The sequence below is a fragment of the Onychomys torridus genome, chromosome 11, assembly GCF_903995425.1.
Source record: "Onychomys torridus chromosome 11, mOncTor1.1, whole genome shotgun sequence".
In the NCBI taxonomy this organism is placed as follows: domain Eukaryota; kingdom Metazoa; phylum Chordata; class Mammalia; order Rodentia; family Cricetidae; genus Onychomys; species Onychomys torridus.
The window spans coordinates 87,051,369-87,123,457 of NC_050453.1; the positions used below are offsets into that span (position 1 = coordinate 87,051,369).

A 72,089-nucleotide genomic window follows, 5' to 3' on the forward strand; every position below is an offset into this window, starting at 1 on the left:
CTTGAAATGCATTATACATATCAAAGTGAATTTTCTCCTATGAAAATGATATCTTAATAAATCAGTTTCCTTCAGAACGTTTCAGATATGTTGCTGGATACAGATCCAAACTTCCAGTAGATGCCCAGATGCCTGAAGACCACCCAAGTGGACATTGTGTTTTCATATCTATTTCTTTTATTTATTTATTTATTTATTTATTTATTTATTTATTTATTCATTTACTTATTTATTTATTTATTTATTTATTTATTTATTTATTTATTTATTTATTAAGTCTCATAGAACTCACAATCTTTCTGACTCAGCCTCCCTAGCTGGGATTATTGGCAAACAGCACCATGTCTGACCTCATGTTACTTTTATTTTCAGTTAAAAGTAAATAAATAATCATTGAGCATATGCTAAGGTGGTGATTCTGGAACTTAAGAAGGCAAGCCCAAAGTTAAAATTCATGGAATTCCATTTATAATGGAAAAAATGTCAATGAGTTCCCCAATTAATCAGTGTCCTCACTCACTTTCCACTCACACAAACTGTTCCCTCATGCTCTCAATTTCAAATCTAAATGCAAAAGAAACTTGCCATAATAAATAACAACATATTATTATTTGTTGAGTGTAAATTAATAAATGTCACCACTCTGTGTGAGTTTTAACCATGCCAATAAGCTTCCTATATGATATTTACTTCAAATGTGAAAATTTGGTCATTTGTAATTGATCCCTTAGAAAAATCAAAATTCTCTGGTTTGTTTTAATCTCTTAAACAACAACCTGCAAGTAACAATTTTCTGGATATACTGGTACAGTGCATCACAGTCCTGGTGAATTTAGAAATGTGGGTGTAGATGTCAGTCAATCAAATTATCTCTCAAGTGTTACATGCTAATCTCTATCATTAAAACTACACAGTTTTGTCAGATAATGAGCCTGCCTGCTGCACCTTTCTTCTATTTTCCTTTGGCCACACCTGCATATCATTCTTTTATTTATTCAATCAGTCAAAACATAAAGCAGCATTCATAAAGTGTTAACAGATACAAGATGCCAAGATCATATTTCTTCCCTGGAGGAACATGTGGTTTATTGAGAGAAATGCTTTGGAACAATCCTTTTCTACACTATAAATATGCATTCTCTCATTTGCTAATAAAAAGCTGATTGGCCAATAGCTGGGCAAGAAAAGACTGAGCACGAGAGTCAGACTAGGAGAATTCTGGGAAGAGGAAGGGCAGGTTCAGAGAGCTGACAAGAAGACACAGACAGAGCTGGAGATGAATGTGCCATGTTAATAAAGGTACCACCATGTGACAGAGTGTAAATAAGGGACATGGGTTAACTTAAATGTTCTTACATTTAGTTAGTAATAAGCCTGAGCTATTGGCCAATCATTTATAATTCATATTCAGCCTCTGAGTCAATTATTTGGGACTGGGCAGTCGGGACAGGAAATGTCTGCTTACAGAGAAACAGAGGACACAGTTATGAACCTGTGAGCCTCTGCACACCAGTTCTTCAACAGGGTCTCACCTGAGCCAAAAAACCATCTGGCAGTGAGTTTGTGATATGAATATGTGCTCATCGATTCTGGCAAACATATTCATGGTAGCAAATTCAATTTTTTGATTATTTCTTTTATTATTTTATATTGATAAAGTCTCTCCTTTTGAGAGAACAAATAGTTGTTTCATTTATATCTTCTAGATTTTATTTTTCACTTTTTTTAAGTCTACCAATAATTCATTTTAGAGTCAGGCATAGTGGATACTTCAGAGGCAGAGGCAGAAGGATAATGACCTATGTGGTAAGTTTCAGGTTAGTCTGAACTATGTAGTAAGGCCCTGACTGAAACAATAAGTTAAAACTTTGGTCTATGACATGAGGTAGGGGTTTTAAGCCATGTTTTTTGTCTAAATATCTAGCCAATATTCCCAGAACTAAGTGGAGAATTGTCACCTTTTCCCATCATTGCCATTGCTCTGAGAGTCATCACTGATGAAATGTGAATGATATGAAAACAGCACCGTTGTGAGGGGCACGTGAAACACTGTTTATGCATATTGGTGAAGCACACATAGTGTTCAGCACACAAAACCTTCCAGAGAGTGACAATGATTGGCCCAGTCCTGTGGAGATCAGCTTCTGCCCAACTAAACAAGAATCTCTGGGTGGGGCAGGCAGGGAGTGGAGACAGGTGCAAGTATTAATCATTCCTTGCTTCCTTCTTGGGCATAAAAGACAATTTCTCAATCTCAATTCTGCTAACATTGGCTGAAGTGATAAAGAATAGAATCCCTCTTGTTTTAATTTGTGTTTCCTTGATTGGTTATAAATTAATATTTCATATTCTTTAACATTAGGTTTTATGTTTTTTTACTGTTTTTTAATCCAGTGCCACTTTTAATAATTGAACTAGCTTGTATTTTTATTGACTTCCACAAGCTTCTGATGACATACATTTTAACTGTGGATCCTGTTTTGACTGTTATCTCATTTCTGTCATTTGGTCTCCAAGTTTATTGTTATTTATTTCTAAATATAGACTTTTACTTTTGTTAAATAAAGGATCTATTTTTCTTTAGACTTTTCTGAGAGAACTTTTGCTTCATTTTAAAAATCTGTATCAAGACCTAATTTCAAATGTTGTAAGAATATTACAAGAAAACTACTGTATAACTTTATCTGGATTTACCAGTCATTGACTTTTTGTCTCTTTTGCTTTATAATTCTCTCTCTAATACACATGGGCACACATACATGTGTATGAGAACTGTTAGTGAATTAGGTTAATATATTGTGCCTTTACCTCTAAATATGTTGTACATCTCCTAAGAAAAAAAGAAATTCCATTATATAAACATAACACAACTATTAAAATATGAGCAATTAATAGAGTTCTTAGTATATATTCCACTTTCCCTAGTTGTCCCCAAATGCTGTTTAAATCCATCTTTCTCAGTCCATTATTGAGTCCAGGATTGTGGGCTCCATTTTATAGCCATCTCTCTTTTGTCTTCTGATCTAGAGAAAATTCTCTACCTTTCTTGACTCAAGACTTTTAGCAGGGTACAGCCAGGTATTATATAAAACAGCCCTGAGTTGGACCTTTTAAATTTCTACATGATTACATCCAGGTTATATATTTTGGACAAAAATGACATGTATGTTGCTCTGTTCAAAGCACTGACTGTGCCATGTCACACATTGCCTCTGTGACTAGTCCTCTTGCCTTTGGTTATCTAATTGGTGCTATCCACTTTAAGTACTTATTGCCCCTTTTACTGTATAAATTATAAAGAAACATTTCAAATAAATATCCTTAAAACATTTCTGAAGTTTAGTACCCTTTAATGGTTCTCATTTAAATTATAACAATAACTTGCAAAATTGTTACTTTTTAATACACCATTCTGTTTATATTTATTAATTGGTGATCTTGGGTGTCATTCTTAAAATTAACTTCAAATCTCATTGACAACGGTTTAATAAAAGTTGCTTCATTTCTCTGAGACATGGACTCTGCTCCCAGAAAATCTGGAGGTGTTGCATATGAAACCAATTTGTTGGTCATCATGTGCTGTGAATGGATTAGGCAACTTCGATTTCCAAATGCATTGGATCTCAGGCACACACCTTCCTCACTACCTAGTCATTATGCCAGAAGCAATGAAGACAAAAGGACTGTTGCAAACTTACAAAAAGGCAACTTGTAAGGCAAGTCATGATGACTAATGAACAGACACACCATATTAGAATACAAATGGGAACAACTCACTGGGGACTCTGGTTGGTGGGTTTCTCCTAAACACTGGCTCTTTCTGCTGTCAGAAAGAGAAAAAGAAACTTTTGTTAATTTCTGGTACTGCCCATATTCCACTAGATTGACACTCAGAACCAAAGCATAGAGTCAAAAATCATCAGAACCTAACTCTTCTGTGCCAGCCAATATCACAGTTGTTTATAGAAAGTTCATAGGGTATTGTGTGTATGTGTAGGAAATAGCTTGAAGACAATATGACAGGATTATACTATGATAAACTCACGTCCCTCTAACTTTAATATAAGAAGTCTGAACAGCTACCCACATGTGAGTCTTTAAGTAAAAATAAAAAAGCATCTATTTAATAGTTGTTATTGGTGTTACAATTGAGCCATATTGTTTAAATGTGTTCCTATTTAAATGCTGAGCCTGCTGGTGAAGTGATGTTAGTTAGGAAGTGCTGATGAAGAATCTCCCCACTGGGTATGTGAGTCTAGTGAGGTAGGACCAAAGATGTGCATCCAGGTTTCAAATACAGAGCACTCTCTCTTTCTACCTTCCAATGTCACCTCTCCTTGCATATCTTTTTTCTGGAGGCTAAAAACATCATTGAAGAGTTCAGGCTAACCTCCTTCAGTCTATAGTCTGTTTATGGAAGCTTAGAGCACAGCCACCTAATTCCACAAGCCATAGAAGTTTAGTGCTAAAAGAAGTAGCAAAGAGAAAAGAAAACCCATCCCTTACTCCAAACGTATGTGTCTCCCTCCTTCCTGTGCAGTTTCTATAATTCTGTCTTTGTATATGTTTCATTTGTGGCATGGCAATATAAGATTGGGAAGGTTTACTATGAGAGAAGAAAGAGACTGCACACATGCCATAATGGGTAGAGTTATGCAAACTAACTTCCAAAACCCAAGGTCTAGATCAGCAATGATGAAGGTTGGAGCCTGATCAACATAATAGCCACCAGGGAGTCTGGATTAACATGTTTTCAAAGGACTTACTTACTGGCCTTCTGCCTCATTATCAGCAGCATTAAGGGTTTAGATAAAGTGAATTATGATTTCTCTCAACTGAGATATTCTGTCATTCCTGACTGGGGGGTGTGGAAGAAGTGCTGTATTTCTTCACTTGAAAATTGAAGGGATGGACAGTGACTGGATTAGCCAGTGACTGTATAAAGATGACAAGGTAAGTGACTGTCTTTATATTCAATCTTATACACCCCCCAGATTAGACTTAACTTTTGATTCATAAACATGGACTGAGCGCTTACTGCATGTCAAAGATTTATGTAACAAGGAGAATCTGTCACACCCTAGATCAGGTTTTTTCAAGCTTAGGAAGGTTTGGGACACCTGGAAATGTACCCCACAAACATTCCTGCCCATGCTGCTGTCTTCTTTTCCTCTATTTTTCATTGTTCTTTCATTTCAGGTATCATCCAGATGACAAAATTTGCATAGACTCTTTTCAGATTCACCCCTAAAGGCAGCAGCTCTTCAGCAAACTTTCCAACTGAATTTCAAGAACCATTTTCATTTACAATGGAGACAATCTCTTTCATCTGTAGCAACCCTGCTCTTAATGATGAGTACAGGGTGGATGAAAGACAGAATTGTTGAGCCGGAGAAAAGTTACTGAAGTTTACACCTCCACATGCAACACCCTCACTACGCCTATGGACACCCAGCCTAGAACATCGTGTGCTACCAACCCACTAGTCAGCAATCTGTCGTGTCTACCAAAACCCCAATATTCAGATGCAATGAGAACTTGGTCTTTCTCTTATTGCCATGAAAGTGGGAAATACCAAATAGCTGATCTGATAAGTTACAGGTAAATAGAAATTTCCTATAGTATTTGTGATCTTCTCTGAAAGCCCATGACCTTTATGGACAGTCATTAACATAAAACTGGATGAAAATACAAGTATTTTCAGTCATGTACAAGAGGATAGCAGGATCTTGGCAAACTTATAAGTAGAAAGTTAGAGGTGTCAGCCCTGAGACTTTTGAGTTAAAATATACAAGTGTGTCCTGTAACTGTGTGGCATTCTAACACTAATAGGTGTCTTTGTCCTTTCACAATGCAGGAGCATAGGCCTCAGTCCTAAGGGCCTTGAGAGCCAGTTAATGGATCTGTGTTGATTATTTTGTTACTATTACCAAGATCTCAGAAATAACTTTTAACGCAACAGGAAGTGTTGTTGAGTGTATGGTGGCTGCATGGGGCAGAGCAGCAGTCAACATTTTATCATAGTAACAGAAGCTTTGCAAAGCTGTCCTCCCTCAACGCTCTGAGTACCACTATTTGGGCAAAATTCTATCTACTATAATTATGTAACAACTTTCCCTAAGAATGAAATTCTAATAGAAACAGATGCTTTAATCTAAATAATCTCTTGAATCCTTGGTATTTGTTGCAAATTATCTATATCAGGAATAGATATGAGACAGTGTACAGTTTCAAAGCAAGCATGTGTTGAAAGTCTGCTAAATGAGGCACTAAACTGTATTTTACTGGTTGACCTCACTTAATGTTTATCAGAAGACAGAGAGTGTTTTCCCAGTTTTGCAGATTAGGAAGTGGAAACTAAAGATGTTAAGTAATTTGCCCAAAGTCACTGAATTTAAGAATGCATGAAGCAAACTTCCAGTTTACTTGAAGTCCCTGCTGCCTCAAGACCTGTGTCTGCCTGAGATTTGCATTTAACAACATTCTTGCATTTCATTGTGAAGCCCATCTGTGGCCCACACCTTTACAAATGAAAATTGCAGACTTGCCCTGTGTCTCTGACAGTTTTTCCTCCTTCCTTGTGTAATCAGTATAAATTACTAGCCCATAAGTTGATTAGAATTTTTAAAAATCTTCATCAAGCCAAAGACCCCAGAAACCGTAGAAAGGGAAATTAAACAACCCAACAGTCTAAGTGAACCCTCTTAATCAGGAAGACTAAAGGAACTCTCCAGAGTATCTGTTTTTTTGGAAAATACAATTGCATCCCTTAAAATTCCATTCATATTTGAACAAGCAATTATGCCAAACTCCTGAGCACAGTGTTATAAAGGAAAGTCCATAGTGTTTGGGGAATCTTTGGGTTTTAAGGAATTGTTCCTCCTTGCCATGTAAAGTATGTCTATGTATAAATTCTCTTTCTTGGTGAAAAAGACGATGCACATGAACATGTCTATGATTTAGTATCTGATCAGTAAATATTTATTAAATCGGAATCTGACTTACCACAGTGTGCAAATCTACTGCCTCCATAGAGCTTTCCCAGTGAACCTATTTCAAACCCACCCCTCCCATTTAAAATTCACTGTTCTAATTATTGCCTTTTGTAACATACTTCACTTAATCATATGCCTCTCAACTGTACATCCTTCAGGAAAGACCAAAATCTGTGAGTGCCTGTGTTAATATAATCTGAGCATTTGATAAGTGTCTGCTAATTGAATATGTTGTGTGATGAGATTTGATATCAATCATTAAAGGCCAGTATTTTAAAGTAAGAAATATTCTGAAGGCAGAAGTAACACATTGCTTTTTTGCCCACATTGCTTTGGCTGATGCTGACAGCTGAGCAGAGAAGCATCATTCCTCCCAGCATGAGAAATGCAAGCCAAAATTCAGAGAGCTTTCTCTACTTCAAAAGCTGAGACTTGGAAGTTTAGAAATAAGAGTAATTCCAGACCTGGCCATCCTGTGTCACCCACTGAAAAATAGCAGAGAAGCCAGACACAGCCATGCATGTGTGCAGTCTCAACATTTGGAAGATAGAGGTAGAGTTCTAAGGCCATACTCAGCCACATAGCAAGTTTAAGCTGGTTTGAAATGTACAAAAACCTTGTCCCAAAGAGACAGAAAGAGGGTGGAGAAGAGGGAGGAAAGAAGGAGAATGGCTGTGAGCAAACAGTGGTAAAGGGAATCCCAGGGAAGAGCAGAGCCGGGAAGAGCAGAGCCAGTACAGAACCCTGACCTGTGGCAGGGTCGCCTTCCAAACTGAGAATGTTAGTGGGTTACAGAGACACTACTCATTGCTTGGCTTTGGAGCATGGGACATTGAGCCCTGCAAAGCCACCTAGCTGGGACATGCCCAAGACACTCAGGTCTCCCAGCAGTGGGTGAAGTGATGCATCCAGGTGCTTGTGTGTCTAAGGGACAGTAGTGGTGACAGAGGGAGATGGTCCTGCGGGATTCTTCATTCTGACAGACCTTTTCTTTTCTTTGCTAATATTCCTGCATTGTCATGATCTGGAGTGCTTCCTTGGGACCTGTAAGATTCTGGTTTTAAAGTTAGGTGGGAGGAAGTTCCTGAAGAAGGAAAATAGGATATTACAAAGTAAGTAAAAATGACTGATAGCAGCGTCTTTAAAACAACCTAATCTATGCCAAAATAGATGGACATTTTAGGGTATTGTATATTTAATTGTGTAATTCTGTCTCCACAGATTTGAACTTCTCCTACCCAAGACATATGTGCATACATACACACACAGACACAGACACAGACACACACAAACACACACACACACACACACACACACACACACACACACACACACTACTCTACTCCACAGTATAGACAATAAATCTTACTGATTATTTTCTCTAATGAAAGACTATCTCAATATGTGAATCTATATTGAAGCACAGGAATCTGGAATAGTAGACAACTATCAAAACATCAAACACTGCATAGTCAAAACAAAATTCAACTGAGTTCCCCAACTGGGTTTCTGCCAGCCCAGCTGCTCATCTACTCATCCACTTGGTTGGAAAATCTGGGAGGTGGTGTTGAGATTTTCTCCTACTTGCCCCCTCTCTCCTTCCACTGAGTGTCAAGCACCTGACTTTTGCCTGATTTCGGTATTTTTCCCTCTGGTATCAGGCCCTCCCACTGCTCTCCTGGGTAAATATGGCCTTTGTGGTCTTTATTCTGAACTATTACCTCCCATCAGCAGTTCTATCTCCAGCTGAGGCTGTCTGTTTCCACCTGTTTCCCAGACACCCTTGGCATATCCATCCACAAATACACATTTCTAGCCAGTATGGAAGACTGATTCGTGGTACGGTTCTCCAGAGCCACCACATAGGTTCCATTCCTTATTCTTCCCCATGTCTGCACTTTGGCCACAAAGGCCTATGCTATCAAACACACTACCTTTTCACTGTTATTACCATTCTTTCTCAGAAACAGCTGTCGCCCCACCCTTACCCTGCTTGCAAACTCCTTATCCTCCTCCAGGGTGAGGCGGGAGCATGACTCCTGCCACTATTGTCCCATCCTGGAAACTCTGGTACTGAGTGTGCTCCCCAATTAAGGCATGAGATCACTCAGAGCCTATACTGAACACGAGGCCACGCCCTTCTCAAGGGAACGGATCTCACCTGCAGGTGGAGGTTCTATGAGGGGAAGTGTGTTTACATGACATCAGACTCTATGGAAGAACAAGAGCTTCACACTTGAAATTAAAGCTTGAGGCCAAGGACTTTTTGTGCCTTTTGTGTCCCAGGGGCTCAGAGGATCTCTATGATTGGTCATTCTGTATGGAGATGAAAGTACAGAGACTCACAGGGGTGCAGGCAAAGCATCTATGAAGATGCAGCTGCCCTGTGGGTCACACATTTATTAATCTGGGATCCTTGGAAACTATTTCAGAATCACAGGTGGTGCTTGCTTCAGAATTCTCTTTCTCAGGACTGACCTGGATGGGACTTTGGGATATGTATTTTTTTTCAAGGTTCAATAATTTATTTATTACTCTTTTAAAAATTTTAAATATTTATTTATCTTATCTTATGTGTGTGTGTGTGTGTGTGTGTGTGTGTGTGTGTGTGTGAGAGAGAGAGAGAGAGAGAGAGAGAGAGAGAGAGAGAGAGAGAGAGAGAGAGAGAGAGAGAAAGCTCACAGAGGTCAAAAGAGGCATTGGATCCTCCTGGAGTTTGAATTGCAGTTATGAGTCATCACACAGGTGCTTGGAACTGAATTTGGGTCCTCTGCAAGAGGAACTGCTGAGCCATCTCTCCAGCCCCAAGATTAATTTTGACTAGACTCGACTCAGAAATAGAAGCTCTCAGCAAGGACAGCCTATGTCTCTTGGTGATCTGTTTCTGGCATTTTTCTTTGGCATCCTTCATTCTCTTGGGCAAGAGCTTGGCATATTCTGTAACCTCCTCATTTTTCCTCATTTTTCATGTTGTTGTTTCTTTGGAGCAATACATTTGAAATTCTCAAGGGCAGATGAGATTTCCTGAACTCTGGAATGAGAGCTGAGTAATCTCTTTACAGCAAGGAATACAAAGCAAGGCTGTGGATACCCATCTTCCAGCTCCAGTTTCCAACCATAAGACTTCATCCCTAACTTGAAAAAGAGACTTGTTATCTTAATCACTTAATTGTGGTGAAGCATCAAGGGGGCTGGAAACAATAGAGAAGGAAAATCAATTGATCAATCAGCTGAAAGTGATAGCAAGAGCAGAATTAAGGAGGAAACAAAGAACAATTAGCAATCATCCAAGAAATAAAACATACTACTACTAGGTCTGAGATCCCTCCTAGTGTGGCTGGTAGAGCTGGTAAATGCAACAGTAGAGCTAAAGCCTCACATGTTACACAGAAATCCTAGAAGGTATCACCCACCTTGGTTTGCTCTCTATGGCTGTTAATAACACACAGTAACCAAAATCAACTTGGAAGAAAGGGTTGTGGTTTTTTTTTTTTTTTTGGGGGGGGGCTGTTTTTTGTTTGTTTGTTTGTTTGGTTTGGTTTTTCGAGACAGGGTTTCTCTGTGTAGCTTTGTGCCTTTCCTGGAACTCACTTTGGAGACCAGGCTGGACTCGAACTCACAGAGATCCACCAGCCTCTGCCTCTCTGAGTGCTGAGATTACAGGCATATGCCACCACCGCCCGGTGGAAGGAAGGGTTTTATTGGTGAAATCATTAAGGCCATTCCACTTAGTTAAAAGAGAGGTTTATTTTGTGGGGTAACTTACAAATGAAGGAATAGGCAACAGGGTCTGGGGAAGGTGAAGCACAGTCCGGCAGTGTTCTCTGGAGAACTCTGCTCGGTCTACCTTCAGCGTCCAAGATCCAAGAACCAAGAGAGCCGGCACATCCAGATCTCCAGTCTTCAGGGTCCTCTCTTGGCCCTGCCTTGTAGGCTGACAGTTACCAAAGCCTCAATGGGGGTTGGAACTTCCAGATCAAAGCTGGAATGGCTACCTACTACATCTTCCCCTTTTGTCTAAATAAGAAGGTTCTAACCTAATACAAGAATATATACAAAGGGATGGTTATCAAATATTGTCCAGGAGTAATGAAGCATAATGACCTAGATAAGATGTAACTAGAACCAATGGAACAATATCAAGCAAGAAACACATACTAAAATCCAGAGAAGTCTACAGCGTAGGTAAATGGTGTGTTACAAAGATCATTCCAAAAGGTGTCCTATCCTAAAGAACCTGAATCTAATACTTAATATGTTCTAAGATATTATATATATATACTAAGTTGTAACTACAACTGCTAGTCTTTAATCCCATCAAAAATCTGAGAAGGAATATAATGGTACCTGAGAAATGGAAGATGGATGCAAGCAACTTTTCATGGCGGCAGTTGGCAGTGTCTCTCCACCTCAGCCTTCCACTTTCCAGAATTTTCTTCTTTGTTTGTCCCACCTATAATTCCTGCCTGGCTACTGGCCAATCAGCATTTTATTTATACAGAGTGATATCCACAGCACGTCCCTTTTTTTTTTCTTCAAAAAGGAAGGTTTTAACTTTCACATAGTAAAATTACATATAACAAAACAATTATCAAACAAGAATTACAGTCACATTATCTAGTCTATTTGTATTTGGCAAAATTAAAGGAGATATCCTATCTATCCTATATTTGTGAGTCTAAGGTTTTATATTTAACTTATCTCTTATCATAACTAAGGAAATTATAACTATCTAGTCTTTAACTACATCAGAGACCCCAGAAGGATATGATATTACCTGAGAAATGGGAGAAGGGCACAAGCAACTTTTGGGAGTCTTGCAGAGTAGCCAGAGACAACTGACAGCCTGGACAGTTATCCAAAGTTTCTTTGTAAAGTTGGGGCATCTGTCTTTAGCCCACAGGTCTAGAGTCTCTTAATCACTTCTCTCTGTGTCCTGTTGAATGTCTGGCAGTTTCCTCTGTGAAGTAGGAACCTGAAGGACCATTCTGTCAAGCAAAGTTTAGTGGTTACTTTTCTATGGGTCCTGCATGTCCAGTCGATCAAGCAGTCCAGGCAAGAACAGTTTCTTGCCCAAATGGCTATTTTTGTCAAGAAGAAGATAAACTCCATATAGAGTGTCTTTGATGTCCATCCTCCTCTCTGAAGTAAATTGGTGCTGCCAGGAGCAGACATGTCTCACTGTCCAGAAAGTCTAAATTTTTAGAACATTTTAAATGCCATATTCTGTAGGTCTTTGAAGTATTTGAAGATTACCTACCTAATTGAATTATATCTATGTATACCTAGAACAACATGTCTATAAGTTTGACTATCATAGAAGACTAATTATTAATCTGTATTTCTTAAATATCCATTACAATCTAAATGAGTTACATAAACATAATACCTCAAGTGAGAATATATATATATATAAAATAACAAAATTAACTTTAAATTTGTATCAATAAACTAAAATCTATACCAATGTAAAACATTTTAAACAAGTTGTTCTTTAAAAGTAGATTCAATAATCTACCCTTTTATCTTATCACATCTATATCAGGATTTATTTCATCTTATACTTCCAGGTAACAGTCCATCCCTGAAGAAAGTCAGGGCAGGAACTCAAAGCAAGAACCTGGAGGCAGGAACTGAAGCAGAGACCATGGAAGAGTGTTGCTTACTGTTTTGTTCCCTCTGGCTTGCTCAGCATGTTTTCTTATACAACCCAAGACCACTTGCCCATGAGTGGCAGAGACCACAGTGGTGTGAACTCTCACACATTAGTCATTAGTCAAGAAAACACCCACCACAGGCTTGCCTGTAGTCCAATCTAATGGAGTCATATCCCTAACTGAAGTTCCACCTTCCCACATGTTCCCAGAGCTATTCCTGCTAAGTGAAGCTAAGTCCCTGGCACCCTGGTAGGTGACTGTGTTCTTTAAAAAAAATAAAGAAAGAAAGAATTGTTCAAAGTTGAGCCTATATATTCTGGTTTCCCTGAATGAGTTGTGGGGAAACTCATGGTCTTACCAGATGGTAAATAAAGCCCAGAAAGAAGTGAAGAAGCCATGAGATCAAAAGATAATATGCAGAGATCCAAAGCTGGTGCTGTCAGTCACAGCTCAAGTCTACAGCTGTCTTCCTGTGTTTCTCTATCCAGGGGCATTGGAGTGACAGTATGGGACTTCAGTCCTCCCTACCTGCAGTTGTTTGTCAGCTTCCTTTGTATCATGACCCAAGAGGAACCAGCTACCAGGCTGTGGACAGAGCTCAAAGGGAAAGTGCACAGTGCAGCAAAGCAAAGACATGTCCTGTCTGCGCATCAGAGGGGGTAGGGGGAAAAAAACCACACTCATACCTATTCTACTGGCTTCTCTCTTTATTCTCTCATGTTGGATCTGAACCCTTTTGTTCTTTACAGCTATGTATACCCAACAGAATCTTTCAGGCAACATAGGAGTTACATTGGAAAGTCACATTCCATTTCTTAGGGAAATGATAAAAGACAGAGTCTCATCCTGACAACTCGCATGCAAGAAATCTAAATAACTTGTCCCAAAGCAAGGAAGGACCATTGTTTTCTCTGTTGACTCCCTAATTGGTGGGCTGTAACTTGCAGCTACAAAGAAAGAACCAGTCTTTTGTTATCAACCTAGTCTTATAAAGGATTTAAAGGAGTTATAGAACTAAATTACTGAGGGAGCTAAGAAAAATAAGGAAATTGTGTGCTACATCCTATCCATTTTAAACTGACATTCTGTGATTAACAGTCATAAAATGCCAGGGTTTTTCAGACTCTGAGTACTTGCACAGAGAGAGATGTGTCCTAAATGCTTTGGTTTGGACTCAGGATTACCTTAAATCTTTTAACATGAGCTCACTCAGCACATTCCAAGACACAATGACACTAAAAGCATCTTAAATCTTAAAAAAAAAAAAAAAAAAAAAAAAAAAAAAAAAAAAAAAAAAAAAAAAAATTCTGTCTTGTATGTAATTTTAGACCATAAAAAGGAAATTTGCAACTATTTCTTGGGGCTAAGAAGTCAGGTTATTCTCTGTAGCCCTGGCCAGTTGGAAAATCTTCCCCTGTGGTGTAGCTGAATGATATTTTTATCTCTAGACATTGGTTAATTGCTACCTGTTACTTGCACAATTTTAGCACCCAACATAGAAAAAATTAGTTGGCTGAACTTTGAGTCTTAAGGTTACATACCTGAACCATAAAACTGAAATTAGGAATTTGTGCAGAGAGTTGATCACTGTCCTGGATTGTCAGCCAGACCCAGCAAGAGAGACTGACCCAGCAATTAGGTTGCTTGCACCCTTAACATTGGTTCAGCAAACAGACAGCTGGCTATAATGTCCTCGTAAACTGGACAGCTTTTTCTGGGAATAGTTTATCTTAAAAACCATTAGCAAGGCACCTGGCCTAATCTAAAGCTACTTTGAAGCTTTAAATCAGCTAATAGTATACGGCTATCTTGGCAGCTAGAGAAATTCAACTATTTTCCTATGTCAACCTGAGCTGTGATCTAAAACAGCTTTAAGGGAAACTTATAACCCCTGACTTGTATAGCATTTCTTTGTGTTTACTTTTATTCATTAACTCTGTATAAGCTAACATTGTTGATATCAAATGGACAATACAGTTTAAGGAGGAGTCATCTTCTAGACATTCCTCAGCTAAAGATTCCTAATTGATCAGGATGTGTAAATGAGATAAACACACTACAATACAGGCAGTGGGGGATTCCCCATAGCCACTAAGGAAAAAATGCAGTAGCACATGTAAAATTACAGACAGAAGCAAATGATATTCCAGAGTCTGTAGCCTTGTGGCCTTGCCTTAACAAGGTTTCCCAATAGAGAGTTTTCCTCCTGGCCAACTGACACCTTGAATATTAATTGCCCTGTGGTGTTCCTATGTCATGGCTCTTGGCACCTTTGTACCATCATAGGTGACCGGTAAGTCTTTCTACATGGTGAGGGAAGGTACCTCCAAATGTCATACTGGATTGAGCCCTGAAGACAGAAGAACTCATCCCTGCCTGTCTTCTGGTTTCTTTTCTAGTGTTGACATTTAAATTTAAAATGTGAGTTTCTTAAACAATAAGACACAGGATCCTCTGATTCTGAAGGACAGAGAAGCCACTTTGAATTCAGAAGACTGAGGGCAGCCCCATTATTCATGTATTTTAATTCTCCTACCTTGAGCAAAGAAGACCTCTCTGAACAACATTGCTGTCCTTCCTTAAAAGGAACAATGGAGAGCTGCCAATTTCTCAAGGTTCTTGTGAGGATTCATCAGCTTTCATGTGAGAAAATAGTTCATAACCCATAAAACTAATAAATGAATGTAGAGGCTGTTGTTAGTCTCAGGTGTGGAAACTCTAGCAGTTAAGATGGTTGTGTTCTCATAGTACCTGGATCACTTTGGGGAAGCAGGTCACCAAGGATTTTATTTGAGCATTTAATCCATGAATGTTCCAGTTGAAAGTGAGAGCAGTCCTCACTTAAACTCCAAAACTAGTACCCAAGCTCAGCTCCAGGTTAGATACATATTGGGGGCAACTTCATGCATGTCTTTATAGTCTTCTTGGGGTCTATTCAAGTCCAAGTGAGTTTCTCATGTTATGAAGAGGTTAAGTCAGGCACTAAACTGTAATACCAGAGTTACTGATCCAAAAGTATAAGCTACCCATCACACCAGAAAAGTAATAAATTAACTATAATGTACACTGAAAACTGTGCTGAGCTGGGGAGGTGGCTCAGGCAGCAAATGTTTACCATACAAACAAACATAATACCCTAAACTGTGATCTCTGACACTCATGTAAAAAGCCAGGCACAGCAGGGCATGCCTGTCTACCCAAGTGAGGGGAAGTAGAACAGGAGGATCCCTGAGAGTTACTGGATGACTGGTACAGCTGAATAGTCAATAAATTTCAAGCTCAATGAGAGACTCTCAAAAAAACAATGTGGAGAGTGATTGAGAAAGATAATCAGCATGAACTCTGTTCTCCACATATGTGCACATATGCACACACACACACACACAAATACACACATTCACATGTATTGCATATATATAGACATATACACAAACTTTTTAAAAAGAAAAGTATTGTTCTTCCTTAAGTCCAAGTCTCGGTGAAAAATAATCCTGGAATTTGACAAACATTCCTAATGGGGACAATGATATGTTGGATAGTGAAGGGATTAATCAGAGTCTCAGAAAAGCTGACAAGTACCCATAAAAATGAAGAGATATTAGCTGTGAGAGGAAGCACCTGATCTGTTTTTTTTTATTACTGTATTCCAAGTGTCTTGACCATGTCCTTGCACATAATAGGCATTCAATTAATATTTGCTGACCACAATGAATGGAATTGAATGTAATCAATACCTTGTTTGCCTTTTTTGTTTTCCTCTCCTCTGAGAGAGCTGCCAGTTTTTATATGAAATTGCATATTTATCTAATCTTCAGTCAGTACCTTCTGCTAAGGACATTGTCTTCAGCTCATCAAGGAGCTCACAGGACAAAGATATGATCCAACAACTCCCTAGTATTGCTCTGGCCCCATTATTGGTTTAGTGGGGAAACTTGTCCATACAATAAATGCTCACTGAGTACTTACTGTTCCATGAGACACCAAGGTGGGCACTGGAGATGCTGTACACAGCAGGAAGCTCGAGGCTTCTATTCTCACTGGAAGCAGTGGTGTGAGGAGGAGACATGAAACATATATCCATCTTTATATATTTCTTCACAGATGGATACATGTATGCATGTTATTCATATCCCTGTGTAGATGTGCATGAATGTGCATTGTTGCCGTGATATAGGGAGAATGGAAGGAGGAAAAGCAAGATGTGAAGCAATTTAAAAACTTGTTCAGGTGACCACAAGAGTGACCACAGAATTCAGATACAGAAGTAACGAATGCAGAGAATTACACTTACAAAATCTACTAATAGGATTGGCTGGAGAAACAGCTCAGTGGGGTCATGTGCTTGAGTTTGGATACCTAGCACCCACATAAATACAGGTGAGGCTGCATTCACCTGATAGAGTGAGTCAAAGACAGGTGGATACCTCATTGGCCAGCCATTCTAGCTGACCACCAAGCAGTGGGTTCAGTGAAAGAACATCTCAAAAAATAAGGTAGAGAGTGATAGAAGAAGATGCTTGACTTTGACCTCTGGCCTCACTGATGTACACAGGCATACACACATGCAGAGAGGAAAGACTACAAGTGTACACACATACAGAAGCTGGGAAGATTGCAGGCATATACACATGCAGAGATGGGAAATGGCAGGCATACACACATGCAGAGAGGTGAAGATCATACACATATGCAGAGACGGGGAAGACTACTGTGAGGAAATATGCTTGTACATCTTGAGAGTAAAAACTATTATAGAAATGAGCACAGAGAAGGCATCCAGGTAGCTGATGCTGCCCAGCTCAAATGAAGGGAAGTTAGGAAGAGGAGGCAGCATGTGGGAGAGATTGTGAATTCAATGTGGGTCATACACAGAAGTCCACAGAGATGCTTAGCACAGTTGAAGCTCCAAAGGGACCCCTGACAATAAATCCTGGAGAATGATCAACAAAGAGCTGATGATAGAAATCAGGGAGTTGGATCATCACAAAAGGTCCCTGTGGTTTAATCACCAAAGTAGACAAGAAGCTCCTGCAACTCAATAGTAATAACAACCTGATTTTAATACATGCTAATGACTTGAATAGACATTTCTCTAAATTAGACACACAGATGCCAACTGGTACATGAAAAGTGTCTAGCATCACTAATCACCCAGGAAATGACAACCAGAGCCACAGCAACAGGGAGTGGCACACCTGCTTGGATGGTTGCTGTGAAAGGGTCCAAAATAACAAATAGTTGCAAGGAAGGAGGGAAATTGGAAGCTGTGTACAAAGTTGTTGAGAATGTATGATAGTGTCATCACATGGGAACTGTGAAAAGACATCTCAAAAATTAAAAACGGAACTGTAATATGACCTAGCAATCCCACTTCTGGGTATAGATGTGAATGATGGAAAGTGATCATTGCAGCCCTATTAACCATAGCCAAGATGCGGAGACAAGTTAAAAGCTGGTGGGCAAAATATATGTTTAGTAGGAATAGCCAACCACGTTCTAGTCTGATTTAAAGCCCTCTATAAGATGGACTCCATGGCTAGGACTATGGTCTGGGCCATGAATCTGTGCCTAGACAGATTACGGACCCCATAGGAAAACCTAGCACTTCTCTTTCCTGCTAAATGAACACAGTTGCAAATCAGCTTCTAATGACTTATCTCTATGCTCAAATTGGTGCATCTCTCAATGCTCATTAATGAAGCTTTTTTCTTCAGCAGATGATGATTAACACTGATACCTACAACTGGCCAAGATGCAGAGAATAAGAAACTGCCGAGCTGGGTGGTGGTAGCACACGCCTTTAATCCCAGCACTTAGGAGGCAGAGCCAGGTGGACCTTTGTGAGTTCGAAGCCAGCCTGGGCTACCAAGTGAGTTCCAGGAAAGGCAGAAAGCTACACCGAGAAACCCTGTCTCAAAAAAAAAAACAAAAAAAGAAAAAAGAAAAAAAGAAACTGCCGAATCTCCAGCCCTAACTGTGACATCTGTATCACACCGCTACTCCCAAGGAAAACAGTAGAGAAAGATGGCAAGGGGCAGATGTTGTGGGTAACTATAAGGAAACTGTTTTCTGGACACAATAGAGTAGTGACACATATGAACACACAGTGGTTGGGACAGCATGCATGTGAGCTGTAAAAGATCAAGCCAAACAGACCCCATGTGGAGGGGAGAGAGGTGGCCACGAGTCCCACTCTAGCTGAAAAGCTGTTGACAATAGATAGCTACTGGTAGAGGGAGAGACAGTTTTATCCAAGGATGTGACACTCACCCACCCTCTGGCAAGTCTCAACTATGCTCCAGAGCCAGGAGAATATGGAAAGCAAAACCTGGACTCAATAGGGTTAAAACAGAGAGAGAGAGAGAGAGAGAGAGAGAGAGAGAGAGAGAGAGAGAGAGAGAGAGAGAGAAGGAAAGAAAGAAAGAGAGAAAAAGGAAATGTGGAGATGGATCTGGAAAGAGATGGAAGAGAAGTGGGAGATGAATATGATCAAAATTGTATTAAATTCTCAAATATTAATAATAAAAAAACTTTCAGACCTTCTTGGAATTAAAAAAAGAAAGAAAGAAAATTCTACAGTGCCAAAAAATATCACGGATCAAATGACAAAACATAAGTAACATAAACGAGCCCAGAAAGACAAATACAGCAGGATCCCATCATTTGCAGAATATCTAAAACAGTCAAAGGTATTTGTGTATGTGCTTCAAAATATTGCACAATGCCTAAAAATACGTGCAATTTTCATGCATGAATAACAAAAATAATATCATTATCAACATCATGAAATCTTAGATGGTTCTTGTGGGGGTAGATCTGGAGGAGGAAATTGCTAAGCTAGGTATCAACAGATGTGGAAGGTCAGTTAGGAAAGATGGATTCGGTCTACAGGCCCTCTGAGCAGCGTTGTTCCTATAGTCAGCGAGACTGCTGCTGCACACTTTACAGTGCTTGAAGACAGAGCTCGTGTAGGCCCTCGCGTCATGCTAAAAAACAATAGGTAGGGTGTCAGCTGCCTAGCATAAAAGTTTAAGGCATGTTAGCATTTCAGAGGAAGAGCTGCATCGTTTGTTTCTCACTTGAAAAAAATGTCCTCAGAGAAGTAGGGTAGACGGTATTGGGCACTTCAAAGCTGACAGATCTTAAAAGGGTTTAGAATGGTTGAGACACTGGGGGGGGGGGGGGGGGCATCCATAGCATGATGAATGTCGCCATCTAGTGGCATGAGATGAGACGCTGGCAGATGACCGATACTGTTGATATTCTCCATACACACTGAGTTGGGGCTGCAGCAAACCCTTGGGGATTGATGCTGTGTGGAAGAAACAGGCCACAGAGACAATTTGACAGGTTCCTGCTTTCTCAAGTGATAAACTTTGACTAATACCTGGATTCCAAGGACAGGGACATCGAAGGGGCTGCAAAGCAGAAGCAAGCAGAACAGGACTGACTACAGCCTGTATGTGGGCTGCGGTGGCAGGCTTTCGGCCTGGGCATCTGTGGCTCAGAGTCCTTCAGCAGTGAATTCTAGTCCTCAGCCTTGTTCTGAGTCCCTTGTTCATCCCTAGCGTCCACTCAAACATATGGAAACAACCCTTCCTGTTGTGTTCTGGCTAAGGAAACAGCCCAAAACAAAGGCCACATTAGACAAACCACTGTCATGGACGCCAGTAAGGCACCAGGGAGTATTTAAAAGCTTCTAGGTCCAATCAAGTTGTCACATATAACCCTGGTTAAACCAGATAAGTCACAAAAACAAAACCAAGTCATGAACCTGATAAAGGGATAGGTGGAGATGAAGGGGGTGTGGTTGATAAGGATGGGAAGGAGGTAAGAAAGTGGGCGGAGTAATCAGAATACATTGCATCCCTGTGTGAAATTCTCAAATAAAAAATAATAAATTGCCTAGCCCACTTGTCAGAGAGGCATCAGCCAGCAGCTGATGGAAACAAATGCAGACCTACATCAAACATTAATCAGAGTTTGAGGAATCATTCAGAAGAGGGGGAAGAAGGATTGTAGGGTCAAGGACATCATAAGAAAATCCACAGAATTAACTAACCTGGGCTCATAGGGACTTAAAGAGACTGAACCAACAACCAGGGAGTCTACATGGGACTCACCTGGGCACTCTACATGCATGTGAGGGTTGTGTAGCTTGGTCTTCTTGTAAGACTCCTAACAGTGGGAGCAGGGGCTGTCTCTGACTCTTTTGCTGGCTTTTGGGAGCCTGTTCCTCATACTGGGTTGCCTTGTCCAGTCTTAATACAAGGGTATTCTTATTGTAACTTCATATGCTATATTGGATTGATATCCATGGGAGGCCTGTCCTTTTCTAAGCAGAGGAGAAGCGGTTGGGAGGGAACACAGGGCAGGTTGGGGAGGAACTGGGAAGAGGAAGAAGGGGAAACTGCCTGGATGTAAAAACAGAAGTAAAACAACAATAATAATAAATCATTACTAAAAATAAAATTAAATAAATAAAAAGACCCTTTCTTGCCAATAATTTGACTTTTCCACCATATTGCAGAGAATTATTTTCCCAAACCAAAACACTTTAAAAGAGCAAAAATCAGCCTGGCGGTGGTGGCGCACACCTGTAATCCCAGCACTTGGGAGGCAGAGGCAGGCTGATCTCTGTGAGTTCGAGGCCAGCCTAGTCTCCAAAGCGAGTTCCAGGAAAGGTGCAAAGCTACACAGAGAAACCCTGTCTCAAAAACAAAACAAACAAAAAAAAATCACCAAAGAAATTTAAATTACAGATAAAGGAATATATACATAGAGTAAATATTTTCTTGATTGACAATTGATTTGATTTTAGTGGTGTACTTTTATACCAAAAAAAACCAAAACTTTTCAAAAGACAGCCTGCATCTATTCTCGCCAAGCAATGTGTGACAAGTACTTAAGTTAATCACCTAATTTTTTTTAAGGTACAAACATAAGCAGAATGGTATTTTTCAACAATGTTTTAAAATTTGGGTCTCTAAATAAGTCACTATTGTCTTTTAAATGAGGTATTAATTTTAATAAAATCTCTAAAAGTCCTCTTCAAAATTGCATCTCATTATGTAAAAATTCGAACTTGCTGAAAACACAGTCGGAAGCCTCTGTGTGGATCAGGGCACACTCTGCCTCAATGGTGCCACAGCTGCTTTCTTCTGCAATAGAGAAAATGTCAAGTGCATTATCTCCAAGATGCTTCTTGGGGGGCTGAGGTGATGGTTTGATGGGTGACAGCACTGTGCAGGCAGAGGACTTAGGCCTGGAGCCCCAGCAAACACCACTAAGAAGATGCCTACCTGCAACTCCAGTGTAGTGGGAGGCAAGGGTGTGCTCCAATATGGTGGAAAGTGAGGGAGCAGGACACCCTCTTCCTCTTCTAATCTCCTCACACTCGAGTGCACACACACACACACACACACACACACACACACACACACACTACAAACTCCTATACAGAAACCACACACATACACCTCATACACATACGCACAGAAAATAAATTTTTGTGAGGTGGGTCTCACTGTGTGTCCTGGCTAGCATGGAACTCATGATGTAGAACAAGCTGACCTCACACTCTTGAACTCCTGCCTTTGCCTCCTAAGTACTGAGACTGAGCATCACCACAATACATATACAGATATCACCAATCTCTGGGTCTTATTTTCTTCTCTTTTGATTTAAAAATTAATTTATTCAGTTAAGGAATAGAGATTATATCAAGAGTCTTCTCACAAACTGAGATATTTCCAAAATGCGGTCACAGAATTTGAAAACCATCTTGTACACATTTGAGGAATGCTTGTTTCTAAATTTGTTCAGATTCCTCATTTAGTTTTCATTAACCATTTTTAATGTCTTCTTGCTTGTCGGCTTTGCTTTTGATAATTACAATTATCTGAAAGTATGGGGATCCTTAAATGCTTTGGGGTGTCTAACATGTGGCCCTCATGCTAGAAATGGGGCCCAATGCATTTTTTTTGCAGTGAGGATGAGTGAATTTTTTTTTTGAGACAGGGTTTCTCTGTAGTTTTAAGCCTGTCCTGGAACTCACTCTGTAAACCAGGCTGGTCTCAAACTAACAGAGATCCACCTGTCTCTGCCTCCTGAGTACTGGTATTAAAGGTGTGCACCACCAAAACTCAGCAGGATGAATTAATTTTGAACAGTTACAATCAAAATTTAAAGCATTTGCTTAACAAAAACATAAAACCTGAACATCACTATTAAGACATGAGTCACTTTACAATATAGTTCTACAAAGTTTCAAACATTCCTAAAATCCAATGGAAGATAGCTTCACTAAAACCCTGTAGTTATTTTTATAATTATATCTACTATTTTGGTGGAATAACACTGTGTTTGGACATAAATATGAGAGTTTTTTAATCCTAGAACTAATCCCAAATTTACTGTTGATTATGGGCATTTTTTTTTGAGGTTTGGAAAACATAATTTCTTTTAATTCAACATTGAAGTTATCAAGTCCTCTGTGTATGCTGAAACCATAGAAGTATGTAAATTTATCTTAAGCAATGAACTTTTATACAAATTCAGTTGATTCCTAATGACATCAAATGTGTCCCATTTTCTGGACATTCCAAAAGCTTTATGAATCACATGGTTGGAACCATCTTGAAATGAGCATAAATGACTCTATTTGGACCAGCTCAAGGCCCTGAACTCTTATTCCAGTGGTGTCCCCACAATTACACCCATTGATACATGGTTTTTGTGTAAATGAGCTGATTCATTTAGAAAATAGTCATGTGATCTGAGTTTAAAAATAAAATTGCATTTCCCAGGATGCTACCTAGGAATCCCCTCTGTAGCTTCATGGTCAAAACTGTTAAACCCAAAAGAGACACTTGTGGTTCTTTGAAAATTTGTGTCTCTGATTTCATGTGATTGGTGATTTTAGTACAGTCTTCTTCATGTAGTATTATTCTCCTGTGTAGCCTTGGATTGCTAGGTCTTACTTATGTGTTAGTCAAATACTCTACCACTGAGCTGTACTTGCAGGGGAAACTTCTGTATAAGTTACATGTTCATCCTCAATGTTTTAAATGAAAATTACTGTGGTAGTTTGAATAAGAACTACTAGCAATAGTGTTGAGGGTACTGAACTAGCCTACCTTGGTAATCAGATTGGTGAATACCCTAACTGTCATCATAGAGCATTCATCCAGTAATTGATGGAACAGATGCAGAGATCCACAACCAAGCACCAGGCTGAGCTCTGGGAGTCCAGTCGAAGAGAGAGAAGAGGGATTATATGATATATGAGCAAGAGGAGTCAAGATCATGATGGGGAAATCTACAGAGACAACTGAACCAAGCTCAAAGGAACTCACAAACTTTAGACCAACAGCTGTGGAACCTGCATGGGACTACATTAGACCCTCTGCATATGGGAGAGTATATGAGCTGGCTTTCTGGATCCCATTACCTATGGTTGGACACCTTGCTCACTCCTGATAAAGCAGGGAGGGGCTTGGCCTTGCCTCAACTGAATGTACAAGGCTTAGTTGTCCCCCCATGGGAAAACTTACCCTGTTGGAGGAGGGGATGAGGGGTCAGGAAGGGGAGGCAGAGGGGGAGCAGGAGGAGTGATAAGAAGGGGGTGTGTGGTTGGTATGTAAAATGAATTTAAAAAAAAAATGGCCCCCATAAGCTCCTAGATTTGAATGCTTGGTTACTAGGGAGTGGCATTATTTGAAAGGACTGGAAATGTGGTCTTGTTAGAGAAAGTGTATCACTAGGGGGTGGGTTTCTCACTGCTGCCTTCAGACCCAAATGTATAACTCTTAGCTACTATGTCTGCTTGCATGCTGAAGCTGTAAGCAATCCCTAATTAAATACTTTCTTTTCATAAGAGATGCCATGGTGAACTCATGGTCACATGCTCTTCCTTTTCTTGCTTTTTTCACATTTCTGATGCCTGAAAGGTATCTCAGACTCAGCTCAGCTCTCGAAAGGTCCTTCACACTGACCAAGGCCCTCTAAGACTCAAATCACACATGGATTCCTGACATCCTCCATGACAGGACTTTGACCTCCATGTCTTGTTTCTGTCTCACCACAACTTTGACTGAGTAGAACATAATAAACTTATATCCTATGAGCTAATGGGTAAATGAATTAGTAGGTTGATGAAATGTCCTTGGTAGTCTGGCTTGGAGGTTTCATGGATCTATGACTGAGCAGCTATTAGATACTCTCTTGGATCTTTAACTTCACTGAGCAACAAAATTATTACCATTAAACATAGTATACTTAAAACTACTAGATATAAAAGTGTGAATATCATACCCTGTTAACTATTGGTGCTCACTAAGATGAGTTTTGATGAGGACTAGGACACTCAGGATAATCTCTTGTGGCTTAAGCCGGCTGACTCATGCCAATGATTTTGCAATGATGCCTCCCCAAGGACAGGAAAACCTGTTCACTATGTGGAAAAGCACTGACCCAGTTAAGCTGCTCATTGAGTTCTAGCTTTCCCATAAGTCAGCAAAGAAGATGAATGAACAGCAGGGAAACTAGCTCATCCTAAATTCCCATGTTCTGCCCTCAAGTGGCTGGTCAAATTTAGCAACCACAAACAGGCTTTTAATAAAGAAAAATATGCCTGTTTACTCATGTGCCTTGCACAAGTATCTTGCTCTAAGAACACACTCTTTGTTCTTAAGCATGAAACTCACTTTGTGCAAAAGACCTTCCTGTGGGCTGATGAAGTTAGAGAAAGCAATTACCTCTTTTGAACCACAGGTTGGCCAAGTTGGATGCAAGGATGAAAACCAAGCCATTTAGATAGGTCTCAACTTGTCATCACAGCAAACAGGTTGCTCATTGCAGCAACCTTTACTGTTATCAGTGCCTGGTGAGTGTAGAGAGCTACCCTGTGCTCCTCACAAGTCCTCTGTCTTCAAGGTATGCATCCTCACCATATACTCTCCAGGGACATACTTACTTCTCATTTTACATAGGGTTGTTATTTTATAAAAAGCAAATGACTGAATTGATGGTGTGATGTCAGCTACAGTAATTCGTGACACTGATCAAGTTATGATGCTTTCATTACTTTGGCCAGTTTTACTGAATAATAAACAGCCCACACCGTGCCTTTCTGTGAATTCAAAAGAGGAGACTGTCAAAAAGATACAGCTCAACACATGTGATTTAGACACAAGCCTACCCTCAGCCTCCTTCACTCTTTCTACAGGATACCCTTTTATAGGGATTTAAAAAAAAAAAATCCCAAAGGAAGAGGGAAAGACTGGTGCCTGCAAGTGAAGAAACAGATCTGTGGTCATAAATGGGCAGACAAAACAAGAGTGTAGTAGCTGCCACAGCTAACTGAACTCCCTTGAATTCTCCCTCCCTCAACGACCATTTGGGCCTTACTAGAGAAAAGTCATTTAACTGTTAATGTGGGGTTCTAGAACTGTCACAGAGATTTCTTATCACATAAGTCCCCAACTTCTTTCTAAAATGAGAAAGGGAGTCTATAGTAACTTGGCTTCTTCATCTTGGGGGACCAGAGATATTCCTAGTGTCAAAAATAAATGTTAGATCCTTGGCCATGCTTTGGAAAATGGAGAGGATTGCATGCTTCCACTAGATCGAGCCTCAGAGATCACTAAGATAAAGGTCCCTTCCTTCTTCTACATTAAAAGCCTGAGCCCTGACCCCCACCCCATAAGATGTGTGGTTGCATGTTGGAATCCAAAGCTTCACCACCCATGTGATGACAGCCTAGCAAATTTGGATTTTTTTTCTCTCCAGATCAATTTCCAGGAAAAGAGTGTTGACAAAGCTTGCTACCATAGACAATAGCCCTTCAAGACGCAATGAGAGTAGCAGGCTTAGGGGTCATACAACCATAAGGGACAAATGCCATTTGTTTCCCAGAAGTTCAAAAGCACATTACCTTCTTGAAAGCACTTAACTTTGTTTAACATAAACTTTCAAGAGGCTTCAACTATAGACTCCTGTTTCGTACGGCAGAACCTTTCCCACACACCTATGGCCCCTCTAGACAGAGAACACTGAACAAGTTCTCTGACCCATTGCAGAGGCTGGTGTTAGGTCCAAGGGACAAACAAGACCACTGAGGCCTGGATCCTGTTTTACAATCCAAATCCTATGTTTCATCATTCAAAATGTATTTCAATAGTTATTACTTGTTAGAGTTTGTTCCAGAAGGTGTGAGAAGCACAAAGGGCCTACTGAAGCTGCAGGTGGGCGTCTGGAGGGTCTGTAAGACTCCTGGAAGGAGTGGAAGTTCAAGAACAAGTTGAACCCTTTTCATTGCTAGTGGAGAAGTCCAGGTCCTGAGAGGACTGAGGTCCCTTGCTGTTGGTAAAACACATCATTCTCCTCATATAAAACACTCTCCGAAGCTCAGGCAACCACTGTCAGGGCAGAGGGTGGTGACAGAGATAAATGCCACAGAGCAGTGAAGCACCCACCTCCACATCCATAACAGTGGGGTGACATAATAATAAGAATGTTATAGAAGGAATTTCTGGTCCGAGAAGGAAAACTTGAATATGATGTAAGTTGTCATCAACATATAGTAGACTGAATACAGCCCCTGAGGGCAGAGTAGGACCTTGTGTTACATTGAAGTATTTGAAAAGTCAAATACTTCTGCTTATTTAAGCATTATTTTATTTTTCTTTTTATATGTACTCAATGGTCTTCTATTGCGTGTAAGCACAGACAGAAGAAAATCTGTCTTTGAAGGTTTATTCACTAAGAAAAAGTTTTACTATTGAGTCCTAGTGATTGAAAGTATGGATTGTTGAGTGAGAGCCCTGGAGTTTTAATCCTGATGGGAAAACTTGCTTCTGTCCAGATCTTCTCAGTGAGTTTTTATTTCATGTCAGTCCTCCTCTCAAGCGGGTCGTCTGAATTATAGTATACATCATTCTTAGCAAAGAGCCTAGCTCTTAATAACTACTCCAGGAATGAACAGTGATGGTAGATACCATGGTTGCAAAAAGCTGTCTATAAATAATGCTCTAATAACAATAACAAAAGATAGATAAGTGCTGGCAAAAACACACTGGAAATCTGTCCACTCACCAAAGCTGAATGTCTGTGCAGGCTGGCTCTCAAGTGTCACATGTATTATTCATGGGATTTACATGTTGTGCATATTATATCTACAAATAGATATCAACATTGCATACATAATTCCCCAAAAGTACCAAAATGTTTATAATAGCACCAGTTACATAAATGCTGGAAAGGCCCAGGTACCCATTGATAATAGAATAGAAATAAATTGCAAATTTATTCACAATGTAACTTATCCACAAATTTGAGGAATAGCGCAGCAGTGAGACAGGTAATCCAGAGCTGCATGAGGCAGCCAACTAGAAAGAGACCACCATGACTCCATGTGTGCAAAGTACTGCCTCTGTGTTGTTGGTGGATACCAGCTCCCCTGGGGAGGGGTGGCATGGAGCAGGAGAGGCAGGCCCAGAAGGGCTGCAGATACTCCTGACGAGGAGCATAGGGGAGTGCAGGGTGGAACCCCATCCAGCTGTATGCACATCTTTTTCTGCACGTGTATTCTACTTTGAAAAATGTTTAGATAGAGCACCACACAGAGGGCACTATTGTTTTGTGAAAGGACAGGTAGTCAGGAAGCAGTTGGGTGGTTGATGGCTTAAGAGCCTCAGCTTCCTCCATGAGAATGTATGATTGTCACCAGCTTCTTGGGGGGTCTAACATAAAGCAAATGTTGTGAACACATCCACTCCTATGGAATCCTGGTACAAGATTCCAGAATGTTACACTGTCACTGGGGATTCTCCAATATTTTGACTGATAGCATCATGTGCTGAATACTGGCCTTGCTATTATTAAAGGTCATCCTTAACCTAGCTTAAATTACCAGAAACTAAGTATTGTCTCTCTTAAATCCCATCCCACTTAGCCCCAAATTACACCCATAGCAGAGCACCTCAGACAACACCGACTGGTACAGAAATGAAAGATACATTCAAAAAGCAAACTTAGAGCTTGTGAGGGAAAGTATCCAAATGCAGTTTTGAGATAATTGGACTTGTCCTTTGCAAATTCTCTCCTGTCTATATCATAGCTACAAGCAGACTGGGCATTTCATAATCCAGATGGACGTATAGTCGTAGTCTCTGAACTGTCAATGATGATACAGATTTAAAACTCATCATATCACTTTCAACTGTGAGGATGCCCTACCTGTTCATTTCATGGTCAGTTCTTACACACAACCTTAACAAAAGAGCTGGCCTTTGGCTTCCTCACTGGCATAGCTCCAAAGCACAATATGAGAGAGCAAAGGAAGTGAGGGGAAGCAGAGGGCTCTGCCACATGTGGTTCCCAAAGTCAAGAGAAGGGACATTCACCCTGGCAGTAGCTGGCAGGAAAAAATAACTGGAAGTTGATAAATTGCACCTCCTCTAGAAAGGCCAGTGGATTTTAAGCATTGGCTGGAGGGAAAACCCACTGGAAATAGAAGACTTTGGAAGTATTTCAGTGGAATAATGAATGTGCATAGTCAGTGAAATGAGGAGAAAATAATGTCTGTTTCCAAATTCTCATTTGGATGCTTAATATTAATATAATTAAATTAAAAATTCAAAAGAAAAGAGCTATTACTCATGGTGAAGACTGACCTCTCAGTGTGTGTATGATGAGGACACAGGGTTCTCCTTGAAGGGTTAAGTGACTCCTGGCCAGCTCATCCACACCCACACCACCAGGGCCAGCTCTACTTGCTGCCCAGGTAAGATGCTGTCTCTCGCCGGCTGCAGTACTCCAGAGAGTGGGCCCTGCACCTCTCCTGGGCAACATGGTAGAGCTAGCCCTGGCTGCATAGGCGTGGGAGAGCCAGACCCAAGGGCATGAGAGCAGAACTGGCCCCACCCCTTGCCAGCTACACCACTAGGGAGAGCTGGTCCTGCTCGCTCTCCAGGGCAGTGCTGGGGACCTGGCCCTGGTGGTATGGATGTGGGAGAGCTGGCCCTTGGCATGTGGATGGGAGAGCTGGCCCAGCCCCTAGCCAGCAACCACAGGCAGGAGAGCTGGCCCCTCCCCTCACCTGAGCAAAGCAGGAGAGCTGGCCCTGGTGGCACAGGTGTAGGCAAGCTGGCAGGCTGACCAATTCAGCTACCACTCAGGCCCAGATCCAGAGCTTTGAGTTGGCCCACCCCAACATCTACCCCATCTAAGACCTGCTGGAGCATGTCAAGGGGCTGCTCATGCAGAATCTCCATGACACAGGGCAACAACAGGATATCTAAGAGGAGTCCCAGTAGGAGCCCGGTATGGATAATGTAGCAAAAACCAGAGGCCTCGAACAAAACCAGTGATTCATTGCAATGCACACTTGCAAGTAAAGCTGTTTGGGCAAAAAGGCAGACAGGACTGGGCGACAGACCATGGCACACCGAAGCTTCCATGCAGAGGTGTTCTGTTAATGTTGTTTTTAATTTTCATTTTTTACATCATTTTTATTATTTTGTTTTCTTTTGAGGAGGAGGTTGCAAGGGCAGAGGGGGGATATGGAGGAATGGGGAGATGAGTAGGGTTGGGGTGCATGATATGAAATTCACAAAGAATCAATAAAAAGTTAAAAAATTTTAAAAAACGTATCAGCGAATGGCTTATTGGTGAGCTGACCCAGGCAGAATACTAGCAAGCACACGCTAGTTCCCCTAGTTTTTTAGAAGTTCCAGTGCCCTCTTCAACCCCATTCCTACCCACTTTCTTCCCTATTCCTTAGAGGAAACCCTCTCCATCCTAAGCTGCAGTTCTCCCAGCCACTGTCATGTGTCATATGGACATTTCTGGAAATGAACAAGCTTAGAAGCCTAAATCAGGATTGAGTCCCTTCTGAAAGAAAATCATCCTTCACAGCTGGGACTAGTAACTGAGACTAGTAACAGGGAAAGGTAGGAGTGGGCTTCGTTCCTACTCTTCACCACCACACACATCCTTCCTCTTCACTGCACATGCATAGCATGGAGAAGAGAACGTGGTAGGAAGGAGCCCCTGTGATCTACCACTGGGAATGAGAGAAGCCAAAAGTTAGTTCACCAGCACCGCACCCTTGTGGGACTCTAAAGACCATTTCATCGGACTGGGCCCCTCACCCCCACCAGACAGGATCCTCCAAGTAGGATCTGCCAAAATAATCAGTCCAGTGAATTGTAGGTCTCATTATAGCTGACAGCAAGCAGACATCCCTCATCCTCTACTATAGTTCCAATCCTTTCTTCTTTCTCTGCCTGAGAGATGCTCTCACTGCATCTGTCTCTTAGCACTGACCCCGTGGACATGATGAGCTGGATAACATTCTTAAGGAGGGTGGTCTTTTGGCCACTGCAGGTGTTAATTAACCAGACCAAGACATGTTCTCCCAGTAGCGAGAACAAAACCATCCTCTAGAGGGCAGAAGTTCCCCATGGTTGAAAATGACCACTGTAGACTGTCCCAGAGAAGCTGTCAGTGTTTTCCAAATTCCTGGAGACAACTAAAGCTCCCTGAGACATTGGCCAGGAGGCACCACCCTTTCTCTCCTCTTCACACTCACTCACCTTTCCCAGAATCATCCCATATTTTATTTGTAGGTTGGTAGGGAGAAATGAACAAGAGTGGCAATCCTGTACAAGTAGTCATTTCCATTTTATGAAGTGGACATGTTTGGATATTTACTGCAAAAGAAGACACATTCAATTTTGTGCACATTGTGAGGGTGTTGACTTTTAGGTTCAAGTGCATTATAAGTAATTAAAAAGAAACTAACATTGACAAAAATGCACTAACTAAGAAAACATCATAAGCTTATGGGTTTCAGTAAAGTTATGTTTTGAGGAAAGACCCAAAGAGAAAAGGTCTGGAGAGGAGATGCATGCCCTCCTGGGAGGTTGTGATTTCACATAGCTTGTAAGTGCTTGAGTTATTCTGACACACTTGTCTCTGTTGGAATAAAGAGAGTGCAGCAGCCAATGGCCAGAGAGAAAGAGGAACAGCAGGACTTCTTTGTACTCTTTTTAGTCTACATTAACCACTTCCCAGAAGACACTTACATATAGAAATGCTTATAATAAATGGGTGCCTTGATTCTACTTCAAGATAGCAATGCTAAGCCAATGGAGAAAGAGCAAGGCACACAATCCAACAGTATTTTATTATCAATAGCACAGAAAAAGTCACCACTGAACCTTTAGGAGAAAAAGAACCTTATTTAGAATAAATGGCAAGGAGCTGGAAAAGGGGAGGCATGTAAGAAAAACCACAGCAAATACTTCCTTCTGGGGGTGAGTTGAAACATTAGGTTAGGTTGTCCATAACTAATGTATCAGAACCATTTTATAATTTACTTGTGTAGATTACAAACTGCTATCAAATAGCTAGATCTGGAAAAGAAAAACACATGTCAAAGCATGATGTGTACTTGAATAGTTTTGCTTGTGCTTTCTGAAGGTTTGGGGTCCCTTCCCTTTTCCCACTGTCACATTAGACAAAAAGGAAAGTTCCTTCAACAGCCATGAAACTCTCTTTTCATCAAGAGAAGCCCTGTAGATTTTAAGCCCTGTCAGCAGCCACACCACCCAAATGACCAGGGGCAGGTAGGAAAAACAAAAGCCAATTTTTGTAAAAGCTGAGCTTCTCCCTAGGGTCTTAGTCTTCAGCTAAAATGGACCCAGAATTCTTTATCTAACACTCCAAGATCTAGAATGTTCTGCAGGGTGTTTCCATGTGCTGACAACTTGCTCCTTTTTTTTTTTTTCAGAAAAAAATATTGATCACTTGTGAACTATCTTTATGTACCTATTTTGTTTGAACAATTTATATTTTTGGCAGAAATATTAAAGTATTGGTTTACAGGGTAATATTCCAGACCCTGTTTGTGGAGTTCCATAATATATAGTATTTACAACATGTTATCTTTCTAAAGTCATTAAGATATTGAAAAAAGTGTTTCTCAGGGTTTAACATGAAGACTTCTGGACCCACAGCATTATGACATGTACACAAATTTCATTGGAAAAGGGTACTCTTGTGGGCCCCATACAATAGAGTTCCTCAAGGCTTTAAAAGAATGAAAATGTCTAGAACATTCTTCATCTCAGTGAAGAAAGGTGAAGTTCTGAGGATAATGTCCTCCACATCATCCTTACAGGAATTCCTGTGTGGGAGACTGCACTTTTGCCAATAGCTCCGGATGCTTTGACAAACGAAAAGCACATATTTTCTGCTAAGGTGACTCCCCTTCATTACAAGTGTGTGTGCGCCATTTTATTTGACAAAGGAAAATACAGAGGAATTGGAAAAGAAGTGTCTGTTAGTGTGAAGGCTACATATGACAAGTACCAGCCGCTTCCGATTCAGCAAAATTAACAATTTATTTTATAGAAAGTGGTTGTCTGCATACGTACAAAGTTTACAGAGGTCTGAAACCACAGACAAGTTACCTGAGACTTTGCAGGGCCTCACCACTTAAGGAGAACAGAATTTGCCAAAGAAAATGATGTTTCGTGTTTTGTTGTGTCTAATGATGTAGATAAATGGGTGGTCAGCGTTGAACTCGTCCTTGTGCTGTAAGATCCGGGATCCTGGCACCTCGATGGACTCGCCACCATCCTCAGTTATTTCTAGGCATACCCTGTGAATCACACTTGACAGGGCCACTCCCTTGGTCTCTGACATGCCAGAGAAGTCAGATGATTTTTCATTAAAGAGACTTTTCAGCCCCAGGCTTTCCAGACTAGCCTTGGGATCAATTATCTTTTCCACCTTAAACTTTGGGAGGGAGAGTTTGATTTTGGCATTGGCCATGGTGCTGGGGTTGGTCCACTGCAACAGTGTTTCTGGGCTGAGTTGTTTTTCAATCTGAAGGACAAAATGGAAAAGAACTTTTTATTTGCTTCTGACTGGGAAGGAGAGAGAAAGAGAGAGGAAAGACAGAGAGAGAGAGAGAGAGAGAGAGAGAGAGAGAGAGAGAGAGAGAGAGAGAGAGAGAGATCTTGATTAAAAACAGAAAGTGTTACTCTAATCCGGTTTTAAAGAATTTAAATCAACTTTGGTTTGGAAATAGTCCAGCAAGTTCCCATATAGGATCCACCAGCCCCCTAGATGCCTTCTCTTTCCCATCCTACAGAAAGACTCTCTTATATTTGCTTAACTTATAGAGGAGTTTTTTCAGAAATAGACACATAGATTATGATGCTACATACACCACAGTAAAATGAATATAGAATTAGAAATTTTTGTATCAATCTGCTGACTGTTTATTATCATTTCTTTACAAAAGAGTTCACATTATTCATGATCTAGGCATACCACCAAAGTTAGTTAAAAGCTATTCTGTTTCTTTTTATATGATGGGAACTCAGACTAGCTCTGATCTGCTCTTTAAGATCATAGGTGATGAGCACAACCATTTCAACTGGTTTAAAAGACAGATATGCAACAAAGCATAAAATAACTTAGTCATAAAATTCTTCATGGAGCAAATGAAGTTAAATTCCTCCTTGAACTTCTCACAAGTGCCACTAAGAATGACAGTCCCCTGCTACTAACATGGGACAATACTGCCCCAGTGCCACTCGCCTTGTGTGGATAAAAGCCAAGGGCGTGGCAAGGTCACAAGCTGGTGCGAAGGCATTTTTTAATAGAGAAGGAACAATATATTCTTTTATCAGTCTACAACAATTACTTTTCAATTAATATTCTCACTATCACATGGTACAAATTACTAGAACCAAAGAAAAAAGATCACCATAGTTAACTAGTTTTGCAACTAATGGGCTTAATATCTGTCCGCTTCCTGCTTGAGCACAGAGTACAGGCCGAGGTCTCTTCTTCCTCTGGAGCTCAGACTCCTGCTTTTCATGACAGTGACTGATCATGTGCCATCAAGTGGCCACTCACCTCTGTGACTCCCTTCCTCTTTGGTAAACAAGAGCATGGTAATAGTTTCTAATTCATAGGAATGTTTTACAAATTAAATAAGGAAATTATTTGAAGAATTTAGTAGCAACTTTGGCCCATTGTAAATGGCCAACAAATTCTGGATGTTTTCATTTTAAAGAAGAGACACAGAATGGACCTCAAAACCCTTGAAGATGACTGGGCTAGGGAGTATGAGGCAAGGCTATGGCCAACTCCTCTGAGCCCCACAGGACTCCATCCTCTCGTTTCTGTACTATGTGGGGTCCTTTTATCTAAGTTCCCAGCTGCCTCCTGACCTTTTCTAGGCCTGTGGACTCGTCTTCCAGATCCTTGGGGAGCACAATGAGCATACTGAGATGCTTATTCTGGAAGGGAAGTTCTATAATCTTAGAGTTGATGTCATCAATGTTGCCCAAACAGAACGTGGCTTCGAGATTCATCATTTGTACCGGTTTGGTTTCTGTCTGTTAGAAGAAAAGGTTTTGAAAGGGTTACTTTACAATTTATAAAAGAATACATAAATACATATATATGTGCATATATATGCATCTATACAAATACATATACACAAACATAGATACAGATTTAGATGACAGAAATAATGATAGAAATGGCAATAGTGATAGGAATATACAAACTTTTCTTATGGTTTTGGAGTAGTGTGGTTTAAGCATGGACACACACACACACACACACACACACACACACACACACGAGAATCCACTCTATGTGCATCCTGGGAAGACCTTATGACTTCCCATGTGCTCCATATGATAAAAACTATATTATGTGCTCCACATGACAAAGTGTATCTATTTTATTTACATATATAAAAAAGGAAAAATAGGACAATTTGACCTTGTATCTCATAGGGTGAACAGCTATCAAAATACAAGGAATTAATATGAGTATGATAGCAAGCACCTGCAATCACAGTACTCTGTAGGCAGAGGCAGAAGAATCATGAATTGAAGGCAAGCCTGGACCACAGAGCAAATTCAACGCCAGTTTGAGCTACATAGAAATACCTTGTCTCAAAAAAACATTGGCTGAAGACATATACTCAGGAGTATAACATTTGACTAGCATGTGCAAAGCTCTGGGTTCAACACTCTAACAACACACACACACACACACACACACACACACACACACACACACACACACACATGGGGGTTGGGGAGGAACGTATAAAATTATTTTCAAACTATGAACTATGAAACTATGTTTCTTCTGCTCACAATCTAGGTTTCCAGGCTCTGATGTCACCTGGCTTTATGACTTAATTGCAAGAATACAGGAAGAGCACACATTCTCCCTCTCCTTTCAGAAACATGCTTTAGCACTTTCACAAATATAAAAACTACAAATATTAACGTGATCAAAACCCAAGTCCGAGTTCCTCCCACGGACACTCCAGGAAATAACACCAGGGACTTCACAAGAGACACCATGAGCCACATGCTTGAAATTTCACTCATACCCTGGGACGCTTTGCCAGCTCTTCCCAGAGAGTGTTAACCATCAAAAGGAAATGAGCTGTGGTATCCTGACATGATTGGTAGTGGGGTGACCCACCTTCCTATAAGAGCAGAGGCTGTAAAATACATGCTGCTGCAGCTCTCAATGACAGAGCACACTAAGAATGTCCAGAGCCATGCCAAAGGCCTGTGCGTGGACTTGCAGTGTCTGAGGTTTCTGAAGGGCGGCAGCTGTCACCTACACACATCTGGTGGGCAGCCATTCCTGTCCCTAGCAGTGGGTTAAGTGCAGTCAAAAAGCTCAGGGAGAGAAAGTGTAAGGAGAATCATCTGCCCCCTCAACCAGCACCCCGGGAGATGCTGAATCCACTAGAGCAATAATAGCTGTCTGCCTCCGGTGCAATCACAGACTGTTGTGTTTTATCTGACATTGACCTTAGAGCTGAGGACTGCAGCTCAGTGTGTCAAATGCTTGTCTGGCATGCACAAAGCTCTGGTTTGAATCCCAAGTGTGGTGGCACATGCCTATAATCCCAGCACTGCAAAGGTAGAGACAGGAGAGTCAAAAGGCCAAAGTCATTTGGGGTATGTTACAAGTTAGAGTCTAGACTGGGCTACATAAGATTGTCTCAAAAAAAAAAATTTAGAGCTGGCCTTTGAAAATTGACTGATTAAGCCAGGTGGTGGTGGCGGTGGCGGCGGCAGCACACTCCTTTAATCCCAGCACTAGGGAGGCAGAGCCAGGCAGATCTGTGAGTTTGAGGCCAGCCTGGGCTACAGAGTGAGTCCCAGGAAAGGCACAATGCTACACTGAGAAACCCTGTCTCAGAAAAAAAAAAAAAAAAAGAAGAAGAAGAAGAAAGAAAGAGAGAAAGAAGGAAAGAAAATTGAGTGATTATTCACCTAAAAGGTACAGAGCACTTAGTTGTAAGACACTGAGGTGAGAAAGGTATGGTCCCTAACCTTATAAAGTCCAGGGACTAATGGAAGAGGTAGGAAAGCAAATTGGTCTTAAGTGCATTTGGGTTGAGTGGGGTGAACACAAACTCCATGGGAGGACTGGCGGGATTACGGAAGCCATTCTAGCTAACCCAGGCCAAGTTAGTATCTGAAAGGGATTTTCTCCTAGGTTCTAGAATTAAGAACCTGAGACTAGAGAGGTCATGGGCCCCAGGGGGAAAACCTACCACTATTATTCTGCTAAAGGAACTAGCAATAAAATGGCTCCTAATGTCATTGCTATACACATAGATAAGAGCATCACTCAGCCATCATCAGAGAACAAAGAAATCCACAACTGGACTCTGTGCAGAGAGTAGGAGCACTCAGCCCTAAATAGGACATCTTTATCTAACTCCTTCCCCTCAAAGCTCAGAGATCTATGTAGAAGAGGCAGAAAAAGCCAGAGGCGGTGGGCAACTCCAAGGAAACAGCCTCTTCCAGACACAACAGGATGGTGCACACAGGAACTTACAGAGGCTGTGATGGCAGGTACAAGACCTGCACAGTTCAGGCTCCATGAGAAGGGGAAGTGAACAAAAAATGCCACCCCTAACCAAAAAGCTATTTGCAATTGATACCTTTCCCTACTGGGAAAGGGAAAATCTGTTTTCTCCAATGTCACAATGTCACTGGGTATATGACCCGCACTCTGGAGCACGCCCCATACCCAGGAGCAGTGTGCCTGCCCTCTGTTTGTTATTTCTGATCTTATTTGCTTTTTCATTTTGATGATCTCTTTTGACTTTCGTTGTTTCTCAGTTGTTTGTTTGGATGAGAGTGAGGACATCATGAAGTTGGGTGAGCAGGGAGATGGGGAGGCTCTGAGAGGATTGCAAGAGTGGAAAGAATACAATCAAAATAAATTTACTTTTTAAAGATGCTACTTGGTGAAAACAAGTGGCTGATACCAGACAATACAAGAGAAATTGGGAGAAACTGAACACAGAGAAGTGTTGCATAACATCTACAAAGCAAGATACCTTGAGTGTTTCAGCTGAAGTATGTATTGCTTCAGGCCTGAGCTTTTTATTACTATTACATTTATTTGTGCATGTGCGTGCGTGCGTGCATACGTGCGTGCGTGCGTGGTGTGTGTGTGTATTCGAACATAGGCAAGCACTATGGTGCATGTACACATGTGCAAGTCAGAACTGGCAAGAGTCGTCTCTCTTTTTCTACCATGAGGGTTGGAAATAAGTTCCTTTACCTGCTGAGACTTCTTGCTGGTCCAAGTATTCACACAAATCACATCCCCAAAACAAGACCAAACCATACAGTTTCCCCAGGCTTTTTCACAATTTTTCCAGTCTTGGTTCTTTGGTTTAATTTATAAAAAAGGACCAGTTACTTACAGATATTAGTTTTTAAACATCCACCTAAATTGTACAAATGAGACCACCCAGAAAAGCAGGCTTCTAATTCTTCCTATAATGACTCCTAGTAATATAGATGAGAAAAGCTATGCTTTTTTCTTCATAGTCAACCAGTGCCTCAAAGACTATTATAAATGCTCTGGGCTGGGCAGGGATGGGGGGGCTGGGGAGGGGTGCTGGACCAGCCTGCCAAAGGGGGAAAAGAGAAAGGGGTGGGTGATAAATGTTAAACGGTGGTTTTTATCACCAGGTAAGTAAGAAAATGAGATAAAAGTGAAAGTGCCTGAGTCAGGAAAACAGTTCCTAACTGATCTAACTTTCTTGTTAATCCAAAGGCCTCCAGTGTGGTTTCTCTGCTTCCTTCCTTCCCTTTTCCTCCTTTAATCTCTGGACATCTCCCTGTGTCCTGCTCAGCTGCCAAGATTTGGAAATCTACTTCCTTCTTCATGCTGCACATACCTTGTTGACTCTGAACAGACATTCTCTTGTTTCTGATTCAGGAAATTTCTTCATCCACTTTCCAACAAAGTAGGCGGCATTAACCATGAGGATTTGGGTCTGGTCACTTACACTGTTCTCCGATAAAATCTTCTCAAAGCGGCCTGCAATCATGGTAGAAAACCTCACATCACAGTCATTCATCGAAATGGCTGCTGCTGCATGCATGTTCGCTCCTTGGGCGTCCATCACTCATTAGCGTCACACCTGGAAGAACTGGCCAAGCCTGTCCAATTTAGGGCCTCTTTTCTGTCCTCCTGCCCTGCCTGACCAGACACCTCAGAGAGATCTAAGATTGGAAGTAAGCCCTTTCTGACTCAGCCTTTACTCCTGAGCAAAACTAAGTAGACATGTGCCTTACACCTGGTCATGTTCAGCATTTCCATACATACTTCCTCACTGTTTTCAATTTACAATTGAGGAAACAGGTTGAGAGTGGTTAATGGGCAGTGGTTAATGGGTTACTGTCTTCAGCAGAGAAGTACATCTTTGCCCTACAATTCTAGACTCCTTTCCCCAGTTCACTCCTTGTAGGCTGCTGAGGGACTCAAGGTCAGCTGGAAGATCCACAAATGTGATCACAGCTGTAATTACCCCAGACCTTTAATCCTCAACAGCCCACAGAACACAACCACAAAACCTCCTTAATAAAAAAAAAAAAAAAAAAGCTCTTTTGCAAAAAGCTGTCATGTATCTAATCTCTAATTTTCATGTAATGCTGGGGATGCTGTGAATGTGTTGCTCTGAATGATTGTTAAATAAAATGCTGATTGGCCAATAGCCAGGCAGGAAGTATAGGCAGGACAAGCAGAGAAGAAAATTCTGGAAACAGGTAGGCTGAGTCAGGAGTCGCCAGCAAGACACAGAGGAAGTGAGATGTAAAAGTACCAGTAAGCCACAAGCCACGTGGCAACTTATAGATTAATAGAAATGGGTTAATTTAAGATGTAAGAGCTAGTCAATAGTTAGCCTGAGCTAATAGCCGAGCAATTTTAATTAATATGAGCTTCTGAGTGGTTATTTTATAAGTGGGCTGCAGAACTTAGGGGGTCCGAGTGGGACTGGAGAAAACTCCAGCTACAATATAATGCCCAGTGTGCGTTTTCATGGGCCATGCACAGAGTCAGTGTTCTTCCATCACTGCCTTAAGATGCTAACTAAATGTATCTGTAAGACAGGCCTGCATTTCACTCCTGCACTGGCCCTTCCATTGCCACCTCTGTTGGCATATGATGATTTTATCAAGCCCTGACAAGTTAAGAAGTCCCGGTGCCCAAAGTGCCAGAGCTTCAGCTGAAACCTTACTTCTGTCTCCAAATTCAGAATTCTCCCTAAGCCCCACCCTCTCCAGTCAGAAACCTTAAACTTACTGAGATTCCAAGATAAAAAGCTCTTTGAGAGAAAACTGAGAAAGATTATAAACAAAACTGTTATAAGCAAATTTGAGCAGAAACTTCTTTTTGTTTATAATGTTCAAAATTATGCTAAGCCTGGTGCTATTTATATCAGCTTTCTCTTTCCATGTGTCACCAAAGAAATTTTATTTCAGTAACATATGTATAGGTATATATACATACAATACATATGTGTGTATACATATCCAAATGCATATGTGTCTATAACTACCATGTATTGTATATATACATAATGTACTTGGAAGCCTCACAACAACCACATATAAATTTAATTAAGTAACATATGCCACATTTGATGATTCAGTACATTGAAGCTCCAATATCTAAATATGTTGATGATGCACATGTGGTACATGGATTGGAATCTAGGTTCTAAATGACTGTGAAGTTCTTGTTCTTTCCATGTTGTTAGAGGTGGACATCATTCATGAGGAAGTATTCAAATAGGATGCCATGCTGGATGGGCTCTGTTCATTCTCAAAAGACAGATATCTCCTCACCACAGCAGCACATCCCTCCATAGCCTTCAGTGACTGCCAGTCCTTTATAATTACTTTCTACTTCCCAACAGGCTCCCTCTGTACAAACACTATAAACACATCTCTAGGAAAGAAGAGTTAGTCACTGATTGCAATCCAAACCATCTTAGTTCCAATTCTTTCTTGGCAAGAAAGACAACTCACAGGGACTTTTAATAGGGGAGGTGAAGTAAGAGCAGAGGCTGAGAAGGCTCTGTGGGAAGCAGGAGAGGACTTGACCATGGAGTAGCCTGAGAAGTTGTGGGAACAAACTTCCACTATGATTGCTAGGTTTGGCTTTGTTCTATATTTACTTTTTGTCTTCTTTCAGTTTTGATAAAGCTGTAAATATTTTTAGTTGGAAGTAGATTCAAGTATCATCTTTCCATTTCCAGACTTTAAAATCTGGCTTTGTGATTTGCCAACAGCCATAGTAGAAAAGGAACAGCTGGGTCTCTCCTAGGGCATGTGGCAGCTTGTCAGAGAGCAAGGCAAAGCATGCTAAAACAAAGCACACAATTCGCCAAGTAATGAGTTGATACAAGAAATGCCCAGAAACTTAAGTTGTTGACATGGCTTGATGGGCAAAGAATTTAGCTTGTGTACTAAAAATACCCAAAGAAGCTTCCAGATGTTCAATATTTTTAGGCTTGGAGCAAGGATTCTTAAGCAGAGAGGCCTCTCTACTCTTTACAGAAGGACATTAAAGGCACTTGCCATCTGTGAGTTCCTTGACAGAGCTGTTAATTTGACCTTTTGTTTCTTCCAGTTTTTCTTTGAAGTCAACAGTTTCCAATTCTTTTGCATATGGTCTTTTTGTAGAACTGATAAATTCCTGAAAAACACCCAATTCACAAAATCACAAAGCTATTAGCATCTATAAATGGAACTAATGCAGTATTATATGGTGCTAAGAAATGGATTCCTATTACTATGCATACATTTTCAAAAATTGGTCACACTATACAAAGCCTTGTGTAGAAATAAGCATTTTTTTGTATTAGGTGTTTTATTTCTTCAATTATAAGACATGTCAATTATTAAAATTATCAGTTGGTTACAGCTCTGCCAAAAACAAAAGAAACACTATATTAAATACATATAATTATAGTATAAATCTCAACTATTTCAAAAATATTTATTTATATTATTACATACATAATATAAGTATATAGTTGTGGTTTTAATCTAAAATATGTCTCAGATGCTTATGGTTTGAACTCTTAGTTCTCAGCTTGTGGCACTATTTTGAGAATTTCTACGAACTTTGAGAAATAGGACCTGACTGGAGGACAAAGGTCACTAGAGTCCTTGGAGATAACACATCACTGCCCCTTCCTGTCGCTCTCTCCTTCATGATGTTAACAGCTGTCTTCTGCTACACACTCCTACTGACAAGCTATCTGCTCAACTGAATGGGAACAAGCAGCCATGGACTTCTGAAACTTAGAGCCCAAGCAAGTCTTTCTTCCATTAAGTTGTTTCTAGAAGGTATGTTATCACAACAACAAGAACAAATAATGAACACAACATCTATACATACATATGTGTCAAAATACAGAAACATGCCGGGTGGTAGTGGTGCATGCCTTTAATCCCAGCACTCGGGAGGCAAAGACAGACAGATCTCTGTGAGTTCGAGGCCAGCCTGGTCTACAGAGCGAGATCCAGGACAGGCACCAAAACTACACAGAGAAACTCTGTCTTGAAAAATTAAAAAAAAAAAAAAGAAACAGAAATGAAAACAGTGAGCAGAAAACCCTTATCAACACTAAAACAAATGAATATTCTTTAGAGTCCTGACACTCAAAATATGGTCCAAAGATCAGGAGTCAAGCATCACCTAAGATCCTGTTAGAATGAATTCTCAGGCCCCTAGACATACTGACTGCATTTTAGCAAGATTTCCAGGAGTTTCATCTGCACATTGAAGTGTGAAACCTAGGGCTGTAAAGAACATAGCAGTGTGTCTAATTCTAACTCATGTTTAAAATGCAAAGCCCACCCACACTGATCTCGATGCAAGAGATGGAGGCTGTGAACTCAGGCTTTCAACAGGTGCTTGAGTGGTTCAAGTTAAGGTGATGCTCCTGGGGCGCAGCTGTTTGTTCTGTTAACTAGTAAATTTGCAGTTGCTACACAGTAAGAGAATCAAGGGAAAACAGAAAGAGAAGAGAAGGGGAAGGGGGAGAGAAGGGGAGGGGAGGGGAGGAAGAGAAGGGGGAAGGGGAAGGGGGAAAGGAAAAGAAAGGGAAGGGAGGAGAGGAGAGGAAGGGAAAGGAAAGGGGAGATGGGAAAAAGGAAATAAAAAGGAAGGGAAGGGAAAGGGGGAGAGAAAAAGGGGAAATGAAAAGTTTGGTAGAAACAGTTCTAAATGTGGAATGGAAGTCTTTCACAGACTTGAATGCTATGTCATTCTGTCCTTGAATTCCAACTTGGCTCCAGTTAACTGAAAGCCAACCATGGACTGACCGAGGCAGCCAGCACTACCTAAGACCATCAGAGACACTGCAAGTGAAGAGCCTGCACTGTCACTGTCATGGTAAAAATCTTCAAGCACCACTTAGGGAGCTTTCAACATTTCCATGCCCAGCTGAAACTCACATTTCAATTTCCTTTAATTTCCCAGGTGACAGCTGGAACAAAAATAGTTGTGCATATGTCTTCAAGTCACAAGGGTAAAGTCACAACAATAGCTACTAATTTAGTTCCCAAAGATCCCTCACAATAACAAGTACAGAATGCACAACACTGTCACGCCATGGTGGGACATTTGTCTTGGCCACCTAGAGCTTGAAATTGTGACCACAAAGACAGGAGCTGAGTCAGTTCTACAAAAGGATGTTCTGGAACCAAGAATGTTGGCTATGTGTTAAGACCAAGATCTGAAAGATATGCCACACTCTGGGGTCTAACAGGGGGACCACAGTGTTCTTCATACAACTGCTTCAAGAAATGACGTCGTTCAAATGGCTACAGCAGCTTGGTGCAAATGTCCTTCTGACTGGTCCAGAAGAATAGCGCTGACTCACAGCTGATGAAAGCTGGTCATTTGTGGTCATTATTTTCTTACTGATTCTAAAAGATATCTGGACGTTAAAAAGAATGAGTTGGGCAGTTTAAGACAACCTCAGGCCATGTGCTCTACTGTTTAAGGAGAGAGTTTGTTGCAAGTCATTTTGAGTCCCTTATGGAGATCCATTTTCCAGATAGCTGGCCCTTCCATTATCCCTTCTCTTCAAAAGAACTGAGGGTGGGGGAAGATTTGTTAAAGTTCGCAGGGAAAGGAGACACACTTCTGTGTATTCCAAGCCAGATGTGACTCTGTTTCATCCCCTAACATCCAACATCTGCTGTGGAGCCACTTCCCTTTGACACTATGAAGGGAACTGCCCTGGAACAAGCTGTGGGCCTTAGGGTGAATGCCCCTTCTGGGACGGAGTACAACCAAGCTGTTAGAAACAACTTACCGTAGAAGGGTTCAGAGATTTGTCTATGTAGAGTCGCTTGATTAGTTTCAAAGAGTAAAATGAACTGAGCTTATTAACATCAGAAGTGACCGTTTGAAAACCAAAGGGCACATCTTTGACATTCTCAAAATGAAGGACCTGTTAAAAGAAAAACAAACATCCTATTATCCAAAAAGTAAAATAAAGCATTGTTCCAGGGGTTGAAGAGATAAAGTGATTGCCCTGCAAGTGTGAGGACCTGAAAAAAAGGAAGAAAGAAAGAAAGAAATCCAGGCATCAGCAGCTCCTCGGTAAGAGACAAGGCATAAAGGGCACCTTCGCTCTACACCACGACTTGGTCTGGATTGTCTTTCTCAGGTCTTGTGCAGGGGACCACAGCTGCTGGGAGCTCCCGAGTGCTCTGACCATGTCAAGTCCAGAAGTTTGCATTTCCCAGACCTTCTCCACATCCCCCATATCTTATATTCTTTCTGCCTCCATTTCCACATTCCCTGAGCCTTTGTGTTGTGAGGGGAAGAGAGAGGTCAAGGAAGATATCCCACTTGGCACTGAGCACTCAGTCTTTCATTTCAGAACCTGTATGAGTTTTGCATCTCCGCCGGGCCTGTTGCCCACTGCACAAAGGGGCTTCTCCAGACCTGAGAGAATACACAGCCGCTGGCAGACTTCCCATGCCTCAGTGGATGCCTCTCACCTGTACGCATATAGGCAGCACTGATTGAACAAAGTAGATTATTAGGGAAAAAAAAAAAAAAAAAAAAAGACATGAAGCTTGGAAAAGACCATGTTGAGGGGTCTGAAGGGCGTTAGAAATTGTAAATGAAGCTGGGTATGATCGTGTTTCATTGTATACATATATTGAAGTTTTCAAGAATTAAGAAAAATTAATATTTAAAAAGACCAGATGTACTGGAAAAAACATATGTCGCGTGCACTGAAATATCTTTCCTGTGGGTGAGGGATGGACCCTCCCCCCCGCAGCCCCTGCAGCCCTTCTGGAAAAAGAGATGAGAAGTGAAGAGTGGGAGCTGGTTTACAGCCTATGGAGATGAGTTCAAGTGGAAAATCCAGCTCCTCTCCCCAGGAGCAGCCTCTCCTGCCTCCCTCAGTTTCTCATCCTGACCTAGTCAACATTTGTGAGTCATCATTTTATGGATACTGGTGATTTCACATACCGATAAGTTTGTGAAAAGAAACTTAACCTTACATCAATCTGCATAAGGAAAATAATATAACAGAATTGGAAGTACACCTACTGTGTAAGAGAATGTGAGGTCTTGAGAGGAAATCAGCTTATTTGAAGGTCCAAGAACCTTACAAAGCAATCAAGCACAGCCCAAAAGAAATTCTGAAACATCTATACACACATGTATGTGTTCGCATGGGAAAAGTTGCCTCTCCATGCCTCTCAATCCATGCCTCTCAAGTGAGATAACGAAGCCCCCAGGGTTCTGAAACATATGTGCATGCTATTTATTTTATCTATTCCAGTTTGAAGATAGATTATTTAAAATGTTACTTCTGGGATTGGAAATACTCTAAGGTAGAATGCAATTGAGCTGGCACCTGAATGTTAAGTTTGATACTCAAAATGAATTGTGTGTTGAGAAGCAGTGCTTTGTTCTCTGAATGTAGGTCAGGGGGCAGGGGATAACTTCCCCTCATTTACTAAGCATTATGTGCAATGGAGTATTAATCAGTCACTGATTGATCTTCAAATATGTCAGGTGAGGGATGTCGTGTGACCTGCTGACAGCCACTGGGGAATGGAACACCTGACAGATCCCCAAACTCTTCATCCTAACCTGGTACCTGCTCTAAATATAAAACATGCTACCCAAAGTGAGTGTTCACATTCAGGATAAACTAAAGAACCCTGGGGATGGTAGAGCTCTCAGTCCTGAATAGTTCCAGCCACACCATTTTTATCTTCGGCCTGTGCTATGAATTCCAGTAACTATCCCCTTCAAAACCGTTCAAAACCAAAACAAGGCACGGGCAGCTCACCTGTCCAATTTCATTTGCTGTGTCACCTTTCGCACCTACTTGAGCGAGTGACAGGGAGGTGGAGAGACATAGTGGAGAGAAGAGGATGTTTCCCGCTGGATCCTTTTCACATAGCTGTTTGAACAAGTCAACAGCAAAAGCCGAGTTTGCCAGTCTCAGGGCATCCATCATGGGCCTGGAACCAAGCACAAAACTCAATTTCCAACGCAAAGTGTGTTCCCAGCTACATCCTGCCAGCAGCAATAAGGATGCTGCTTCAGGGAAGCAATGATCTTGGGCAGGAGGCAAGGAGAAACTTTGGTAACTTCCAAAAGGAAAGCAGACATGGAGGAAGCTCTGGGCAAATGTCTTGAGGCACATGGTGTATTCTGTGTGTGCCATTCACCACAATATCCTCACATTCTACTTAGACACTATGACCAGCACCAGGGGCCCAGCCATGGTGCCACTTCCTCAGCAGGTGACCAGAGCAACTGAGAGCATTAGTAAAACTCAATTTGCTTTATAATCACATATTTTCATTGCTATTTTGGTTAAGTCAGACAAAATAGTTATTTGTATATCAAAAAGTAATTGTAGCAGTTTGTGTTGTTCTACTTAATATTTATTAAGTGTATAATTTTGTCCTCAAAAAAAGATACACTGAATTCCTATTTCTTAATACCTATGAATTTAACATTGGAAGTATAGTCTCTGCTATTTTCATTAGTTAAAATGTGGTCATACTGGAGTTAGGTGGGCGTTAATCCAATGTGACAAGTGTCTTTCTAAGAACAGAAAGGAAAATACAGATACAGATATACAGAAAGGAAAGATAACCTATATACATACAGACAGAGCAAACCAATTCGTATCTTGGGCAGGATGCATATGCTGGGGTCAGAGAGACAGTTTTAGTACTCAAGGTCAAAGGCTTCCTTAGCCAGGACCCATAAATGTGTTAGAGCCAAGTACATGGGCAGGATTTAAATTTTCGTCTTAGACCTAAACAGAAATTCCAAACTCAAAGACAAGAATAAAATCAAAAAGTAGATTCCTGGTCTGTACCTAGAATGAACTCAAACAGATGATAATATTCCTGAGAACCTGAAAAGCACATTTATTAGCAAAAGAAAGCCAAAGCTGAGCCCACTGGTGACCACCAGCCACACCCCTTTACCTCCCCACCTCCTGCACTGGCAACTGCAAGCCACAGCCCCCCACCCATACACACACACACACACACACACACACACACACACACACACACATACACACACTGCACTGATGACCACCAGCCACACTCCCTGACCTCCTCCTGCTTATGCCCCTGATGAGTATGGCAGGTACACTCAGGCTGGTGTGCCTACTACAAATCTATCACAAAGCACTCAAAACTTATGATGGCCATTTATGCTTTTTTAAAGCCACTAATCCCTCCTCTCAGGTAGGGTCATGACATCATTAGTCCTGCATTAAGGCTGACTAGTGAAGTGCATAGTAATCAGCAGCATCTCCAGGTGTGTGTGTCTGTGGAGGGCTTTGAGCAGTCTGCCCACCACAGGGGAACATAGGAGAGACTCCTCACTCCAGGCTTAGGAAATAGATGTGAGAGACTTTGGAAACAAGAGGTCAGGCTTCCATTAGCAGCATATTTAACCCCGACAATTCTGAGTTCATCTCGACCACAATTCATCATGAGTGTGAATGAGTGTGAAATGAGGAACTATTTCCTCACCAAATAGAGAAACCTAAACTCAGAGCCCTGCAAACTTTCCAACACTTCATCTAGGAAGTGTAAGGAAATGTTCACTCTGCCATTCATTAGTTACAGCATGCTGAGATACATCTAGCCTAAATGACTCTGTGCACAGACTCATTCAACTTCTAATAAGGCTAACTACAAAGTATATCAGTGCTGTATTCCAATGTGAGGCTTGGATCTAGGAAACTATAAATGGATGCACACTTGACATGGTTTCTATGAGCCAGGCCTTCCCTTCCACAGAGAACCTCCTTCTGGAGGGTGGCCTCAGCACTTGGAGTCCACACCCACCTGTTTTCCTGACAGCTGGCTCCTTTATCAGAAAATTCTCCTTTGCTGTGAAGAAAGGTAGCAGCCCTTGTTGTGTGTGGTCTCTACAGCACAACTGTCTGATACAACCCAAAGGTATCAAATGTAAGGTCTACATATCTATGGGAAGTGTTGTAGTGGTGTGGTGGGTCATCCTCACTGTGAACTAATGCAATTCAGAATCACATTAAAGCAAATTTCTGAGCATGCTTGTGATGTAGTTTCTAGATTAGTTAAGGTAGAGGACTACCCTAACTATGGGTGGCATTATTCTAGGGACCAGGGTCCCAGATTGAGTAAAAATCAGGAAGGCAAGTTGGGCATAATCATCATTCACATTGTTCCCTGACTCACAGTGCGACCAGGCCCACCAAGACACCACCCTGCTGATGCCCCCCGCTGTCCTAAGGGGCTGTACCTTCCGCAACTGGAAGACAAGGGAAACACATCCTTCCTTAAGTTGTTGGCCTGGAGTATTTTATCACAACAACTAGACAAGTGGCAAGCAGCCACCAATTAAGAAATCAACCAATTATCAAATGGAAAATCACATCAGTAGTTCTGTGATTTGTCCCAAGTGACCTAAAAACACTGTAAAGTGGGTGTGTCTGAGGCAACTTGAGAGAAGACTTTGAATACAGCCAACTGACACCTTCCTATGTTGTAAGACAATGAATTTAAGGAAATCTCAGGCATGTGCACAGTAACATTCACAAAAACAGTGTGAAGTTCCTACACAGGTCATTTTGCACATGCAAATTCTATTTTAAAAGTTATAAATGCCACATCCAAGATGAGTAAGCCCCATACAATAAGTTTGCATGTCTAAACGTTTGCACTCGAAATGCTAAAATCAGTTCAGTTGTTTCCATTTTATTATCACCTTTGTACAAGATTGTCTTCTTTTGATTTCATGAAAACCTAAGAATCTTTTATTTTTTAAGATACTATTCGGGCTAGAGTGATGGTTCAGCCATTGAAGGCTAGGCTCGCAACCAAAGTATAAAAAGATATTATTCTATTTTACTATAATACAGAAAAACTTCACCTTACAAACCCACGTGGGAGAAACTTTCATCTTGACAAGAGCAAAGTCAGATGACTCCTCAAGCAATACAAATGCAGTTTTCTAGAATGTACGGCTCTTTGACTAGGGGAAGAACCCCTAACTGCTTACACCACCAACCTGATCAGCCCTGAAATCATAAACATACAAGCAACACTGAGGCCTCGGCAGGTGGTACTTCTATGTTCTTGTGTTTATAAACTTATGTGACAATAATAATCAAAGACAAGGATTGAGAATGTGAGAGAAAGTAGGAGAGGGTAGGAAGGCTTGGACAGAGGAGAGGGAGGGAGGAAATGATGTGACTACATTTTAATCAATTTTATTAATTATTAAGAAAACTGAGAATTAAAAGCCAAGAGACTTGCTCCTGCAGTTCTTTGCTGAGGTACTGTATAATCACAAACCTTTAATGTGGGACAAGATCGTGCAGCAGGATCTAGCCTGGCCCCACCTCTTCATTTTGCGAAAGAGTGAAGTGGGGGAAGATAGAGTGATTCTCCCAGGCCACCCACGCAGGGAGTGAGAGTAGCCAGGGCCAAAGCTAGAATTCATTTCTCCGGATCCCAGCCCAGCCCCTCCCCACTACACCTCCTCACCTTTTTTCTTCATAATTAGGATTTGCTGACATTTGTTTTTTTCTGAAGCTTCTCAAATTCCAAAAATCCTGTATCCTAAATGATCCACTTCAAAGACACCGAGATTCCCTCTATGTGTAGGAGGGATATTGTTTTTGTTTGGGTTTTGTGGTTGTTTGTTCAGTTGGCTGGCTTTCATGACACAGAACTTTTCCCCTAAGATTTTCCTACTTGAAGGAGTTCTGGTTTTTTCTGCCTCCAATGTTTCAAGCTGTGGATGTCTCTATTCTTTCCTTCTATAAGGTGTGAGCACCTAATGAAAGCCAGGCAGAAGAAGTCATTAAGAATCCCAGTGGGGAGCCAAGTGGCGGTGGCACATGCCTTTAATCCTGGCAGAGCAGGATCTCTGTGAGTTCAAGGCCAGCCTGCTCTACAGAGCAAGATCCAGGACAGGCATTAAAACTACACAGAGAAACCCTGTCTTGAAAAACCAAATAAATAAATAAATAATCAATCCCAGTCGGGGCTTTGTGATGGCTCAATGGTTAAGAATCCTGGCTGCTCTTCTAGAGAAACAAGGTTTGACTCCCAGCACTCACATGGTGACTCACAAACATCTGTAATTCCAGTTCCAGGGGATCTAATGGTCTCTGTGGCATTCAGGTAGCACACAGACATACACTCAGGCAAAACACCCATAAACATAAAATAAAAATAAATAAATCAAAACAATTGGGGGAAAAAGGATCCCAAAGTGCACACATCCTAGCTTCTGCCTCCACTAAGCTATCAGCTAGTGTCCTGTGTGATGATAGTGTACTAGTTACCATGGCAACCCTCAGCAACACCTCACCCCTAGTGGAAATCTCAGTGACACCTCCTGAGAGGCGCTGACATCTGAGTCATGCTAGAAGGATAAGAAGGACTTAATCAGACAAAAGTGGAGGCCAGAGACCATTGAAACAAATGAGTGGAATTACACTTACTGTGGGTGTGAGCATAGGTGCAGGATGCAGTAAGGAATTACGCTAGTCTAGCCACATGTGACAGTAGACGCTTTTCTAAGGTCCGTGACCTGACTAGCCCTGGAAGCTGGCTAGGTCTCCAGGACCAGGCATGACGCCCCTCCTGTTGAGTGGGCCTTAGGTCCAATTAGGCAGCTGCTGGTTGTCACTGACACACGAGTGCCACTGACTGCACCTTTTGCACACCTTGCCATGCTGGTAACTGTCATGGTTCACAGGGGTTAGAGCTGGGAGGACTGTTTAAAGCTTCCCGCCCTTGCAGATTGCATAGTATTGTCTGGAGCCATGGAAGCCAGACCACAGGAAAGATGCTGTCAGGTCGGATCCAGCTCGAGTTTCTGAGTCCTGTGTCCTAAGTGTGTGGTGTCTTCAGCAACAGGGATCCATGCCCAACCTTCCTAGGAAACAAAGGGCTAAACCAATTATCCATATTGTTCTGGGAGTTGCTTGGACTACAATGACCAATGCTTTGAAAGGTTTCTTATGTCCAGCACTGGACTTTTTATTCTTTTTGTTAGTTTATGGTTCTTCTGGAGAGCATTGTCAGCCCACGTGGTTCAACTTCCTTTAAGATAGATAGATGATTCATAGATAGAAAGATAGATAATAGATAAATAGGTGGGTAGATGATAGATAGATAGATAGATAGATAGATGTATATATATGTAAATATACATATACTTATATGTATTGTATATGATTTTAAGTAAATATAAAATAATTCCTTACATCCTATCAAATAACCTTGTTTTTTGCTCCTTGTCCCTCTTTCTTCTTCTATATTAACCTTCCTCTCTCCTCCCCAGCTGAAGCCTCCTCCTCATTATTCCCCTCATCCAAAACTTCTCTTACAGCAAATGGAGGCCATACCACAGGAGACTACAACTGGATATAATGTAGATATCAACAGATCATGGAGATCCTAGCCCCAACAGACATCACAGCTCCTGCATCTATGACTCAGGGAACATTTTGGGAGAAGGAATGGAAAGACTGTAAGATCCAAACTACCAGGAAGTCTGTTGTGAAACAGTCTTTCTTAGAAATGGCTGCATAAACAGGAACAGAACAATGGTGGTATCAATGGGCACATTAATGTGGAGGGGAAAACTTGAGGGGTCCAACACCTAGACAAAGGACTATAAGCAACTATTGACTGAAAGAAGAAGGAGAATTAGCTCCTCCTAGGGATGAGCCCCTTTATTGGCTGGCCAGTGCAGAATGGTCAGCAGTGAAACCATACACAAAATAACAAAAACAGACTCAGCAGGTTCTACTTAAATATCTTTGTACTTTGTACACACACTCATGTGGTGTGTGTGTGTGTGTGTGTGTGTGTGTGTGTGTGTGTGTGAACAAATACAATCAAAGAAATAGAGGCTATCAACTTGGGGGAGTGGGGGATTTAAGGGAGAGTAACTAGGAGGGCTGGAGGGAGGAAATGATGTAATTCGATTTCAATGTAAAATAAATGAATGGAGCCATATGCACTAGGATGAGGGAGAAGAACTCACTTCTCTGGAATCACAGGTTATGATGCCCTTACATGAAGATTTCCCAAGTGTGTAAAGCATCTGAGCCAGTGATCCTCAAATGTTCTCATCTTTAGACTGTTTGGAGAAATGAAGGTCCCTGTGGGAAGGTGATTGGTTATGCACCCAACTTTGCCTGAGACAGTCCTGGTTTATGGCTGTTGTCCTACATGTTCACAGTTAAATGATACAGGTCCATCCTATCTACAGACTGTCTGCCACACTCCTTTGATACACACACATGTGAAGAGAGAGAGAGAGAGAGAGAGAGAGAGAGAGAGAGAGAGAGAGTACTATGTGCATAATGTGCATAGATTTTCTTCATTTCTTAAAAATAAATTTTTGCCAGGTCTGATAGCTCATACTGTAATACCAATACCAAGAAGTCTGAGGCAGGGAAATTGCCATGAGAGCTGTGAGTTCAAGGTCAGCCTGTCCAACATAGTATGTGCTAGGCCAGCTTGAGGGGTTACATAGTGAGATCCTGTCCAAAGAAACAAAAATTGAAATTTTCAGTACCAGAGTATTATGACTACCTTTTAGCCTGATTTGCTTCATTGTAAAGACTGGAGACTTGGTGAAAGTCTCTGTTAGGTATTTATTATTTAACCACTCATTGTTGAAGATTGAGCCTAGCACCTTATGCACACTAGGCAAGTGCTCCACCACTGAGCTATGACCCCAGTCCATTTTCTTTAACCTTTTATTTTAAAATAGGTTTTTCCTATGTTGCCCAGGCTGACCTTAAACTCCCTCTCCCACCGAAGTGGGACTTTAACTTGGCCATTCTCCTGCCTTAGCCTCCCAAGAGGTTAGGCTCATAGGCTTCTACCACCGAGCCCAGCTCCCTTGGAGCTTTGATGTGACCGGTCCTTGGGCAATAATATGACCTGAAGCATAAGAACAGAACACTGCTTCTATGGTTCACTTTCTGACTCTAGGAGGAGAAAAATCAGCATCAGATTTAAAAAATATGAGACTCTCTAGCTTCTTTCTGTGACACAATACTATGAGAATTAAATGAAGTGATTGGGTAAACTCATCTGGAAAGCACCTTCCTGTCAGGAAAATACAGTGCAGGCATCAGTAATGAGGTCAATCTGTCCTTTCCAACCTTGGAAGAGCCTGCTTGGCTCAGAGTGTCAGCCATCACGGCTGTACCTGGCTCCTTAAAGCCTCTGGACTTAACTGCTGACCCACTGCATTGCTGCCAGACGATGCCAGGCCAGGCCACACCTGGATAGCCCAAACTGCTGAGACAGCATGCTCCAAAGTCAACCCCAAACCCAGAGTGACTGAAGTGGCACCCTGAGAGGCGTTAGGAAGCAAGGGTACAAAGCTGCTTACTCACTTTCTGGAGTCCCATTCTGCTAGGCTTCCTCCTGTCCGCCCATCCGAGAACTCATCAATACTTGCACTTACTGGAAGGTGACTGATGTTTGTAACACGATTTTGTTAAAGATCCTCTTGTGATGCAGGAGATAAAGGACATTTCTACCAGAACTTGTGCCATGAAAACATGTCTGGCTGTCGATCTGAAGCCTTCTTCCATTTAAACCACCCTACCTTCAAACTGTGTGACTTTAGATCTCACTTTACCACTGACCTTACTTCACCCTGAGCAGCTGAGCAAAAACTAACTGGTCAAGGTCCCCAGTTCTGAGATCCAATTTGGGCAAGTGAAACAACCTATTGTATTAAATGGAGTTTTCAGTACGAAATGTTTGGACGGAGCCATAGAACTTTTGTATTATTATTATTATTATTATTATTATTATTACTATTACTATTATTATTATTATTATTATTATTATTATTATTATTATTACTATTACCCATGAGGAAGAGACAGTAAGTCGGCATATCTCAAAAGTTCAGGAATTTATGTTGAAATACATGATTTTTTCACGTTTTCTGAACCTACTAGGAACGAGGAAGAACGATCACTGCCTAGCACACAGGTGTCAGACAAGGAGCACTGGTCTAATGTGTAAAATGACAAGAGAAGTCTACATTTCAACCCCACAGTGCACACTGGGAAGGTTAGCCCCGCTCTGTCTTCTCAACCGTCTCCAGGCCTTAAGTACCACACCCTTTCAGAGACTGGTATCGCAAATCCATCCCGCATTTCATGGTAGGGCTGGAAACAATCTCAGTCTTCCCGAAATCACTGTTGTTCCCCACACCGCCATCACCCAAACCTCATGTCCTTTGCCTTCTTCCTACTCTGAATGTAGGTGGCTATGTGGTGTGGCAATGGCTCTGCCGGAGCCACTCTGGGAGCACAAGGACTGCAGCCCATCACAGGGAAACTTGATAAAAACCCACCCACTTCTTCACCATTTGGAGTCAACCCCTAACTATTTCATGACTTGTCCTCAAGAGAAAACTCACCAGCCCTGTGACCCCACTTCGCTTACCTTGAGCAGCTGGTATCCTGCAAGGGAAAAGGCCAGGAGGCTCTCAGAGGCAGTGAAAGCTGTGCTCTGGGGCCTGGCGAGCTGGCTCACCTGCAGCCACGCCTGGGCCTCCCACCTGGCCCCTCCCACAGCTGAGCTCTTACTCATAACTCTTGGCAGCCTGGGCAAAATTGGAAGACGTGATTCAGGCTGAACTTGCTGCTGCTGTCTGCACAGCTTTGGATGGCCTGCGACAAGCACGGGCAGGAAGGGTCTGTTGGTGGAGCCTGCCCTGAGCTGAGCACAAGCATGCAAAGCCAGCAACAGAAGGTGAATGGGAGGAAATAAGAATAGAATAGGTGGTGATAGAAGGAAACACTACAAACTTCTCTGACCTCCATCTTTTCCGTGTCGAGTGCCATGGCTTGTTCTGATAACATACACTGTGTTACAGGCAACCATGCAATACCGGATTGATCAGGAGAAATGGTTTGAAAGAATTGCAGAGGGGATGTGTCCCAGCAAGGACACAGCTTTGCTCTGAAACATCTGGTGTAAACTTGATTTGACAGCTCCAGATCTCCTGCAGCTCCTTGACCTGTGGGATCTGTTCTTTTCCTACCCTGCTTTCTGGAAGCACACAGAAGTGAGCCAGTTGCTTCTCTGGAGCTCCTTGTCCATGTGCTGGTTTGTTTCATCATAACCTTGACTTCAGCATGCCCACACAGACTACTAGAATTTTAAAGATAAGGGACAGCCTCACTCATTTCTTGACAGCACTCCTTGGCATGCCCATGATTTACCATATGCAGGCAATGAGGGATTGTTGACTGATTGGATGAAAGTGACTCTTTAGTGTCTCCTTCCCCCTGTTCTGAGTCTTGTTAGCTAGAATCAAACGCATAAACAAAATTGAGTTCAACTCTGAAAGCACCATTCCAGGCATCAGGAGAGCATGGGAAGAGAGATCATAAAGACAGGGATATGGGCAGCACACCTCATAAAATATTACAGTATCTAGCTGCAGTGAGGAAAATGTGGGTTTGAGGGCAGAGTCTTGAGTTTTCAAACTGTCCCTACCACTTATTGTTGGAGAAATCCTAAACAAAATGTTTAATCAGTCTAGCCCCAGATTCCTCAGTTGTAAAGTGAAATATACATGCACATACATACGAAGACAATTTTACCACTTTGCTGTTCCTCAGAAAAATTCAGAATAATCACAGTGGCCAGGAGGCAAGAATGGGGTATTAGCATCTAATTCACCACCACTATTTATTCAGCATTGGAGTGCTCCCTCCTTGTCCCTGCAATTTTGGATCTCAAGAGATCTCCAATCTTAGTCAGCTCTCCCTTTCCATCTTTTAATTCCCTCTGCTACATTCTTGTTAACTCTCTGCCCATGCTGGAAAGAAACATTTCCAATGACAGAAGTTCAGCAACTCCTGAGGAACCTGAGCACAGCACGGTTCTGATTGTTTGAAAGTTAGAGGAGCCATACACTTAGCAATATGCTGTGTTCCCTGTCCCTGAAGGACTTACAAATAACATAGTAGGAAGAGAAGGCATAAATGAATTCAAGTACCTGATGGTGCCAATGAACAGACACAATAAGATTGGCATGTTACACATACACAAATGTAGTTCACAGATGAGTACAACTCTTGCAGCCTTACCATGCTGGAGCATGGAAGCAGGGTCCATGGACATCAGAGGACCTGGCAGGCCTAGAAACAAAGAATGAGAAGTCCATAGCTAGAACTGCAAAAGACAAATTAGACCAGTATGGCAGCAAATGGCTAAATAGAGCTTTCCCTGACAAGATCACTCACTTGTCGAAGTGTCTCTGGACAATGAATCCAAGAGTTTGTGCCTTGGATTTGAAGCCAATGTTTAGTGCAACAGCCTGACAAGCACAATTACTGACTGAGGAAAAAGCTATTCCTCTTCAAGAGTAGGGAAATTAAAATTTTGATTCTATTTGATTAGAAAGAACTCTTTCCCTGGGATATTTTTCTCTGTGGTGGCCATAAATTTGAATATTACTATACTCCACATTAAATGACACACAAAAACAGAGAGGTGGGAAGGAATTGAGTTCTACAAGTATCTCATAGGTCTAAACGCACACATTTACAAATAGTCTCTAGAAAACACAACAACAGATTAATTGTAGGAGAGAACAGCTTGGAGAGAATTTCTGCTGTTGGCATGTCAATTCGTATTAGGGGCCTTCTCTTCCAATGGGACCCTCTTGATAGGAGTCTTTGGTTGATTAAATGTACCTGTTCTTTGTTGTGAGCTTAACATGGGTCTACACCAGGTCTTCTGCATACATGCTGTGTTTTTTGTGGGACTCCTAACAATGGGAGTAGGGGTGCCTCTGACTCTTTTGCCTGCTCGTGGAACCTTATTTCCTCCTACTGGGATGCCTCATTCAATCTTGATATGAGGACATATGCCTAGTCTTATTCCATCTTGTTATGTCCAGTTCAGATGCTATCCCTGAGAGGCCTGCTCTTTTCTGAAAGGAAACAGAGGAGCAGTGGGTCTGGGGCAGAGGGGAGGTTGCAGCGGGATTGAGAGGAGTGGAGGGAGGAGAAACTGTGATCAGGATATATGAGAGAAGAATAAAGTAAATAAAAACTAAGCCTCTGCTGAGTGTGTCAGACCTGATCAAGTCCCTGGGACATCTAGACATCAAGAAGAAGACCTAGATATTGGTCTCAAGGACGCAGTAGCTTGGCTTTCAATGCTAACACTGACATCTATGATCATTATTTTAGTGTGAAAGAAAATACACAGCCTGGAGGGAAATTCTGGAAAGGACAATGTTGTCAGTTATGTTTGCATGGACACTTCGAGGAACGGGATGGTTAAAAAATGTCCTGTATTTCAATAGCAGCATAAAACCATTTATATAAAAACAAAAAAGAGAAAGAAAATGAGAGAGGGGGGGAAACTAGAGGAGTGTGGGAAGGAGAAGGGATGAGAAGTGGTTTCCTGAGGATAGTCTTCCAAGAATATATGTATAATATATGTATAGGGGTCACATTCACTTCTCATCCCTTCTCCTTCCCACACCCCTCTACTCTCTCTCTCTCTCTCTCTCTCTCTCTCTCTCTCTCTCTCTCTCTCTCTCTCTCTCTCTCTCTCACACACACACACACACACACACACACACACACACACACACACACACACAATTTTCTTTGCTCTTAATAAAATTTGAACCTGTATGAAACAGATACAAAAAGTTTCCATATACCATACCACACTACCAAGACTATACTATATGATTAAGTTAATGTGCACTGTCCTTGGTCTCCAACCTAAGCAGGTCTCACTGTTCCCAAGAACTCTGAATGGTCTCTGGCACAGTGGATGTGGAATTCATGAATGGGAAATGACCTCTTTGTGGAATTGCATAGATGCAATTAATTCAAACATTGATGAATCCAACCTGTAAATTTGAGATCAGGTATTCCCTTAAACACAGCTACCTTTCTCTCAGTTCTCTTTATAGATTCTTAAGACCATTTCATATTATTCATCCAACCATGTTCAATTCTTTAAGGAAGGTTTAGTGGGAAAGGATATAGTTGTTTGTAGAAAATTTTCTTTGCTCTATAACTCCCAAAATAATTCACAATGGTCTCTTTCTTGTAAAACACAAAATCCATTTTACAGACCATGCACATCAAAACAGTGGGTGGGCTTTGGGGGTAGAGGGAAGGACTGCCACTTAAAGAATTAATAATCCATTCATAATGCACTTTTATCAAATGACAGTTTCCTTTAGTTCAACAAAAGTAGTCTGTAGACCAAATATTTAATAACCTTGGTGACTGTTTTGTTGGTGGTTTTTCTTGCCTATGGGTTTAAACATTACAAACATTATGACTGGATTACACAGCATTCTGGCTGAGGATGACTAGACACACCCAGCCACTCCTAGCAGCTACTCAAAGGAGCTTTGTTAAGACATGTTCTTCAGTGCTCACTCTTCTCTCCCTTTCTCTCTCTCCTCCCCTCTGCTCTCCTTTCCTTTTCCACCCTCTCTCTCTCTTCCAAGAAAGGAAATTTCAGCTGTACAGTCTTGGGTATTCTCTCAAAACATCTACAAACTCTCAGGTGTTTGAGCTTCACATTGATTCCTATGACCTCTCCCCAGCAGGAAAGAGGAATAATGCTAGCCTTGCACTTTTCCAACAGTTCACAGGAAGTTCACAAGGCTCATACCTACTACTGAGGACTATTATCTCTTTTTCTCATATAAAGAAACTGAGCCAGACAAGAAAAGGATGTATTAATTGTCCTGAAGTTTATGGCTAAGACAGAAAATATCTCTATTATATATATTAATCTCTATTAATATATATAAATATATATATTTACATACGTGTGTGTGTGTGTGTGTGTGTGTGTGTGTGTGTGTGTGTCATGTAATCCAGACTGGCTGTGACCTTCTATGTAATTGAGGCTGGCCTTCAATTCCTCACCATCTTGTCTCTACCTGCTGGCTACTAAGATTACCAGCATTTGTTGCTCTGTATCACTAAGCCCCGGATCTCTAACTAATAAATTTATACTCCAGTGTGGGCAGTGATCTCCTTGCTGCACAATGTATCTACTCCACTGTGAGAATCCAAGTTTCATGATGTTTCTATTAACAAGTCCTAGGCTTTTCCTTGGAGAAGAAATCTTAAATTGTAACTAATCCTGAAAAAAGTGTGTGAAAATTTTCACTATGACACAAACTGAAGATGGATAAAACAAAACTTAGAGTTAATTCAGCAGCCAGGTTTGACCTCCAGTTTCTCCCATTCTACAACGAAAGCATGGGAAGCAAGGTTTCCCTCTAAAGGACCAATGGCCATCATTAAGTTCCTAAATTCAATATAAAAGATGTTTCTAAGCAATGAGAGGGCCACGCCCAGTGCTCGCTGTGAGAATATATTAATAAGGCCTTTTATACATGCCCTGTAAGAGCTTCTTATATAAGCGTTTTTTGTTTTATTCTACTTTATTTTGTTTTGTTTTTGAGATAGGGTCTCTCTATGTAGCCCTGGTTGTCCTAGAACTCACTATGTAGACTAGGCTGGCCTTGAACTTGATCTGCCCCTCTTGCCTCCCAAGTGCTGAGATTAAAGACGTGAGCCACTCCTCCAAGCTTATAAGGTTTATTTTTATAAAAAAAAATTACCTAGTGAAAAGGAAAACAACAAAGTATGCAGTTTGCTGAGTAAGTTCTTCCATGTTACAGTGTAGTGAATGGTGGAAACATATTGGAACCAGGTATGCTCCTAAAGAATACACAATGCTCTATGCTATGCAATTCTCTAGTCATTAATCTTAGATGTAAGGTGCCTATTTCTGAATGGATTGAAATAAATGCTTTCCTCTAAAGAGCATTCATTACCATGTGATAACAGGATCAATTCCATGAAATAGAAAGTATAGAAATTCACAGATTCAGAACTCTGACCTCAACAGCCGGGAAAGAGGAAACGTTTACAAGGGCATCAGAGGAATTTGTATCTGGAGAAGGTGTGAATCTACTCATCTTATACACATGCGTCCATGAGAGACGTTTTGGGTAAGAACTCTAAACCTTGGCTCTCCCTCCTGTCCAGCACCCCAGCTTGTTTCCTCCATCCCAGGGGATTCTCTTCACTTGCTCTAACTACAAGTGCTTCCAACACAGAGAATTGAGGCAGCCATGTGCTGAGCCCCATTCTTTACTTCTACTCTGTAATCATGTGCATATATTGTTCACATATGAGTCCAGTCCCTTCCTGAACTGCAAACCACATGAAAGGAATGGTCCATAGTTTATGTGTTTTAGGGCCTGGCCATACAGTGTCTGCAATAAAGGTTCATATGTTGAAAGCCTTGTTGAGAGATGGAGCCTAGGAAAGTGTTAGGATCGTGAAGACTCTAATGTGTCTTCTTCCTCAGTGGGAAATCTCCTAATGGCTGAGTAGACTGCTGAGAGGTGGTGGGAACTGTGCGAAGTAGGAACTGACTAGAGGAACGGAGTGCGGGGCATGCATTGAAAGTTTACATCTTTCCTTTCCTCCTCCTCCTCCTCTTCCTCCTCCTCCTCCTCCTCCTCCTCCTCCTCCTCCTCCTCCTCCTCTTCTCCTTCTCTCTCTCTCTCTCTCTCTCTCTCTGTCTCTCTCTCTCTCTCTCTCTCTCTCTCTCTCTCTCTCTCTCTCTCTCTCTCTTTCCACACCTCCTCTGTCTTCATGTTCTCCTTAGGCCCACAGCAATAGGACCAAGTGATTCTAGACTGAAATCAAAAGACAAAAATATATCTTTCCTTGGTGAGAGAGATGATTCAAGTGATTAAGCAAACTGTTCTTCTAGAAGAGCCAGGTTTGGTTCCCAGCACTGACATGGCAGCTCACAAGCATCTGTAACTCCAGCTCCTGGCCTCCATGCATACCAGGCATGCACACGACATGCAGACATGCATGCAGGCAAAAATCCATACACATAACATAACATAACATTTTAAAAGAAGAAAGAAATAAAAATGTTTTGTTTGTTTGTTTTATTTTTGTTTATTTGTGGTTTTTTGGCTGGGTGGGCTGGCCAGCTAAATTCTGGGATCTGCTTGTGTTGGCGTATGGTGCCATGCCTGGCTTTTTACAGGGAGGCTTGGGATTTAAGCTCAGGCCTCATGCTTGCTCAGCAAATACTCTTGCTAACTGATCCATTCTCCAGCCTCTATTTTAATATTCCAAAACAAGAAACAAAAAGAATTATAGTAAGGAAATCAAAGAGTTTTGATCCAGCTAGCTGGATATGCTTGTGTACCAGCTCCTCGTCACACCCTTGCATCTGGATCATAGGGAAGATGGGGGAGTGTGGGAGACAGAAAAAGAAATACACGCAGACTGTTAGTCCTCCACCCAAACTCCCAGAGACTGTGGTTGCAGAGGTCTTGGGTCAAGCCCAGGAATCAGGATTAGTCCAAGTAACACAGACCTTCATTTTTAGAACCACAGGCCACTGGAGTGTTCTGCAATGCCCCAGGTTGCCCATGATTTTTGTTGATTCTGGCATGAGACTAGCTGATTCCCATATCTCATTTATGCTATGCCCAATAAAGACTAACTCACTTTACCTCAGCTCCTACATCTGTAAAACAGGGAACTACATTAGTGCCTCCTCACCGGGCAAGAATGAAAATCAGGCAAAGTGCTTGGAGTCCATTCGAAGTAAATGTGCAGCAGACAAAAGCTTTAGTCCGTCTCTGCTCTCTAAAGCTGCGGGGTTGCAATCTCAGACAGACTCGTCTCACTTCTTTAGTAGGCGTAGAGAGAAAAAGGTCAATTACATTTAACTAGGAAAAAAGTGATTGCTCTTTAAAGCCTGAGAGGATTTGATTCTATATCACACATGTACCCATGCATACGTACACAATTTGTGTGACAGTTTTACTTTCTACCTTTAGGTCATAGTGCCTTATGAATGAAATGAGTAAGAATAAAAGAAAATGTGTGCATACTTAGAAATCAGGATTAAGAGTTCAAGGAGATGGGGGCACCTGGGGCCACGTTGGTGTCCAAGGGCCACACTGCTGCTGGGACCATGCTGATTTGAGTGACTTGTTCTTCCACCTGGGCCCATGGTGACATCTAGGCCTGAGCTGTGGCCAAAGGCCCTATCTGGGCCCGTGGTCCTACCACAGCCAGGGTCTGGGTTGATGTCTGTGGCTCCTGTCACTACTAAAAGCTGTGGGGAGGCCTGGGGTCTGGTCAGCCACCTGAGATCATATTGATGTCTGAGGACCTTGCTGCCACCAGGGCCATATTGATCTGGGTGAACTGCCCTCCCTCCAGGCCTGAGCTGTTGCTGAGGTCTGTGTCACCACAAAGGGCCAAAAGAATTTTAACATATGCTGAGTCAGTCCCAGCACTGGCCCTGGGTGGCCCTGCTCCTTGCTTGAGGAAGACAATCCCAGTGGCCAGGATTGACCAGCTCAGCTATCACCAAGACCCGAATCCTGGGCCTTAGGTGGGCCCACCCTAACATCTACCCCATCTGGGACCTGCTACAGCTCCTAAAGAGACTGGTCCTGAAAAACAATAGCACCTGGATGCCCGTGACTCAGGGCAACAGCAGGGTATCCCAGAGGAGTTTCAGTAAGGGTCCAGTGATGATGGTGTGCCAGAGCTTGAACCAGACCAATGACTCAATGCAGTGAACATTTGGGGTTGGGGTTGATTGGACAGAAGGGCATACTGCATGGCACACTGCAGCTCCCAATGCCACTAGAATGAATGAAGAGAGACAGGAATGAAGAGACAGGAAAGATGGAGAAGTGGGGTTTTTTGTTTGTTTTATTTTTATTTTAATTATCTTGAGGGAGATGGTGCAGGGATGAGGGGCAGATATGGAGGGACTAGGAGATGAAGGGGATTGGAGTGCATGATGCGAAATTCCCAAATAATCAATAAAGAATTGTTACATCTAAAAAAAAGATTCCAAGGAGAATATCATATTTAATATTTCATATTTTAATGATACTCAAATGATGAATATTCATTATCACTGTCATTATAGTAACTTATTATAATTATGGGACTTTGTAATGTGTAAGTTGTTACTGTGTACCTGCCCTTTTGCCCAAAGCAGTAATATAAAATGTATTATTGTTTTCAAATCTCACAGTAACCATTCAGTTATAATTATGGGGCCATTTTACAAATGAGAAAAGTGATATTAGAGGGTTGGGGTGCAGATCAGTGATAGATCATTTGCTGTGTGTTCAAGGCTCTAGGTTCTATCCTTAGCACCAAAAGAAAAGTGAGATTAGAAATTAAACAGCAGGTGCTAAGCAGGAATCAAGCCCATACCTAGAACTTGGTAAAACTACGCAAGTCCTGCGCCCTTTTAAAGAAGGTGGGAATTGATCTGGAGTCCTAACTCCTCAAGAATGAAGCAATCAAAAACAGTTCCCTTGGTTGGCTTGATCCCAGCCCCTGGTAGACATAGGCAGGTGGATCTCTGAGTTTGAGGCCAGCCTAGTCTATATAGTGAGTTCCAGGACAGCCAGAGTTACCTAATAGAAAGACTCTGTCTCAAAAAGCAAAGAAAGAAAGAAAGAAAGAAAGAAAGAAAGAAAGAAAGAAAGAAAGAAAGAAAGAAAGAAAGAAAGAAAGGGAGAAAGGAAGAAAGAAAGAAAGGAAGGAAGGAAGGAAGGAAGGAAGGAAGAAAGAAAGAAAGAAAGAAAGAAAGAAAGAAAGGGAGAAAGGAAGGGAAAAAGGAAGAAAGGAAGAAAGAAAAATAGTTCCCTTGAAATTCTCTGTAAGTTTTCTTTTCAAAGGAAATTTTGAAGACTCAATACAAGGCCAAACCACACTGATGCTAGAGAGAGCACCAAGTTCCCCCCACCTCAGGAACTTGCTGTCACTCATCAAAGTGAAGCCAAGCAGCCCTCTCAATGAACTCTCCCACATTTCTGTTACTGAGCAGAAATGCTCACGGCCCCTGATATAAGCTGGACCTTCAGTGGCCACCAACAGCTTATGTGTTGTAGACGTGGCACTGTGGGGAAGTGGGGTCACTTAACAAGTGACGCCTAATGGGAAGTCTCTAGCCATCGGGGCTGTCCCCTCAAAGAGCCCATCCCCTCCTTCACTTGGCTGTCATGACGTGGTAACTCATCAAGGCCTAAAAGCAATAGGCCAACAGATCCTTGACTGAACCCTCCAATGCTTTTTTCTTTACTGTTTCAAGAACTTGTTAAAATGGCAGATGGCTGACTGACATGTCTTCCCTGTGGGTTATATTGTTACCTACACCTGTGATGTGCACAACAAGGATGGTATGTTTGCTTTCTTTGTTCAATGAGTGTATTTTATTAGCATATGTTGATTTTTCATAATAGTGAGTTATATGGTGGCATTTTCATGTCTACAGTGTATTTTGGTCACATTCACTCTCCCACAGATCCCCTTTACTATTTTATTAAGCAACTGACTGTTTTTGATGATGACGTGAGCTTCATTAGAACTGCTTACAGAGTGACCTTTCAGCATCAGTGAAATGCATTCTGAGTTTACTAGAAAGACTATCTTTGCTTTACACAAGAGGTCTGAAACGACCCCTGAGGACTTTTAACTTCTTGGGGGGAAGTTACTGAAGAAAATAGTTCTCGCTCCTTCAGCAACCATGAAATCTCTATGAATATTCCAGAAGGGTTGGGGGCTCATGAGCCCCTCCCTACTAGCTCCCACCATCTGCCTGTAGGTTCTGGGGAGGGGGCTTCATGGTCCCTTCTCACAGCCCCCATGGCGGGATGTTGACAAGCCCAATCTTCTGCAGATCTTGGGGCAATAATCCTTTACTGTGGTATTGAAAACAATTGTGATGTCACATGCAAAGGCAGTACTCTTTCTATCTTACACCTTCCTCTTTAGTGTTTTTCTGCTCCATCTTCTGGATGTTTCCTGGGCCTTGGAAGAACAGATGTCAAAATCTCATTTATGCCTGAGCAGTCCTTGATCCGCAGGTCTTTGATCAGTAATGAGTCTCTTAACTTACTGCTGTCTACTGCAGAAAGCTAACTTGCCCAAAGATGACCATACCACTAACCCGTGGTTGTAATCAGAACTGTTTAGAGTAGAATATGAGGGGCACAGCTTGTCCATTTAGCAGAACAGTATCAATGGCTTCTCCACTCAGGCCTGAGGTGCATTTTCACATAAGTCCCTTTTGTCAGGCTCTTTATGCTTAAGCCAGTGTTGACCTGTTACCAAGGAAGCCTGGAAGATGTTCCCAGTCAGAGGAGAAGCCTGAGGGAAGGGAAGCAAATCTCAGAGTAAGCTGGGGTAGGAGAAGGCTGTACAAGGACTTTAGGATCACTCAATGTCTTCCAGTTTATCATCAGGATGATTCAAAGTATGCCTTTAAACAGCTGAGAAGCCCCTACATCAAAACTGGCTTTAAATCAAGGAAAAAGGGAAAAATAAGAAGGAAATGTGGTTCCTCATACATACAGGAAAGTCAGTGAATACTATTGTTAGCACATGAATTGGGGATTAAATGAGTGCAAATTAAACTGAGACTTTTCTAACCAGTTAGGCCAGATGTGTGGGGTTTGCATCGTGAGATAAGGGTCTGTAGTATGCAGGAGGTATTGGTTCTTCTCCAGATGGGCCAGAGGGTATTGTTAGGTAACTAAGGAAAATCTCCTGTCAGAAGGAGGCTTCTGAGTGTCCCCCCACCTTTGAAGCACCTCGTGTTCATGGCTCTTCTCTCACATCGCTAACAGCGGGTTTGTGCTGATGAGGCAAGCCTACTCAAGGCCACACAATTACAGGGTGCTGCTGCAATTAGTCTGGGTGGAGAACACCCATTTAATATATTCAGACTCCAAGATGGATGAAAGTATTTTAACTTTAATGTCTCTACATTTAAAAACCCAAGCTCTGAGCCAGGTGTGAGGGAGGGCAACTCCCAAGTCACAGCAGCTCATCTGCCCAAGGTCCCTGGTCACAGATGACCTTTCAGTGTGAGCTCCATGCCTTCAAAGTTTACTAGAAATATCATCTTTGCTTTACATAAGAGGTCTGCAAGATCCACTGAGGACTTTTAACTTCCTGGGGCAGGGGTGACTGCCATCCTCCACCTGCCTGGCGTCAGTTACTGAGTCTGAAGACAGAGGAGCATTTACTATTATTCTGCCTATGACAGAGACGTGGGGATTGTTTGTTTATAGTCCTCTGACATTTTCCCATCACCTACTCTGTGCCAGTCATCATGATGCCAAACACTTTATCAATAACAGTTGTGCCATAATCTATATTCAAGTTTCTGCACAATGTATGATTCATGGTATCAAAACTGAGTCAGAGATTGCTAGCTCTCCTTTTCTCCGGCTCTCTGTGGCCCAGCCTTCCTGGTGTTGCAATTGAACATTAAACCAAGGATAAATTTCTATCGCCTCTCTCAGGGTGACGCCCTCACACCTTGGGGCGAGTTGCTCTCCTACCTTCCTCAGGTCTCCCCATTCTTTTATCTTTAAAATGAGGTTAATAATACCTACTTCTTTGAGAAGATGGGTCCATAATTAGACTGGATACATAGTCTGAAGATGAGAAGTGGTCTGTTGCTTTCGTGTTCGCTGTTCTGGCAATGAATCCTCCAGTGGAAGTGGCATGTTCCTTGAAAAACCAAACATGGGGCTATCCTGAGAGAGTGTTGTTGTCACCTCTCAGCACATGAGCAAGCATCATCTAGATTTGTATTCTTCTACAGTCACTGAAAAGTGTGTTTTTCTTACCAGCTTATTGTCTTGAAAACTGATACCAGGAGAAAGAATACATGCTTCTGTTTGATATGAACCTTAGATAACTAAAAAACTGATAAGAAGAGGCTTTCCCATGGCTAACAAACACAAAAGGTGAAAGGAATAGAATCCCTAATTAATTAATGGATCTCGGGTTATGGTTACTAAGAATTGTCACCATAACAAAAGAAAATTAAGGAGCTTTGTACATTTCCTAACAGACAGCCAATGCACCATCTTTAAAGTAATTTTCCCAAAACATTCAGAGCTGAATATAATGCAGCCTCTAGGCCTAACTACAGATTTTAGGAAGTGAACAGACCAGAAAAGGACTCCACAGAAATTCAAATTTTTAAGACAACAGCTAATTTCTTCAATTAATTAAACTTCAATGACAAAATAGGCTCGAGAGGAAACCTATGAATTTATAAGACATGTCATATAATCATAGATGTTTACATTTTGCATCATCCAAGCTATTGAATCATAATGAGGAGGGGGAGGAGAGGAAGCCAAAGAAACTTGAATGTTCATCGAATATGGATGCTATTAAGAAACTGGTGTAGGTCTCAGTGGTACAGTGCATGCTTAGCATATACAAAGCACTGGGTTCAATCCCCAGCATTGCAAAAATAATAAAATGAAAAACAAACTGAAATGATTATTATAACAAGTTATAATTTCTTAAAACTCTCCTCAAGTAGAGATAATGATTATGGCAAGAGATGAAGATCAGGCGTAGAATGCTTGCCTAGCAAAAGCTGATACTCAACCACTAGCGCTGCAAAATTAGAAGTGAGCACTGATCTTTACATATAAAATAAGGCTTCATTCTAGTGTTTGCTTTACTTTTATATATTATTGAAGTGTCCTATAATATGATATGAAGTTACAACATGCCCACACAGCTGGGCATGCCCGGCAGACCTAGACACTCCCGCCTACTTATTTCCAGTTCAAAATAGCCATTTCTGGGTTGAAACATCTTGTGTGACTAGGACTCTGTAGCTTTACATGGTTGCATAAAGCATGTGTAGCCATGTAATCTACGAGCATGCATGAAGTAGCCACATGCATTCCTGTACACATGCGCAGCCCACCCTTTAAAAAGCTGACGCCATTTTACACAGGTCTCTTCTCCCCTTTTCTCTCGACCACGTGTGTTTCCCACAGGCCTGTCACATCTCTCTTTCTCTCCTATCTTAATAAACAACTCTTCTGTGGATTTGTCGTGTTTCGGGACGTTTCCTCGCAGGGTAAGAGCGCCAAATAACTAACACAATACATGTGTTTAAAACAAATAACACAAATAAACATAAGAAGTAGGGGAGTGTGATAGATTAGTCTCTTTTGAAGTCAGACCATTTTATCAGTAAAGCAAGGGCCTCAGAGGTGAGGGGCATTAGAAGAGGGAAGAGGACAAGAAGAAGAAAACAGATCTCCCCAGGGAAGGACCTTGAGGCAGTTTACATTAAGTTCCTTCTCTGCTAGGCATTTCTCACAGATCAAGTGCTAAAAAGAAACTATGAGCCCAGGCTCTACACCAGCGATGTCAACGCTCCACTTCCTGTGTGAACTAGGGGCAACTGCTCCACCCTGTCCCCAACTCTTCTTATGAGGTAAGAACAGTAATGAGACCTATCCCCTAAAGGATGGATTGACTCGTGCAAGCAAGGTATTTAGGCTCAGCATCACAGCTACATGTGGTGAAGTTATCCTCTACAGGTTCCTAATTTTCATCAGCTGATGCTCAACAATTATCAGGGAAACACAAACAAAGCAAAACCACAGTGAGAAATCCCCTTGCACTCAGAATCCTAAATTTAAAGCAACTGGGTACATTGACTGGTAGCAACAGTGTAGAGGAACCGAACATCGCATACATTGCTGATGGGAATGTAAAATGGCTTAACTGCTTTGGAAAGCAATTTGGCGGTTTCATACAAGGAAAAGCATACATTAGCATGTGTTGCAACAGTTCTGCACAAGAGGAATGAAAACATATGTCCACATGAATATTTGTATAAAACTGTATATAATCATTTTGTGTGTAAAAGTAAAAGAGAAAAAGGAAACAGACCAAATGGCTATCAACAGACAGCAGAGAAATTGTAGTATGCTCAAAGTACAGAATAATAGTCTACAATTGGCATAGTGGTATATGAGCGTAATCCAGCACTCAAGAGGTGAAGGGAAAGCTATGAGTTTGAAGCTAGCCTGGGCTACCTAGTGAGAGCATGTCAATAGAGGGGAGGGTGGAGAAAAGGAATAGAAAAAGAGAGAGAGAGGCAGAGACAAAGAGAGATGGAGAAACGAGGAAAGACAAAGAAGGGGACAGAGGAACAAAGGGAGAAGATAAGGAAGGAAGGGGAGAGAGAAAGACAAAGGAAATTACAGTGTCAAGGAAGAACCTAAAAGCATTATATGAGGCAAAAGAATGTTAACATAAAAAAGCACATGGTGTATGATTTCACTTACAGAATGTCAGGGAAAGGACTAATCTTTCAAAAGATAAGTGGTTGCCTGGTCAGGAGTGAAATAAACTGGAAAGGGTCAAAGAGAATATTCCTGGTTACGGAAACATTAGAAGCATGAATTTGTCAAAACTATGCCTCAGTTAGGGTGAATGCACTTTGTTATGTAAAAACTCTAACCTCAATGCAGTTGATTTTCAAAAAACCCAATCAGGTAACGAGATGAGTATATATTCCTTTATTGGATCCTGAACCAGAGAGAGGAGGGAAGGAGAGAAGGAGGGGAGTCTGAATAAGGCTTGTGGATTAGGTATATGTTAAGTATGTAAACACACATTCCTGTCCCAATTGCTCAATCCCAAATAATCACTCAGAGGCTTGCATGAATTATAAATGATTGGTCAATACCTCAGGCTTATTACTAACTATATCTTACATTTTAAGTTAACCCATATTCCTTATTTATACTCTGCCATGTGGCAATACCTTTATTAGCATAACACATTCATCTCCTGCTCCTGCATCTGGCTGGTGACTCCTCTGACGCTGCCCTTCTTCCTCCCAGAATTCTCTCTGTTTCAGGCTCCCTTACCCAATCTCTTCTTGCTCAGCTATCGGCCAATCAGCTTCTTATTAACAATGAGAGCAATGCACAGTTACAGTATACAAAGATTGTTCCACAACAATAGGTGTATAGGATTAGCATTATATGGATGAGCAATGACAGTCCACTGATCTTGGTGCTTGTACTAGGAATGTACAAGAAAATTTTCTTTTTTTGATGAAAGATTTAGAGGTAACAAAGCAATGTGTCTGCAATTATTCTTACATGAGTCAGGGAGAAGCAGAAAGAATAACACAGGAATTGTGGTAAATAATGTCACTTGAAGAACTAGGGTGAAGGTATATGAGAATTCTGCAGATTATCATCATGAATTTTCTAATTATGCAATAGAAAATTGTAAAACTCTATGCACTCTTAAGGTAGGTAGAATTTTTAACTTTAGTTATAACTTCTCTCATTAACCAACACAATTGAATTGGGAACATCAAATCAAATGTTTGGAATCCAAAAGGGAACATATATACACTTGAGTCACAGACAGGCCTAGAAAGAAGCTCAGGGGTCCCTTTGAGGCAAGAAGAAGCCAGAGTAAGCCATCAGTCAGAATCTGAACCCCTGCCTTGTTCAACAGCTAGGAATGAAGGTGGAAAATTTGAGCGAGGCGTCTTCTGGCACAGCTGAGCTCCCTGCCTCCACAGAGGGCCGCCTTGTTCCTGAACCACCCCCTCCCAACACTCATACTCTGCTGCCCCTCAGAGCTCTGGAGAGGCAGCACTGGATCCTGCTTAGGTAATAGCATCAGTAACCAAAGGCAGGTAGTTCCCAGAGAACCCAGACTATCCCCTGTGTTTCCTCTTCATTTTCTTGTGTTTTTAAATGTGCCTCAATTAAAAGTTTTCCTCATTTTTATTTTAATTTATAATTTAATAATAATGTTCTGGGTTGGGGAGATGAAATGCTTGCAAGCATGAAAACCTGAGTTTGGATCTCCAATACCACAGGGGCAATGGTGAATCCTGGCTTCAGTAAATGTTTCAAAACTAAGGTGGAGCAGTGGAGGGAGATCCCAATGGCCACCCCTGACCTCTGCCAATGCATACACTGAAACGCACAGTTGCATACACATACACCACAAACATACACAATACTACTGATAATGATGGTAGAAACTCCCAGTAGCACAAGTAGGAAGAAAGAAATCAAAAGTTCTGTATTTGGTGAAGATATTCTAGGAAAGGCAAATGTATTACAATTACCAGTTATTGAAAGACCATTGTAAGAGAAATAAGGAGACCCCCCCCACCAGCTCTGCTAATTGTAGATTCAGTGGAAAAGTACTGCATTCTGCTCCCACGCCCCATACCAGAAAGTTAGCCCATCATGCTGTGCTAACAGGATGCTTGCAGGATAACCACCTGCGGTTGTGCTTGCAAGATAAATTGCTTGAGAAGAATGCTTGCAAAATAACCCCTTGCTGGATAAGCTTGGAATTCGTTTACCCACCCAGACTCTGAGAAAGACCTCGGAGACATCTGGCCTCCAGATGTCTGCACTCTGGATGATCCCGCTCCCCTGCCCTGATAGAACCGCCTCATAAAAGGCCTGCGAGCCTTAGACTCGGGGTCACCAGTAACTTCTCGCGCTGGTGGCCCACGAGCTCGTGCTAAATAAAGCTTCTTTTGTGACCCGATATCGGAGTGAAGCTCTCTGTTTT

General features: G+C 41.5%; 1 protein-coding gene across 1 annotated transcript; it reads right to left on the reverse strand.

Moving 5' to 3' along the window:
- Positions 1-33,157: 33,157 nt before the first annotated feature.
- On the reverse strand, positions 33,158-46,544 carry Serpinb5 (serpin family B member 5). The gene is made up of 6 exons (XM_036201885.1): positions 46,377-46,544; positions 44,370-44,507; positions 41,617-41,734; positions 38,928-39,070; positions 34,909-35,076; positions 33,158-33,550 (listed from the first exon to the last, which is right to left on the reverse strand). Exons 1-6 carry the CDS (start codon positions 46,542-46,544, stop codon positions 33,158-33,160), a joined length of 1,128 nt encoding a protein of 375 aa, XP_036057778.1.
- Positions 46,545-72,089: the final 25,545 nt, after the last annotated feature.

What these genes read in the sequence shown, in the direction of transcription:
- Serpinb5 (XM_036201885.1), bottom strand. Translation starts at nt 46,544, where the DNA reads ATGGATGCCCTGAGACTGGCAAACTCGGCTTTTGCTGTTGACTTGTTC. An exon ending in CAGCAAATGAAATTGGACAG is followed by an intron (nt 44,508 to 46,376) that starts GTGAGCTGCCCG and finishes TTCTTTTAACAG; the next exon opens with GTCCTTCATTTTGAGAATGT. An exon ending in AGTCCACAGGCCTAGAAAAG is followed by an intron (nt 33,551 to 34,908) that starts GTCAGGAGGCAG and finishes TTTGTCCTTCAG; the next exon opens with ATTGAAAAACAACTCAGCCC.